The sequence below is a fragment of the Chenopodium quinoa genome, unplaced genomic scaffold (assembly GCF_001683475.1).
Source record: "Chenopodium quinoa cultivar QQ74 unplaced genomic scaffold, ASM168347v1, whole genome shotgun sequence".
Classification (NCBI taxonomy): Eukaryota; Viridiplantae; Streptophyta; class Magnoliopsida; order Caryophyllales; family Amaranthaceae; genus Chenopodium; species Chenopodium quinoa.
Genome location: NW_018745003.1, coordinates 4,444,302 through 4,503,165, shown reverse-complemented (window position 1 = coordinate 4,503,165; position 58,864 = coordinate 4,444,302). Strand labels below are relative to the sequence as shown.

The window sequence follows — 58,864 nt, the reverse complement described above, 5'->3', positions numbered from 1 at the left end:
ATGTAGCAGTCCATTTATTAGTGTGTTATTTACAATTGTTTCATTTTTTAGGGATAAATTAATAGGTTGTAGTTGTAATGTAGAAGTTTCTAATATTCAAATTTCAAAATTGTTAAATATGAAAGCTCCAAAAAATAAAAAATAAAAATGACATCATCTTTGTATTTAGGTGGGAAAATTTTTATTATGTGAGTGGCATGTGGACAATGATGACGTCAGCAACGTTTTGTTTTAGTAATAGTTAATAGATTTATCCTTTTTTTTAATATAAGAAATATATGTTTTAAGGCAAATTAGCCAGATACATAAAAAGCAAATCACAAAATTTACAATTAGAAACATAAGATACTGTGTAACACCCCCAGATCTCCCTCTACGGAAATACTTAGTATAATATGTATAATTATACCGTAGAGATAGACTTAGGAGTATTACCACCGCGTGATTACGCAAGGCTACTCAAACTTCTAATTAAAAACCACAATTTCGCAACGGAAACTCAAACTTTTTCTTTATTAATGAAAATAGTAACCAATGTTATGAGTACTCAAAAGAGAAACAAAGACCAACACTCCTTGATCTAGGTGAAGCATATCCCGGGACTCCCATATGCTCAATTATTTACTCCACCTGAAAATAGTCAACACTGCTTACCATTAAGGTAAACAGGGCTAACAAAAACAAATAGGAAATACGAATTAGCAAAATATGCTAAATACGATAAGTCACTACTAGAAAACAGGCCATTTTCGACGGAAAATCCTGTCGGAAACACCCTAAATTCAGTCGGAAAACACTGTTCCGACGGAAATTCCGTCAGAACGTGTTGTCGGAACACCCTTTGTAGGAAAAACGGCTATTTCCGTCGAAACAGTGTTTTTCGACGGAATTTTTTCGTCGGAAGAGGTTTTCCGGTACCGGAAATTCCGTCGGAAATTTCCGACGGAATTCAAATCCGCCGGAAAATTCCGACGAAAATTCCGTCGGAAAATTTAATAGAAAAAAAAAGCCCCACCCACGACCCCCACCACCAGCCCACCCCCTACCCCCACAACCCATATCTCCACCCACCAGCCCACCCCCTACCCCCACAACCCATATCTCCACCCACCAGCCCACCCCCTACCCCCACAACCCATATCTCCACCCACCAGCCCACCCCCACAACCCACATCCCCACCCACAAAAACCCCACAACCCAGATCCCCACCCACGAAACCCCCCTAACCCACAACTACCCACAACCCACCACCACTACAACCCACCACCGAATACCCAGATCTACCCACCCACCTAAACCACATTCCAAAAAAAAAAACAAATTCAAAATCAGAAAAAAATCAAAATCCAAAATCAAAAACAAATTCAAAATAAAAAAAAATCAAAAACACGAAAAATCAGAGGAAAAAAAAACGAATAAAGCCGAAAAAAATCAGAACACGAAAAATCAGGAAAAAAAAAACGAAAAAGCCGAAAAAACAAAACTAAAACACGAAAAATCAGAAAAATCAGAAGAAAAAAAAGGTAAAAAAGCCGAAAAAAATAAGAGAAAGAGAATAAGAGAACTTACCTTGAATTCCATCAAAACCCCTAATTTGGCTTGAATTTGGGTTTTAAATGTCAAATTCGACCATGAAAACTCTAGATCTAGGTTTTTCATGGTCGAATTTGACATGAAAAACCTTATTTTGTTCTTTGAAAAACCATTAGAAGGCGGCGGTGGTTCGTGGTTGCGCCGCGGCGGTGGTTCGTGGCTTTGAAAAACGAAGGGGAAGGAGAAGGGGAAGGGGAAGGAGAAGGAGGAGAGAGAAACGAAGGGGAAGGAGAAGGAGGAAAGAGGAACGAAAGGAGAAGGAGGAGAGAGAAACGAAGGGGAAGGGGAAGGAGAAGGAGGAGAGAGAAACGAAGGGGAAGGAGAAGGAGGAAAGAGGAACGAAAGGAGAAGGAGGAGAGAGAAACGAAGGGGAAGGGGAAGGAGAAGGAGGAGAGAGAAACGAAGGGGAAGGAGAAGGAGGAAAGAGGAACGAAAGGAGAAGGAGGAGAGAGAAACGAAGGGGAAGGGGAAGGAGAAGGAGGAGAGAGAAACGAAGGGGAAGGAGAAGGAGGAAAGAGGAACGAAAGGAGAAGGAGGAGAGAGAAACGAAGGAAAAGCAGAGAAGGAGAAGAGAGAGAAAGAGGAGAGGAGAGGAGAAAGAGAAACAAAGAAAAGTCGGTGTTTTTTTTTTTATATATATTAGAACGATTCCGTCGGAAATTTTCCGACGGATAAAAAATCCGTCAGAATATTTGGGTTTTCCGAGGGAATATTCCGTAGGAAAATTCCGACGGATTTAACGACGGATCTTCCGTCGTAACGTATATTTTCTGACGGAATTTTCTGACAGACCCTAATTCCGTCGGAAAGTTCGAATTTCTGACGGAATTTAGGTCCGTCGGAACGATTCCCTCGGAAAACGGCCTATTTCTAGTAGTGAGTGCAAGATAAGTAAACTCAATTTATTTGCAAACATGCTTTAAAAATTAATTCCAATAATTAACTCAATAATCCAAACTCATTATTCAAAACCAATTTTAATAATTCAATATTTTAATAAAATAATTAATAAAACAATTCCTCTTTTTAAATCCAATTCCTCACCCAAGTGTGCACACCCCCCAAGCTAGTCGATCTCCTTATATTGCAAGGCTATTCTTGAGGAAAGACTCGGTCATGCAAAGTCCACAGTCTTATCAACCAAATCTACATAGTGGGATTAGTATCAACATGCTTGCAAAGCTTTAATAATAATAATTCAATAAATCCTTTTTAATTCAATAATTCCAATCTTTATATTAACAACTCAAAACTTCTTTTTATTTAATTCAACATGATTTCAAAATCGAACCTTTTTAAAACATGATAAATAATTTAATTATTCGAAACATGATATAAATTCAATCCTTCAAGTTATTCATTAAAATAAATTCTTTAAACATGCTTTTTATTTCATAAATCATAATTCAATTCAATTTAGTTCAATCATCATAAAAATCATACAAAACATGTTTATTCAATCCAATAAACTTCAAAGGTAAACGTACCTTTGATCCTTGCTAGCAACACAAAAAGGAACTTCAATCACTCTTGTCAAACACACCTTACAAATAAATATAACCTTAATCAATATAAGGTTAACAAATAATCACAACAATTAAAATAAAACCCCCTACTATATGTATATGAACCTAATAAATTATTTTTCATAAATTTGAATAATAAACTGATTTTATTTAATTAAAAAGACTCATTATAATTTTTATATAACCCCCATAATAATATTAATATAATTAATCAAGAGAAGAGAAGAAGAAGAGGTTTAAAACCAAGGAAAAGAGAAAGAAAGGTGGCGGCAAGGAGGGGCGGCAGCCGACGACAGGTGGCTTCCGAGGTGGTGGCTGGCGTCGGGGAGGGTGGCAGCTGGCGTGGAGGTGGTGATTGATGGTGGTGGTCGTGCAAGAGCAAGAGAAAGAGAGGAGAGATTAAGAGAGAAATTAGAGAATTTGGTGTGAGTGTTTAGCTATGATTTAAGGGGTATTTATAGGCTATCTCATGCAAGAATTATGGTAGGAGAATGTAGGAAGAATGATGGTAAAAAGAATTATGGAAATTAGTTGGAAAAGAGAGCTAAAGAATTATGGAAAGTTTAATATTAAGGGGACTAAGGAATAATTAATTTATGGAAAGTATGTTGTCATGAAAAATAATATGGCAAATGGCTTTGCTTGGGGAATATTCAAGGATGATATAAGGTAGGGAATAAGATGATAAAATATTTAGGAGATGGGAAATAAGAATTAAGGAAAAATAATAGATTTAAGGAAGATAATTAAAAATACAAATTACCAAAATAAATTATCCAAAAATCAACCAAGATGGCCGAAAATTTTGAGCTTCCATAGCTCAAATTTTCGGACCTCTTTAGTAGAATTTAGGAAGTAATTTACTAGTTTTAAGGTTTAAAAATGATTGTGTAAATAATGTATATTGTATAAAATAATTAATTAAGAGAATACCAATTATTCACTAAATAAATTAACTAAGAAAATCAGATTTCTCACACTAGGAAAATCTGAAATTAATAGCCAATCATTAGGAATTTTCGGACCTCCTAATTAAATAATAAAATATAGTTTTTTTTGCTTAATTAAAATATCCGAAATATATATAAATAATCCGGTTTTTAAAATAAAATAAATGGATAATAAATCTTATCCAATTAATTTTGGCGCCAAAATTCAAATAGTAAAATAAATTACTTAAATACCCTTTTTAGAAAATAAAAATTAATTAATTAATTAGAAAATACATTTCATAAATATGGGGTATTACATACCGTCCTTCAATATATATATATATATATATATATATGTATGTACATATACATATACATATACATATATCGCAAACATAATGTCTATTAGTACATATGGTGAAATATCAAGATGACATTAATACTCTCAAACTTATTCAATACCAAAAGACACTAATCTAGCAAGATGATAACAATGACATTTTCATCTCTAGCTCTTTTCACATGAGACCAATTAATAAAAGCAGAGTAACACCTAAAAAATAAATAATTTGTTAAAGAACAATATATCATCCAACTTTATTTACAATGGCATCCTACATCATATCCGTGAGAAGTGTAAATTTTTCCTATGCAAGAATTCTCAACTTAATCAATTATAAGTATTTTTTTTACTACAGTTCAATCTTGTCATATCTATATGAAGCCACTGAGTAGCACATTATGTTGTTTCGTTGGGCCATTGCAGACAAGCTCATCAAGATAGATTATAGACCCTTTTATAGATAATTAATTATTTTTTTTCAAGATAGTCTTGAGAAAAGACTTTCCTAGCTTTGTTTATCTTTCCTATCTTAAAAAATAGTATAAAAATTGAGAGTAGTTTTTGTATGGTATGCATGGAGTGATGGAGAGGGAAGAACACAGCCAATTTTGAGAATTGAGATAACAGACTCAAAGTTAAGCTGGGTACCTGGGTTGGGCCACATTATCAGACCGATTCTAAAAATTTGATGGGCCTGACACCAACAACATGCAATTGAAATTAACTGTAATGGGCCTCATCATGTAGAGCCTTTTTTCATGATTATTTCAATGCGCTAAAATACTTTAAGGGAAAAACTGATTCAACTAATTAAGAGTTTGTTTGGCATCGTTGTAATTTTCTGGGTTTTTTTTTTTTTTTTTTTTTTTTTTGTGCTTTTCTCAATCATATGATATATGTCATACAATGAATTAAAAATTAGTCAAACTTATTAAAATCATGATAATTCTGAAACACTTTAATAATGTGCACCTATTCAAACTATGATTACAAATGTTTATTCTACATACGAGTATTGTTTGATTGCAAATTTCCCTTATCATTAATTATAATCAATCAAGATCGAGTGGTATATGGTGATGCTCAAGTGCTCCATAAGAGTTAAGCCACACGATGGTGTGCGTATGCACAACAAGCGTATGGCTTGTGAGATCCACACACACTATTATTCTTTCATTATCATCGAATGTATCTATCCTCCTTTAGACAACGATAGTAATTAGCACTGTCAAAAACCGAACCGAACCGGTGAAACCGAACTGTTTCAACCGATCCGAATGAGAACCGAACCGATTAAAAACCGATTTTTTTGAAACCGAAAACCAACCCGAACCGCATGTTAGTAAAACCGACACCGAACCGATCCGAGAAAACGTTAAACCGATTAAGAACCGAACCAAATCTAAACCGAACTGAAAAGGAAACCGAACCGAAAATGAACCGAACCGTTTCTAACCCGAAACCATTTAAACTGGCATAAAAACCGCTTACACCGAACTGTTAGCAAACTGCTACTCGTTTGCACCGAACCATTTAAAAACCGAACTGATTGTAAACCGAACTACTTATAAACCGAACCGTTTATGAACCGAACTGCTTATAAACCGAACCGTTTATGAACCAAACCGCTTATAAATCGAACCGTTTACAAGCTTTTTTTGTATGTAATAATAATATTTTTTTTGGTGCACTTTTTTATGTAATTATTTGGATTAAGTATTAGAAATCTTAGAATATATATTTAGCATATATTCCATACTTATCAGTTTTTCTTGAGACCATATACTTATCATATTAATTGTATATATCTTAGTAACTTAGTTAATACTAAATTCCCTTAGAAATAGCACTTCGTTAGCTAATCCGTGAGTATTGACTTTAATTTGGTTTTTGGGGAATAATCTGCAATTTTGGTTTTTTGGGCAATAACCTACAATTTTTTGGCCTTTTGGGCCTTATTCATCAACATAGCAGTATTCCAGTAGCATAATAGGATTAATAGCATTAACAAGTTATAAAACTTCTAATTCAACAAGTTTCAACTTTTCAAAACCAAAACAAACTAATCCAATCCATACACATAATTAAACAATTTTTAACAACAAAGTAACAAAATCAAACCAACCAATCCATACAAACAAGTTTTAACAACAGAATTGTACAAGTTTTTAGCATAACAAGATTAACACCAGCACCACAGTCTACAGCAGAATGGCAGATCAGCAGCACTGCAGACTGCAGCAGCAGAATGGCAGAACTGCAGCGATGGAAGAAGAGCAGCAGAACATCAAAATGGAAGAAGAGCAGCAGCAGAATGGAAGAACAACAGCAGAACAGCAAGTCAGCAGCACAGCAAGTCAGCAGAACAACAGTAAGGAGAAGAAGCAGTCAGCAGTAGCAGCACCCTATACTTATCATTAGTGTAAGAAATGAAGCTACACTTTTCTCACAAAAAAAAAAAAACAAGAAAGCTTGAATTAAGCAACACAATATAAATTAAGCATCAGTAAAATAGCAACATCCATACCTTTCTAATTAGATGCAAAACTTTCATCTATCACCTCTTTACCAATTTCAAGGACGTCTTCTTCAATATCACAATCATAACCACGTAACCAATTTTGTGTGGTAACCAACGCCTCAACATTCTTAGGCAAAAGTGCACTCCTATACTTGTTTAAAATACGACCACCCATGCTAAAAGAAGACTCAGAGGCTACCGATGTAATAGGAATGGCCAAAACATCCCTAGCCATAATAGCTAATATGGGGTACACATTAATTTGAGATTCCCAATACTTGAGAACATCATAATTCTGCCCTTCAATTGATGGTTGACGAGGAGTATTCAAATAATTATCAATCTCCATCGATGGTCGATTTAGGCTATCATCAACATCAACATCCTAGAAAAGTGCAAAAAATATGCTTTTATTAAATAATAAAAATTAAGACATATAATTATTATTTTAGTAAACCACAATAAACAGAAAATAATTACCTTGAATATATCATCATCATCCAAGAGACTATTTGATTTATCAACCCCAATAGGGATGGAGGGGGAAACAATTGTACTTGACTTAAAACCGGAACACATAGAAGAATAAAAGTTATACAACTCCAAAAGAGCATCTTTAATCACCTTCGCCTTTTCAACACATGCCTCCTCAACATAAAGCACTTTCAACATATTCGTCAATCGAAATAGCTTATAGCGAGGATCAAGAACAATAGCTATTGAAAGGATCAAACTATAGTCATCCCAATAGCCCTCAAACTTTTCAAGCATAACTTTTGCCATGGGTGCAAGTTTAGGGTCTATATGGGCTTTAGTTATTGTGTGCTCAATTTTCAAAACACTAGCAAAATACAAATTTGCGGTAGGATATTCAGAACCAGAAAATAACATAGTGATTTCATAAAATGGCTTTAGGAAATGACATATTTTTGCAAGGGTATCCCATTCATCATCCGAAAGTTTGAATTCATAACCCATATACTTATCGATAACCACTTTCAAGGCTTCCTTTGCTTCTAAAGCTTTTCGGAGCATCGTATAGGTGGCATTCCAACGAGTCACAACATCAAGACGTAACTTACCGTTAAATAGACAGTTAACCTCAGAAAGAGCATGCTCAAATTGAGTAAGTCTAGAGTCCGAAGAATCAATATATTTACAAACCTCACGCAATTTTTGAACACTACTATCAACTTCTTTCAAACCTCTTTGAACAATAATGTTCAAGACATGAGCTGAACATCGAATATGAAAAAATTTACCATTACAAGGAAGAGGAGAAGTCAACATTAAATCTTTCTTCAAAAGTTTAACCATAACATCCATAGATCGAGCATTATCAACAGTAATTGCAAAAGCTTTACCCTGAAGGTTCCACTCCCCAATAAGTTTAAACACAAATTTTTCTATCTCAACACCAGTATGAGGAGGACCACAATATCTAAAATTCAGAATTTTAGACCTTAGACACCAATTTTTATCAACATAATGTGCAGTTAAAGTGAGATAACCTCGATTAGTGCATGCTGTCCACAAGTCACAAGTGAAGCTAACTCTACCTTCAATTCCAGAAAAAGATTGCAACAACAAGGACTTAAACTTATCATGCTCAGCAATACAATATTTCAACATAGTGTTTCTACACACATGCTTCACATTAGGATTCAGATTCGTAAAAACTTCCCTAAGGCCATGATGCTCCACAATATTTAAAGGATAGGAATGCAAAATTATAGCTCTAGCAAGCAATTGTAAATGACGAGTTTGATTAAACGTAGGATCAACAACACTTTCAAGATTTGCAGGATGATGTATATTTTTACCCATGCATGCCTTAGTATGAGCTTTACAAGTGGAAGTACCAGCCTTACCTGGTGCTTTATATTCATTACCGCAAACATTGCATCGCGCATATCTTATCGGAGCAAGACCAACAATCTTATCAAAAAAGGTGTAATGCCTCCACACATCTGATGTTCGTCCACGCTTACTACCACTAGTGGTAGTGACTTGTTGCTGAGAAGAATCTTGATTCTGAATAGTGTTTTGAGAATCTGAAGTTTCTAAATAATCTTGTCTGTCCTCATCATAATTTTCATACCCTTGATCCATTGCTGAAAAAACAGGATCAAAACAACACATTTCAGCCTTATAACAAATAATTGTCCCTATCAATGCTAACACATTTAGGTACTTTTTACACTCTAGTTAAGAGTCGAAAACCCATTACATTGAGATGTACACTTAATAGTGAAACCAACAAATAGAATAGAGAGTGAAAAGTCATTAATCCCATATTATTTTTCTATAAACGCTAATAAACTCATATAATCAAATTTCAGTAGCAACCCATTAATTTTTAACTACTAGAAAATTAAATACTCATTAAGCTTAACCTAACTTACAATTATACAATTATATACTCATTAGGTAAAAAAGGCACCCAAGAAGTTTTCATTTTAACAGCTCTTTCTTGTACCATCTTTATAAAATTCATCTGCCTCTTTTTGATCCCATAATACCTTTCCTCAATTAGAGATTTTCTTTTCATTCTCATTTTTCCTGATTTAAGTGAGAAAAAAAACAATTAATTTCACAAATTAGAAAAAACCCCTTTCTATTAAAACCTACATTATAGTATAAGCTTAACCTAATTTACTATTTCTAGCCCAAAAAAACATATACATGCAATTCCAATTTTTAACACAAAATTAACTCAATTAAACCAATATTCAAAAGGGTTTTCATATTTGGCATGATAAAATGAAAACCAGATAAAATTTTAACTCAGAATTGAACAGAAGGAAATCATAGCGAAATTATGAATCCATACTATTTTGAAATTAAATTAATCAATGCCATGAATGATACTATCTATACATGATATAAATAAAAAATCACAGATTATCATGATTTTTGTTACAAAAAATTAGCACATCAATGAAAAAGCAATTCATTGATCAATTTTCCCTCAAAAAAACTAATTTCAGTTAAAATGAAATCACAATAACAAGTACACAGAAAGCAAGGAACTTTGAATCAAACAACACTGAAATAGAGTAAGATTGATTACCAGTGAAGGAATTATACAATTATACAATTATATACTCATTAAGGGGAATTATAACTACAACTTTAATTCTTCTACTTCATAAATCAGATTAAATCAGTTGCAAGAAGTACGAGGAAGAGAGATATCATACCTGGACAAAAAAAGAGAGGTTTAGAGCAGCAACAACACTGATAAGCGAGGATTAGAGCAGCAACAACACCGATGAGCAGCAACAACGAACGAAAGGCGCCGTGAATGAATTAGGGAGAATTGAAAATGAATGAGAGAGACGACAAACGAAGAGGCGCCGTGAATGAATGAGTGAGATCTGAGAGGAGATGAGGAGAGAAAGAACTAGGAGGCGTGAAAGTGAAAGTGGAATTAGGGTATCAAAATGGTTGAGATGTAAATCTAACCATTGATTTTTTAATCTATGGTTGAGAATGGTTTTCCGTGTGTGTTGTGGGGAAAAAAATCTAACCGTAGATTGTTTTTAATCTATGGTTGAGAGTGGTGATCCGTGTGTGTTGTGGGAGAAAAAAATTAACCGTAGATTGTTTTTGATCTATGGTTGAGACTGATTAGATGATGTTTTGTGTGTTGTGTATTCATTTGATCGGGATCAGTCTCCAAGACGCGTATTAAAACATCTACGTAGTATATCTTTATTTTCATACAAGTAAAAATTATAAAAACGTTATATTAATAAAATATATAATGATACAAATTTAAAAAGATCACTCATGAAGTCATGAGTCATGACTCATGAGTCTCGTGACAAAATTAAGTTTTACTGTTTTATAGATTAGTGGTAATTTATGGTCAATATTTTCAAAGTTTGACCCCAAAAATGACAAAGGGACAAAATAAAGGGACGGGTGGAGTATTAAAATAATAGTTAGAGATGGTGTAGATCATTATACTTAAACTACACGAACAATGATCCTAATTTAATTTAAAACAACAGCTCAAGTTATTGATCCAATCAAAATAATGTTCACTAATTTATAACTTTGTACTAATACATACGAAGTATTTAACTATGAGATGGTTAGATGCTATGCGTTAATGTGTACATACGATCGATTGAACTAATCAATATTACCTTGTTAATAAATCATTAATGTTTTCTTTCATTACACAAATCAAACTACTTTGTAATATCTTCATAATTTCATGAAAATATATAAAGATAAACGAGCCATAATTACCAGTCTTGTTGATTAATCAAGTATCGAATTACCAAATTGCAAATTTCCATTTAATAAGAACTCATCAAATCATGACTTTGACACTAGTATTTAAATGATTAAATAAGAAACATATAACAACCTAGTTGTAAAACAATAATACATTAATTCACTAACTTTTATAATCTACTTCGTAATACACTAGTAAGATCAATATGACTAAACTTGAAACAGAACATGATATATATTTATAAAATCAATGTGAATTTGTTTATAATATGATGCCTAAATATGAAATGATGAAGTCTTTACTTTATATAAAACTTGTTAACCAGCAAATACTATCAAATTTCAAACCAAAACCATTTAACTGCCCAAATCCAAACGACTCGATAAACAATTGATTTTTTGAAACCGAAAACCGACCCGAATCGTAATTTAGTAAACTCGGAATGGAACCGATCCGAATAACGTTAAACCGCAGAAGAACCGAACTAGTTATAAATTGAACCAAAAAAGAACCGGATCAATTATAAACTGAACCGAAAAAAACCGAACCAGTTATAAACCGAACCATAAAAGAACCGAACTGTTTCCAACCCGAAACCGCTTCCAACCCGAAACTGTTTGAACCGGGATAAAAACTGTTTACACCAAACCATTAACAAACCGCAACCCGTTTGCATCGAACCGTTTACTACCCGGACTGTTTACAACCCGAACCGAATTAAAACCGATCAAGATTAAACCGAAACCGAATCGAACCGATAAATATTTAAACCGAACTAAAACCGACCCGCGAGACACTTAAACCGATTTAATACCGACCCGATTTAATACCGAACCGATTTCAAACCGAACCAAACCCGAACTGTCAAACCGTTTGACAGTGCTAATAGTAATACATACATTAAGACATTTAGTGTACATACAATTGTTGATCAAGTGCAACAGATGAATACATCTCCTCTTATTCACTAGAAATTTCCTAGGCAGTAACGTAAAACAATCAAGTGTGGTTGTGTTTTTAAGCACAAAGGCAAAATATAAAGCCGAATCAACAAGAATCATACGTTAGAAGACATTGTAGATAACATGATAAAACTATCTTTAACACGAACCACTCAAATTTATCACCTACAGTACTAAATTATTTCAAAACGTGAGTAAATAGAATTGAACTACGACAAAATAAATAATTAAATGCTTGAAAAAGACTGCTATGAAACTTTGAATATTTTTTGCTATAAATTGTCTAGAAATGAAACTAAGCATATCAAATTTATAGTACAAACTTTTATAAAAGGGGAGCACAAAAATCTCATGATGGAAGCTAAGTTGTTAGTGTTGCTAATTACTATTATAGTTAGCATTAATAGCTTAAGCAATGGGGTTAATGGTGAAAGTATTACAAGTAGTTATGTGAGGTTAGATCCTCCATCTACTGATATTCCTCTTGAAGATACAATCTTTGCTGCTCCTGCGGCCTACAATGCTCCACAACAGGTAAATTTTATATTTTTACGCGCATTTTCATGCCTTATGACGTTTATCATTAGGAAAACTTACACGAGTAATTTCAAGTTTCTCACTTCATCATTTCAATTAGTCTCAATTTATGTTCTTTCTGTCGTTCATATACTAGAATGAATCCGCTGTGTTTTAAAGCAGGGAACTAGATCGAACATCTTCGACTATTTTCCTCATCTAATAACAATCTGTATCATAACAGTTTAGATAAGTAAAGTTCAATTCTGCGGATAAGTTCAGTTCATATAAATTTAGATAAGTTCTGGTCCAATAAGTTGATGAAAAGAACCGCATACACTCTAAGGGCTTGTTCTGCTCACTTTATTTTCACTTATTTTTGGTGTAATAAGTTCATATAAGTTCAGTTAAGTCCAAAAATTTAGTTCAGAAAAAATAAGGGTTACTTAATTACAAATTACAATTAAAATATTGTAAGTTTTAATAACGTCAAATAAGTTCAGATAAGATAAGTTCAAATAAGTGAAAATGTGGTGAATAGAATAAGTATGTCGTTTTGCCAACTTTTTACCATAGCAATACAAATTCTTAATCCTCAATTTTTATGCACTTAATTAGATATCAATATTTTCCCATAACTCTCATCATTAACTATCACACCCAATTACTTAGCTAGTAATAACTTCCTGAATTTTATTTTTTTCTTAAAATGTATACCTGCGCATTAGCACGAGTACATTAAAATGATTTTGATGATGAAATATGTAGGTGCACATCACACAAGGAGATTATGATGGAAAGGCAGTTATAATCTCATGGGTGACACCACATTTACATGGGTCACACACAGTGTACTATGGAACAAAGCAAGGTAAATATACCTTCAAAGCAAAGGCATTCAATACTAGCTACAGTTTCAAGGGCTACAAATCTGGACAAATTTATCATTGTGTTGTAGATGGGTTGGAGGTAATTTATCACAATTAATATCCCTAAAAAAATACCTTTAATTAAAAATTTAATCATCAATTGTTTAACAAATTTCATGTGTGCTCCAATGTAGTATAACACCAAGTACTACTATCGAATTGGTAGCGGTCCTTCTCACCGTGAATTTTGGTTCAAAACGCCTCCAGAAGTTGGTCCGGACTCTCCATACACATTTGGATTAATTGGTACATACGTTTAAATTTCACGTATCTAAATATAAACTAAAATGATGATACGTGCAGAACTTCTTAATTACTTGTACTGTTTGTTTGTTTGTTTGTTTCAGGTGATTTAGGGCAAACAAAGAACTCACTTTCCACCTTGCAACATTACATGAAAGGCGGCGAAGGGGAAGCGGTGTTGTTTGTAGGAGATCTTACTTATGCAGATAGGCATATCGATGTTCCACACGAGGTTGGCTTGAGATGGGATACTTGGGGCCGCCTTGTTGAGCCTAGCACTGCTTATCAACCCTGGATTTGGACTACCGGAAATCATGACATTGACTACTTTCCTCAATTGGTAATTATGTTGTTTATATATACTAGTAATTATTAAGTTAATTAACATCTTGATAAATCTTAATTTATTGGGTTAAACCAAGCTCACACCGAAAGAGAATCTAACTACATAAAACTAACAGGTACTAGTAATAAATTTTTTAGCCCAATAGTCTTATATTTTAGTCATCCTTCATACATATATTTCTTACAGACCACTCGTCTTAACTCACATGTAGGGTATTTTTCTAACATGTAACAACACATGAGTACATGCCTATCATTAGAAATTTATGTAATGTGTAACGCATGTATGTATCACATGCATATTACTATAAGTTAGTGAAATACAGTACAATTGCATCAAGGTCATATATGATATGCTTACATGTATAAAATCATTGATTTCAGGGGTTAATTGGAAACTTCCTGCAATTCAAAACTAGATACCTTTCACCATTCATGCATTCCGGGAGTACAGATCCTCTTTGGTACGCAATCAGGCGTGGGCCGGCTCACATTATCGTGCTCTCTAGCTACTCTAGTTTTGGTAATTCAAACTACTCTGTAACTGACATCATAGTAATTATTAAGTTGATATATATTGTTCGGTGTTATAGAATTTAATCTTCTAATTTTAGCTTTTTTATCCGTAATTCTTAGAGCTATGTGTAATATTTTCCTTTTATATCTCATATTTCGACAGTAAAATACTCCCCTCAATATAAATGGCTAGAGGCAGAGCTTAAGAAAGTTGACAGGAAGAAGACACCATGGTTGATTGTAATAATGCATGTTCCACTCTACAACTCTAACACTGCTCATTACATGGAGGGCGAAAGCATGAGGCCTGTCGTCGAGCAATGGTTTGTAGACTACAAGGTCGACGTTGTTTTTGCTGGACATGTTCATGCTTATGAGAGATCGGTATGAGTCATATATACTTCCTCTGTTCTTTTTTAATTCTATTTTCTTATAAGTTATATTATGTTTAACACTTTTCTTAAATGTTAATGTTAATTTTTTTTTTCCTTGATACAAAAATTTCAGCATAGAGTGTCAAATTTGAAGTACAACATATCAAATGGTGAATGTACTCCTGTGTTGGATGAATCAGCTCCCTTTTACGTAACTATTGGAGATGGTGGCAACTCCGAGGGAATTGCGGGAGAGTAAGTTTCTTTACTATGCCTCTAAACACAATAAATTTGTGTGAGAAACTATTAATCGTCACACATACTATTTTATAGCATCGTCACCTAGCTTTCTATTAATATAGATACAGATAATGATGATAAAAAAATGATAATGTGAAAGCAACAACTACTTCATATAATAGTAAATTAATCTTGAAACTATAGTGAATAGTGAATAATCATATTAGTCATGAATCGGATTGGTTGAGACTCTTGAGACAATAACAAAAAAACTAATTAACTTGTTATTCAATTAAGTGTTATACCCCATACAAATAAGTCATTAGTGGCATAAATACAAGCACGTGTCTAAGTGTCTTGTCTAATTACGATCGTTATTATTGTGCCTTCAAAAAAACAAAATTCGTATTATTGTTATAGACTATAGTTGTTTAATTATCATAATAATTGTTGCAGGTACATATCTCCGCAACCACATTATTCAGCATTTCGTGAACCAAGTTTTGGGCATGCCATATTGGATATTAAGAACAAAACTCATGCTTTCTATTATTGGCATCGCAACCAAGATGGCAACAAAGTTACTGCTGATTCATTTGTGCTGCACAATCAATACTGGTAATTATAATATATATATATATATATATATATATATATATATATATATATATATATATATATATATATATATACACACGGTTTGAATTAAAACAGCTCCTATGTTTGAATTATTAATCATCCTTAGTTGTACGCCTTTAATTAAGTATATAGTATAAATAACTACGTACAATCCACACTTAAGTGTGAATTGTGAAGTCTTCTTTTAAATTAGACAACCACGATCTTGTAAATTGAATCATTATTCAACTTACCAATAAATTATCACCACTTAATTGATAATTAATACGTATTACAATTACCTAATAAATAAAAATAAATAATTAAATATGGGTTAGTTGTTGTTGGGATTTTAGAATAACAACCCTAACTAGGGGTATTTTTTCATGTTTTTCCTAAAATGTTTTTCTTGCACTCTTTCTCAACAGGATGTCAAAGTCGCGTCAAACTCCTATATACACTGCTTCTATTTAAGGTATACATATTTTAGTTATGATGGAGAAGACAATGAATACAACTTTTAATTAACTTAAAAAAAGAAGACCTTTTATTTAATTTATTTATACAAGTATTTTACATATAGCATTACTCTTTTGCACCAAAAAAAAAAACATATAGCATTACTTTTACCAATAAAATCTCTTTAGTCAATAAGTATTAGTTAGTAATAGTTTGCCTCAAATTATATAAAAAAAATCATTTACACTCCACTTTTTAAGTTTTTAAGTATACTCTTTTTTCTTTTTTTTTTTTTTTTTTTTTTTTTTGAGCATATATACTTTTGCCTGTCCAAAATTCAAGAGATTTAGCCATTTAAAAGCCCTTATGAAAAATAAATAAATTATTCACATATATCATGATCTTTCTGGTGCAGGACAAGTTAAATCCAAAAGAATTCAGAGCTCTTTTGGAGGAAGAATCTTGTGGAAGTGGTATGAATAAGGATTTAATAATTAAGGTCTCTTGAAGACATAAAAATATATAATATATATGCTAGTTTCTAGTTTATTTAAAGTTGTTGTAAGTTACAGATTAGCTATTTTGGTTTGTGTGGTATTGTATTAAACTCATGTTTATTTCTAAATAAGTACGGAGTATATAATAATATATACTTCTATTGTATAGATTAGACTTGTGCCTTCATTTCACAAACTTTGTTTCCATTGTTCTTCGAGCAGTTATCTCTTACTTGTGAGGCTACGACTAGAGGCTTCCATAGTTCCATAACTACACATGCATGAGCAATGATGAACTTCTTTAGAACAAATACTACGGAGTATATCAAATTTAATATAACTTGAAATGAATAGGAAAAAAATCTTAAGATTCTCTATAGTACATAACTTGATATCCTTTTTCTTTAAATATTGTCATCAATTCATTAATCATTTATTTAATTCGCGTAAATAAACCAACAAATTCAAATAATGTTAATACTATTTCTCTTATCGCCTTTTCAGCCCATACCTAATTCTATCTTATTATCTCTATTCCAATGTACGTATTCATGTAATTTAATCCCGACTCTCCTTAAAACACACGACAAATAAGACATTTGTTTGTTACTTTAAAGCATCTGCCATATAACTATATAAGCATGGGTTTCTGTTAATTTACGCATCCCAATTACATTATTAAAATCCAAATATTCTTCAATTTACTACTCGTACTATATAAATATCCGCCATTTTCCCTCTCTTTTACTTCAATCTATCTACTGCAAATCCGCTGATGCTTTAAGGTACCCTTAATTTCTTCTAATGTTTAATATTTACTTAATCATCAAATTTTCTATACCCTATTAATTTATGCCTTTTTTCTTGATTGTTGATTTGAAGATCCCATCATGTAACTTTTATTGATAGTTGATTTAAGCATAGTTATCAAGTCAACGAATGAAATTTGAATGCAGTGTCCGGGTTTTCTTTTGATCATTTTGACCCATTACTTGTTTATTAATTGAATTGGGTCATTGGAAATGATTATTGAATTGGGTCATTTGAAAAATTTGTAATTGTTATCGGGTTAATCGTTTAAAATTGACAAGCTTGCTGAAATATGTTGTTTAAAATGGAAAATTGGTTGACAATTGAAAAGTTTTAACTTTACTTTGAATGAGTAGTTGAAATGATAAGGTAGTTAATAATGTATAGATGAAAACTGCAAATTTAAATTGAAAAGTTGGATGGAAATTAGAAAAAGCTAGATGAAAGGTAATTGATATTTGATCCTAAAAAGCTTCATTCTTTAGCTAAAATTATAAGTTAACTCAAATTTGAAAAGCTAGCTTACCAAACATACATATATAAGATAAGCTAGCATAAATTTGGGGTTGAACATTGATTCAAATAAGATTAGCTTAATGTTTTCCAAACTAAGTTAAAAGTGATTAGCTAGCATAAATTCGGAGTTGAGGACGGAAAATGAGTTTGGTGGGAAGTACATGAAGTTCTTGCTGAACAGATCTCATCGATCTAATATGCCATAAAGAGGGGTGAGGTTAACAATAGAGCATGGTTGTGAAAACATATTCTAGGCAATGTCAAATTTGGTGATACTTCAAAAATAGGGTTTTCTCATTACCTCATACATGTACAAATCCTTTCATTGTTATGATTTTATTGTTGAAAAAATATACTTTGTATGTTGCTGTTATGTAAAAAACTTAAAAAGAAGCATTGGACAAGAAAATTGTAAAATTGGTTGAGTTATATGCCTTTTGAATTACATTGTGGATTTGTGGTAAACTGACTTCTAGATTGGTTCCAATATAATTCCGCCTTCTTTTTTTCATTTTGTAATGGCATAGGGACTTGCTTTTTCTCTCTTTATGTAGTAGGGACATAGGGTTGAGCCTTATTTGACTGTGGTTGTGGTTGTGGTTGGTTTTGTTACTGGGCTACTTGTAAGCTGCTAAGCTCACTGATTTTGTCACAAGTAAATTGCATAAATGTTACAATAGATGTTAACTTGTTTAGTCACAAAATTGCACTAAGTGGTTTATGCCATCTTATGTTTGCAGCAGTCTATGCAAGCATCCGCTGATTGTCAGTAACAATGATGAGGATGGAGAGGATTTTGTTGTGGACAACTCAACTTCTTTTTGCATCACTTGTCTTCGTGAGTTATGTTCACAGGGGGAATGCTGGGTTAACAAGCACTTTTGTTCGGTCGGAGTGGCCAGCAACTGATATACCTCTTGATAATGAGGCATTTGCTGTTCCAGAGGGTCATAATGCACCTCAACAAGTGAGCACCTGCACTTCTGACTCTAATAAGATAGGAAATACAACCTCATTAACAATTTTCTCATTATGTACTTAGGCTCTTTCCCTGCATTGTGAATTTCGCCACTTAGATCACTAGATTAATGGTTTATATGGATTTAATTTATGCAGATTCAAACAGATATATCAATTTCTTATGTTTCTTTGTGCCTTGTCTTGTTTTGGTGGCAATTCGTGTAAAATTTAAACTTGTTAGTGCAAAATTCCAAATTTTTTGTTTATCAGTTGTTGCATGCTATCTTCCCAGTTGGGCATTATCTTTAAATTGGTGCAAGTTGCATGTGCTGTCTGTGACTTAGTATACAATCCTGCATTGGGGACATCATATGGGTTGATAAAAGTGGTGGAGGCACCCATTAGTATTGAGTGTTTAAGAATTGTGACAGATCAGTGGGAAAATGAATTGTAGGAGAAGAGGTTAAGATTCATCTTATTCAGTTCGAAGAATAGTAGAAAGAAGAGGTTAAGGTTTATCTTATTCAGTTCAACTCACTTGAGTAGAAATAGAAGCCCTGTTTATGTAGTTCTCTGGCAAAGTAACTAAATGTGCATTCATCCCTTAATATCTGCTGAAGATGGTTGTCATTCCCCTTATATCTTTTGGTGAGAATCAGGGGTAGTTGTTATAGGCCTAACTTTTAAGGTGCTTTTTAATGGTGCATCTCAATTGCTTGAGTCTTGTTCCTGGGTTTTAAATGGTCCATGGTATTTTGGCTGAGAGGATGGCCCTGGACTTGCATAAATATGGAAAGAGTTGCCAAAACCAAGCATTTTGAAGAGTTATATCTCCTTTGTGAATAAGTTAAACTTGAAACACTTAGAGATATAAGTAGAGTTTGAAAGTTTTCAAATGAGCATCACATGCACAATCTGGACTAGGATATATGGCCATAAGAAGTCAACTACAATTTGTGCTTGTATTGAAAGAGATATATACGAACATAATTTTAATACCATTGAATACGACATTATGTTGCCTGAAGATGAACTTTAGTGTTCTGGGAATGAGATCATTGCCAAGTTCTAAATTCTTAATACTCTTTTGGGTGCTTTGATGGCAGGTACGCATAACACAAGGTGACTATGATGGAAAAGCTGTTATAATCTCATGGGTAACACCTGATGAACCAGGATCTAACAAAGTGCAATATGGAACATCAGAAGATAAATATGATTTTACTGCAGAGGGGACAGTTGCAAACTACAGCTTTTACAAGTATAATTCTGGTTACATCCATCACTGTCTTGTTGATGGTCTTGAGGTATCGTTGTTTGTTTGTGACTAGCTACATTTATTGTAGTAGCTTCACTAGATTATATCTTCTCATTCCACTTACATCATTTTCCTCCGTTTGTCGTATGCTTTACAGTATAACAAGAAGTACTATTACAAGATTGGAAGCGGTGTATCATCTCGCAAATTTTGGTTTCAGACTCCTCCTGAGATTAGTCCTGATTCCTCATTCAAGTTTGGCATTATTGGTTAGTGTTCTAGTTTCTTGTGCAAAGCATACCTTTTCTATTTATTGTGAACTTTTTTTGATTGGCTGTTTAATTTAGTATGCTGCTTCTTGGCTCTTAGCTAAACTTTTACAGATGTAAGCAATAAGTTGAGTGATATAAGCTGGTTTTCCGGCTGCTTTGAAAAACATCTTACTTACATAGTTTTTGGTCGCTGCCAATTCCAGATTCTAGACAGGCATCAGGATTCTGACTTGAATTATGCAAATTCTTGTCATTTATTTTTATTTTTTTTTATTTTTTCCAAATAAAAAATTAAACAGTAAAAGAGAGATGATCACACCTGACTATATCACTGACTTCATGTTCACTTTGCCTATTCTGCTCCCGTTTTGGCTAAACAGTAAAAGAGAGATGATCAAGTACTTACAGTAGGATTTGACATTCTTTTGGTCTGTTTCAGGCGACTTGGGTCAGACATATAACTCTCTCTCCACACTTGACCATTACCTTGAGAGTGGCGCCCAAACTGTCTTGTTTGTTGGGGATCTTTCTTATGCTGACAGATATCATCACAATGACATTGGAATTCGATGGGATACATGGGGTCGTTTTGTCGAAAGAATTGCGGCATACCAGCCTTGGATTTGGTCTGCTGGGAATCATGAGATAGAATACATGCCTGAGTTGGTAAAACTTTCAATGACATTATTTGATGACATTTTTATCTATATAGATAGATATATTTGTATCATAAGTATATCCACTTAGCCAAACATAGATGTCAAATTTTTGTGTTGCCTCCTTGCCAATCTTGTTCACAGTACTAATTAACCGTTATTTTTGACTTTTTTTCTTCTATGAAAAATCAAACATTTCTACAAATTAAAGCATAGTATTAAATATTGGATGCTTAACAGCCATATTGCTTAAGCTTAAGGCAAGTAATCATATATTTGAATGAAGTATTTTGATTTAATGATTTATGAATCATGTCTCTATCAGATGCATGAATAAATTTTCATTTTCGTTGCCTGTTGATTTTTTGTTCGTTTCTGTGTTTAGGGAGAAGTTGTGCCTTTTAAATCATACCTCCAGAGATACACAACTCCTTATGCAGCTTGTAAAAGCAGTAGTCCTCTTTGGTATGCTATCCGGCGGGCATCTGCCCATGTTATTGTGCTCTCTAGCTATTCTCCCTTTGGTAAGCTTTAGCTAATTGGCTTTCATTACTCTCATTCAAGCAACATGTGTTTTTTTTTTTTTGGGTGGGGGGGGGGGGGGGTTGTTGGGGGCGGGGGCGGGGGCGGGGGGGAGGGGGAGGGGGAGGGGGCGTTTCCATACCATGTAATTCTTTCTTACTATTGGGTGCTCTATAAAACTTCTATAATCTACCCTCCAGTCAAAGAAGAATACACGCTTTGCCTGCCCCCCATCTATTCTTGTACATCAATTCCAGTGCTTGACATGCACTCTCCTTACAAGTTCATGACCTTGTGTGTTTTCATGTTTATTTAACCCCTTTCCTTTTTCCATGTACTTGACAATATATAATTTCCTCAACAGTGAAATACACTCCACAATGGAGATGGCTTTGTGAAGAACTAAAGAGGGTGGACAGGGAGAAAACTCCATGGTTGATTGTTTTGATGCATGTCCCAATTTACAACAGCAATGAAGCACATTTTATGGAGGGTGAAAGTATGCGATCTGTCTTTGAGGAGTGGTTTGTTCATTACAAGGTTGATGTAATCTTTGCAGGCCATGTTCATGCATATGAGAGATCGGTAGGTTTTTCTGCCTGCATTGACTTTTATGTGGAAAAACATTTAACTTAATTAATTTATCAACTGAAGGAAGACATTAAAATATCTGTGTTGATTCCTAAACAATCTTTCAATCCAAGAGCACGACTTTGGAACATTGTTCAAGGCACTATTTTGTACTAGGCCGTTTCTTTTGGTGTAGAATTTGTTAACATAGGACCATTAATAATAATGTTCAAGAATCTTAAGGGAATTACATTTGGTTTTACTGCTCCACTATGCATTTGTGCTAGCATGATGTGTTTTTAATGGTCTTTTTTCGAACCTAGTCGTGTAACAGACTTCTTTCCCTTGGATAGAAGAACTCTTTTGTTTGGTAGGATGAGTTACTCAACTAATTTTTTCCTTTTGCAAGTATCGAATCTCAAACATACAATACAATGTATCTAGTGGTGAACGTTATCCTGTCCCAGACAAAGCAGCTCCAGTATATATTACTGTTGGAGATGGTGGAAACCAAGAAGGTCTTGCTGGAAGGTGATACTATAATCTTTACATTATAAATGACTAGAAGACATCATTATACTTTTACGTCCATTACGAAATCTTTCAAACAGGCTTTTGAACATTTCATACCTTTATATCATTCAGGTTCAGAGATCCACAACCTGATTATTCAGCATTCAGAGAATCTAGTTATGGGCATTCAACATTGGAAATCAAGAACAGAACACATGCTATCTACCACTGGAATCGGAATGATGATGGGAAGAAAGTGCCTACAGATTCCACGATTCTACTGAACCAGTACTGGTAAGTCCTCTATCTGATTCTTTGTAGATAGAGGTTTCTGATTAGTTACAAATCTCAATGGATTTTGGTAAAAAAAAATTTGCCACAACTAGATATACCATGAACTCGTGAAGTACTTACTCTTACATTTCTCTAGTTAACAGATGTGATAAAAAAAAAAAAAAAAAAAAAAAAAAAAAAAAAAAAAGGTGTTCTACAGTTGATTATTTATGTATCACTTTTTTATTTTGTGAAACACGAATTAGTCAACTACCATGATACCTAGCATAATGCGTGTGTTGCCTCATTCAGCTGTACACACTGTAATACTTATTACTCGTATATGACACTGCCTCTTAAGTTACATGGTAGGACAGATTTTCTAGTTGACCCTTTTGCCTAGAACTTTCACCAATTAAAACTACTATATTCATGTTTGAATACAATATATGTTTGTCTGGGTTAAGGTTGCACGCATTTTTTTTTCTTAAAACTATGTAGCACAGTATTATGAACCACGAAAACTGGGGCTCAACTGTTTGCAATTCTGCATGAGCACATCAATCACTTATTGTATGTGATCGTTGATGTTCACTATGTTTCTAAGATGATACTCATAGCTTGGAAGTATCTAAAGCAGCATTAGTACTGGTCATCTTTAATATGTTGCCTCTTTGATGAACATTCCTTGAGACAATGTATTGTTATGACGATACAGGGCAAGCAATAGACGCAGAAGGAAGCTGGAGAAGCCATCTTTTGGGGCTGCTGTTTTCTAATGTCAATGTTGAGGAGTGAAATCTTGTATAATGTCTTGATAAGGTTAAGATAACATGTTTCTGTAATGAAGTTTCAGGTCTTCCAAACTTCCAGTTACTTTGCTGTAATTTTATGGTGCCTTCTTTAGTTGGAAATCAACATCTCAAAAGTAAATGTCTAATTTTTTTTTTCCCCCAAAAATATGCTTCAAAATGTAATTGATTGTTAACCCTGTTTAATCTCTTTTATTGGCAAACAGTATGGTGATTGTTAACCCTCACAAAATATAAAAACAATTCATAACATGTTTGAAGTTTACATGAATGAAGTACGGTTTACAGGATTAATAAGGTAGAAACTAAAGTGGTTAAAAAATACAGTAACTATTGTTTTATTACTTCGTATAAGACATAAATAGATTGATCATGATGATGCAACTAGTCGAGGTGGAACATAATAACCGAGTTGGTAAGTGAGGAGCTCGACCCATGAATAGGTGGACCGATCCAAACTTGTACTTGGGTCAAAGTCAATGCATACCTGGTAAGCCTGGTTGACGGGTGGATCAGGATTGGCCATTGGGTTGTCTCCGTCAACCCGACCCGGCCCAATAGCCACCTTTGACAGCAATGTAAGAGAATCTAATCTAAACTCTCATTAAAAAAATTTGAAAAATGAAAGTCTTGTTTGTTAATTGTTTCCTTAAGCATCTGCCCTCCCATCATGTCAGTATCTAAGCATGAATTCTGTTGAATTTCTCAATTGCATTAAAAAAGACCCAATTCCGTTAAATTTTTTATTAAAAATAAAGTCTCCTTTGTTCTTCAATTTATCCACCATGTTTATTCTTTCTCCTCAGTTCTTCCTTGCCATTGATGCTTCAAGGTAATCCACCATTTCTCTTAATAAATTTCTGATATTTAAGATTAAAATTGTCAATTTACTTTTAACTTTTTTTTGCTGGTGTATGCCCCTTTGTTGAATTATCAATTTGGTGTTTTTTAGTTGGTAGAATGAAAATTTAATGTATTTTAAAGGCATTAATTGGATCAATTTAACCCATTGTTTTTCTAATTAAGGTTAAGTTTTTTAATACTTTTAATTTTTTTGGGTTTATGAGGAGGGTTACGGTAGGCCAGTGACAGCCAATGATTGAGATTAGTACTAGGATGGGTGACCTCCTAGGAAGTTCTCAAGTTGGTTCACGTAGCCGACCCCACTTATGGGATTAAGGCATTCAAGCAGAAGAAGAAAAGATGAAATGATTACTAGAATTGGGCTGGTTGGAAGTTTAAAATTTCTGCTTGTTTAATTTGATTGATTAAGGGTGTTCTCGCTTGTAATGTGATTTAAAATTGAATTGAAATTTTGGCTAGAAGCTAGAAAAAACCTGTTAAATTGACAAGCTAAGGTTGATGGTTATTTGATCTGAAAAAGCTTCATTCTTTAGCTAAGTTGACAGGCTAACTTACCAAACATATAAGTATGATAATTGACAAACTAGCTTAAATTGGGAGCTTAAAAGGAAGTAAAATTTAGCTAAATGAGTTGCCAAAGTGAGTTTTGGAGTTGAAATCACAAATAATAAATGAGATGGAAATACACACCCTTAGTTGATCTTGAATCGAAAAAACAATAAGAGGAAATTTACTATAGCTTGTGCACTCTCAATTTCACAAATCCTTTACTTGTTGTTATGATATTATTGTGCTAAAAGTACTGAAGAAAATCTTTTTCTGTCAAGAATGGAAGAAGCATCGGAACATAAATCGTCTACTCCATATAAATTTAGTCTCACAACTGCACTGAGTGGTTTATGCTGTCTTATATATGCAGGAGTATATGTAAGAATCAGGTGACTGTCAGTAGTAACGATGAGGATGGAGAGGATTTTGTTGTGGGCGATTCCATTTCTTTTTGTACCTCTGATGAGTATGGTTTTATTTAGCTATATCCGTGAAGAAAGTGTTGGAATAACAAGCACTTTTGTTGGGTCAGAGTGGCCAGCAACTGATATACCTCTTGATAGTGAAATATTCAAATTTCCAGAGGGCCGTAATGCACCTCAACAGGTAAGCACCTACACTCTTGACTAATCCCATTACTCTGGATTGGAATTTCTCCATTTAGATAAGGTTGAGTAATTTAATTTATGCAGAAACAATGTGAATGTAATGTCCTTTGTTATTCTGTGTGTTTTGTCTTGTTTAGCAATTTGTGTTCAATTGAAATTTGTTAGTCCAAAAAACACTGTAGTTTTACGTCTCAAACATTGCGTGCTACCTTCCCTTTGTTGTGCCCTATGCATTGTGACTGGCTCATGGGATTTGCATACAATTTTCTGACATACGCACTTCTGCAAATTATTTTCCTACTTTTAGGGGGAGGTGGGGAATTGGAATGGTTTGAACTTAACCTTATATATTTTGCTTTAAGTGTAGTTTAGTGGGAGCTAGAAATTATCCATTACTATTGTTTGTTTATGAATGGTGAAAGATTAGAGAGAAAAATAATCTTGAGAGAAGAAGCTAAGATTCATCAACTCAATCATACAGACATAGAACCCTTTTTATGCAGCTTCCCGGTATTTTGTGCTCTAAATGGATGCCATTCCCCTATATAAGTTGATGATGATTAGGGCTCCAATTCTTCAACGAGGTTATTTGGTGATAACACACCTCAGTTGCTTAAGTTTTGTTGCTAAAAGCTTTTAGATGGTCCATGATGCATTGCGAGGCTTGGATTTTGGTTAAGCGCTTTCCAGACTTGAAGGTGAAACCAAGCTTTTCATAGAGCTACAACTCCTCTATGAATATTTCAAAGGTGAAACCATTTGGAAATGGAAGTCGAGTTGGAGAGATTTCAGTGAGCATCACAAGCATAATTTGTGCAAGACTTGAAGGAGATATGCCAGTTTTAAGTAGAGAAAGGCAAGCTGCACAGATTGATTGTGCTTGGCTAGTGCCAAGCATGCAGCCATATGTAATGAACCAGCCGTTGGAGAGGTACAATTGAAAATGCACCGTCGGAGGGGTACAATCAAAAACCATTTAGGAAGCATAGAGGCACGCCATTGCCTAGGCAAGGGGCATGGGCATGAGGAGAAGCCGAGAAGGTATAAAAACACCTCATCCTAATAAACAGTACCTTATTTTGGCATGGCAACAAAAGACCAATCAAGGGCATAACATGCCTACTTTCCGAGACAGAAAAGTCCACGCTTTCACACCGATTTTGGTTAATTATTCCAAAAATAAAGCGAGCACGTAGGGTGTCCCGTAGGACCATAAAGGTTTATTTAGAACCATAACAGGCCTACCAGTTTGTCTACAAAGTTCCGAGAATGAACTCGGTTCAATTACATGGATATTTCATAATTCCATTACATTGGTTGTCAAAAGTTATAAGAGATGTTTCTAGTGACCCAAATGGCCTCCTAGGATCTCGTGGGTCCCATGAAAAGCACCTCAGCATCTTTCCTTTTCGGGTCCGAAAAAGCCAAAAGTTGTCCAAAACTAAAGGCTATAATCAATGCTTTTGGACCAATTTCGGGATATTTTTCCAAAAATGAAGTGAGCGTGTGGGGGGCACCTCAAGATCATAAGAGTTGGTTTGAAAACATAATAGGTCTATAAAGTCCTAAAAATGAGTTTGGTTTAATTATATGGATATTGCATAATTATGTTGCATTGATAGTCAAGAGCTGCAATAGATGGCTCTGACCTCCAAAATAGACTCCGGGGTCTTGTGGAGTCCATGGTAAGCACCCCCAGCATTTTTTCATTTTGGCCCAGAAAAGTAAAAAATTATCAAAAAATTGAAGACTATAATCCACACTTTTGGACCAATTTATAAAAAAATTTCCAAAAATGAAATAAGTGTGTATAGTGTTCAGCGGGCTTATAAAACTTGGTTTGGAACACCATGACAAGCCTACCCATATGCTTACAAAGTTCCAAGAATGAGTTTAATTCCATATGCCTACCCATATGTGGTTATTTCGCCCTTATGTTGCATTGGTACTTATGAGCTACAAGAGATGGTTCCAACCACACAAATGACCTCCAAGGGTCTCGTGGAGTCCATGAGAAGCAACTTGGTCTGTTTGGGATCAGTCGAAAATTGTCCAAAGCAGAATTCTATATAATCCTTACAGACCAATTTCTGAAAATTTTCTGTTAGAGTGAGTGTGTGGGGTATCCTTTGGGTCATAAAAGTTGGTTTGGAACCATAAAAGGCCTGCTTATAGATCTACAATGTTCTGAGAATGAGTTTGTTTCAATTATGTGATTATTTCGAAATTGTGTTCCATTGGTAATCAAGAGCTACAAGAGATATTTCTGATTACCCGATTGGCATCCTAGGGTCCTATTAAGGTGTCGGGGATCTTTCATTGGGTTATCAAACCCAAATTCACCCATTCATTACCTACCATATTGTTGATACATGCATCTATTTGTTTATATTATACTGTACTATATTGGTGTTTGCTACTCATTACCCACAATCTCCCATTGTTGATTTTGGGAGTTTACAATTATTCATAATGAAACCTTTTTTGATGGAACGAATGGAATCTCATTTCATGGAGGAAGAAAGGCAGGAAATAAGTTAGAGGGATAATGAAATCAAGAGGTCTATATAAATAGTGGAGTAAGTAGGAATAGGAGGGAGTATGAGAAGTTTATTTAAGCCTTACTTAATTAGTTTCCTTTGGGAGTACGTCAAGTCTCTCGATTACTTGATCACTTGACATTTATTTTTAAATTTCTGTAATTTCAGCATTATTAATCAAATTCACTTTCTACCATTAATGCCTGGTCCAGTTGTGCTAGTTCATAACACCATAGGTGCAATTGTTTTGCCCACACTAAGTCTGTATTCTTAGCTTCTGTATTTATGTGATCTAGACCATTGGGGGATTAAAATTATATCCTATACAGTTACCTACAAAAATTAAACACAAGTTACTATAAGCCATCTTCTTTGCGGTTACGTACATTAAATCAAATTTCAAGAAATTCCTCAAGGGGCTCACAGGCATTGATAGCGAAAATCTATTCCCAACTTAAATAACAGCTCTGTCAAAAACTTAAATAACAGCTTGTCGCCTTGGCATATTATCAACCTTCTGGTAACAAGCCTAATTATTTATTTTCTTAAGAAGAAAACCAATCATGTTGACTAAACATCAAAAGTAACAATTGAATATAGTGAGGATGATGTTTTGTGGCCTGAAGATGAACTTCAGTGTTCCACAAATAAGATATATTATAGGCTCTAACTTGATTATCCGTTTGGGTGCTGTGGTGGAAGGTGCATATCACACAAGGTGACTATGATGGAAAAGCTGTTATAATCTCGTGGGTGACACCTGATGAACCGGGATCTAGTAAAGTTCAATATGGAACATCAGAGGATAAATTTGATTTTTCTGCCGAGGGCACAGTTGCAAACTACAGCTTCTACCAGTATAATTCTGGATATATCCACCATTGTCTTGTTGATGGTCTTGAGGTAATCTAGTTTGTTTTAGTGGCTAGCTACATATGGCTGTAACAGCTTCATTGGCTTACATCTTTTTCTCTTCCACTTCTATCTCTTGTTTATTTTCTTCCCTTCCTTTGCTTTGTTTTCTGCAATACAGTATGACAAAAGGTATTATTACAAGATTGGAAGTGACGACTCATCCCGCAAATTTTGGTTTAACTCCACCTATGATAAATCCAGATTCCTCATACAAATTTGGCATTATTGGTTTGTTGTTTCTTTCTTGTGGTAGATTTTTTTTTTTCGTTCTTTTTTTGTCAGAATTTTTTGATCTGGTATGTAGTTTCTGGCTGTGCTTTACAGATTTTACCAGTAAGCTTGAGTATTATAGCCTTATAGGCTGGTTTTCAGAATGCTATCAACTCAAGTGCTACTTTGAAAGACCTCTCTTACATAATTTACATATGCCTTTAAAAAACACTTTAATACCCAAAACTTCACTTGTGCATGCTATGCTGCTGCCAACTTCAAACATATTGTTTCATCCTGCCCGGAAATGATGCTGACTCCCAATCCTACCTCTTTCTTTGGCTAAAGAGTACATGATCTTTATGGTTTGAAATCTTATTCTCTATCGTCTGTTTCAGGTGACTTGGGCCAGACGTATAATTCTCTCTCTACACTTGAGCATTACCTTCAGAGTGGAGCCCAAACTGTCTTATATGTCGGGGATCTTTCTTACGCTGACAAATATCATTACAATGACATCGGGCTTCGATGGGATACATGGGGACGTTTGGTTGAAAAGGTTGCTGCATACCAGCCTTGGATATGGTCTGCTGGAAACCATGAGATAGAATACTTTCCTGAATTGGTAAAGATTTTGAATTTCTTTTCTGTCCGAAGAATTTGATGTTCTTGTTCTGCATTTGAAACACTTTTTTGTTTGAGGTTTTATTTTGTTGGGAAAGGGGGGGGGGGAGGCAGAGGAGAAATAGCTTTGCTTTTTTGAAGCATTTATCAAGTGATTATATCATATTTGGAAGGGATAAAATTTGGCAAAGTGGTGTACAATATTTTTTATGTGTGTGGTGGCCCTGGTGGCCTGGTGGGGGTGGGGTGGTGATTCTGTGTTTATTTCACGGCTGTTAAGGTGTGGATTCTAAAGTGTGAATTATTTCATAAGTATGACTTTGTTGTTTGTTGACTTATTGATTTTTATTCATTTCTGTGTCCAGGGAGAAGTTGTTCCTTTCAAGTCATACCTCCACAGGTACACTGCTTATGCACCTTGTCATAGCAATAATCCTCTTTGGTATGATAGCATCTGCCCACATTATAGTGCTCTCCAGCTATTCTCCCTTTGGTACGCTTCTGTCAGAGATGAATTCCCTCTCTTGCATGTTGCATCTATCTCTTTGGAATAACATATGACTATTTTGTAATTTTAGCATCATGCCATGTAGTTTTAGCTAACTATCAGGTGTTGAAGTGTCTGTAATGCTGTATAAAACAGTTCAGTGGTATTTTTTCAGCCAAAGAAAATAATATTATTTGACAAGCTTTCCTTTCCACTGATCTATGTTATGCACTTTCTGTTATGGGCTTAGTGGCAAATATTGGAAATGGGCATGGCACTCGATGAAGTGATTAAGCACCTTCATGGACACAGGTATTCTGAAGGGAGGGGGCTTTGGAAAGTGGGATATTTTTTGTAAGACTTTGAGCAGGATAGTATGTGCAACGTGGAAAATTTGAGGTTTTTGAATGTGATCAGGGTTTGCCAATGTGAGGAAAGACCATCTAGTTGGTTGCGTAACTTGGATCTATCTGTTTATCATGCACATTCCACATGAAAATGTTAGCTTGTGTACTTTATTCCAATCTGAGACATGATTTTTCACAGCAAGAGGCATGCCACAATGGAAGTGGCTAAATGGAACACTGAATACGAGGGTGGACAGGGAGAAGACCCCATGGTTAATTGTTTTGATGCATATTCCATTTTACAGCAGCAATGAAGCAAATTTTATGGAAGGAGAAAGTATGCGCTCCGTCTTTGAGGAATGGTTTGTTCATTACAAGGTTGATGTAGTCTTTGCTGGCCATGTTCATGCATATGAAAGATCGGTAGGTTTGTTTTTTTAGTCTACATTGATTTATATGAAAGTAATGAAACAAAACATTTATAGAACGTAGGAAATCATGGTCAGATATCTCTATGTGTTGGAATCCTAAACAAATGTCTTAACCAGTACGATGATATTGGAATAAGGTATGACCGTATGAGAACAATGAAGAAACCAAATAAAGTTTGATAGTTTTTATAAGGAAGTACAGTCTATTTTACAGGTATGCTAGCATGAGTGAGTGAAATGGTACTTATACTCTATTTTTCTTTTGCTAGAATCGAATCTCAAACATACAGTACCGTGTTTCTAGTGGTGAACGTTATCCTGTCCTGGACAAATCAGCTCCTTTCTACATAAACATTGGAGACGGAGGAAATCAACAAGGTCTTGCAGAAAGGTGAGGCTAAACTTTTTACATAGTAATCATTGTAATATTACTTCTTTGTTGAGATTGTTTAAAACAGCAGGTTGGTTACTGAATCGAGTATCTCTTTTCATCATACAGTTTCATAGATCCACAACCTCAATATTCTGCATTCAGAGAATCAAGTTATGGACATTCGACGTTGGAGATAAAGAACAGAACTCATGCTTTCTATCATTGGAATCGAAATGATGATGGGTTGAAAGTGCATACTGACTCCATGGTTCTACTGAACCAATACTGGTAAGTACACTATTTTATTCTGTTTGAAGGTAAATGATTTTGATACTTTGCACATTCCTCCAGAGATTTAAGTGTTTTCTATAATATAGAATATTTAATTGTGCATCTTCATTGTACTTGAAATATTTGCATCATTATAACTGGTTTGCTTAATTATGTTTATGTTTTTGGTGAACTTTATTGAGAAATTTTATTGTGATGGCTATACAGGACAAGCAATAATTGGAGAAGCGAGCAATGAAAGGAATATAAACATAATACATTCCTCATGAAAATCAGTCTCAAGATCCCTAGGAAGTAGGAACCTATATAGTAGAGCTATCCCTCACTCTTGAATTTTTTTTTTTTTAACTTTTTTTATCGCATTTAAATAAATATGATTTGAAATTAATGTCACTTTGTTGCACGTTTTTTAAATTTAATATTTCTTTTTAGTTTTTTTTACATAGAATTACTATCAAATTTTACAATATGAATAATGTACTCATAATTTTTTCAATAATTATGTCTATTGTTTGAAAAGTCAATATTTTTATGTAACTAGAACCAAAAACTTTGAAAAGTCGATGAAGCAAAAAAAAAATATAGGGACGGTAGTTAATCATAATGATAAACAAAATATGTTTATCAAGTGAAATTTTAGTAAATAAAATGTATCAAAATTTGTTCTTGGTGGTTTAAATATTATATTGCCACTGTGTTAGAATCCGCCTCTTTCTCTATGTATCCCCCTTCCCTTTTCCTTGTATTTTCCTTATATATTGTCTTCTAAGTCTTTCTTTATGCTTTCTAGGCTCTAGGGAGAATTATTGTGTTACTGTAGTTTCAGTGTTCACTAGTAATTCTCTATGTAATCAATATAAAGCTCTTTAGGGAGCGAATGGTTGAATTAATCAAAGCTCCTTAACCCGTTGCCTATTGCTTTAAGACTTGTGTGTTGATTTAAGCCTTTATAGATATTGTGTTTGCCTTGTTTTAAAGCATCCCCTCCAAACCAAGAGAACCTCAAAAGATGCCTTCATTGTCATTGATCCCGCTTGTGCCCGCTTCGAAATATCGGTCGTCACAAGCCCCGACTCCACACTCGTTGTTGACGAGTGCGTCCTTGAGATACCTTTGGTCCGTGTTGTTGTGTGCTCACGAACCCTTTCCGCTCTAGGCTTGTGTCCTTGTCGCCAAAAGACAAGAGCGTGCCGCACGATTCGGTGTCAGAACTCTCGGACCGTGACAGTTGGTATTAGATCCAGGTTGCTCGAGATATGGCGGACGACGAGACGCTAGAATATACGTGGGAAGAACGACTTGCTTGGCTTGAAGGCAAGTCTAAACAGTGGGCTATGCTTGAAGAAAGGATGCCCAAGCTCGAAGATATTGTGATAAAGCAAGCCGAGCAAATAGAGAGGCTTGCGTCGACGGTGGATGGGCTGACGGAGCAGCTTAATTTTGTGCACGGCGTAGCTGATGATGCATAAGATAAATGTGCCACCTTGATGCGTGCCTAAAGAGGGCTCGGGGAAGTGGAGGTGCTAAAGTAAAACCTCCTAAACCTCGGACCTTTAATGGCACGAGAGATTCAAAGGAAGTTGATAACTTTCGACATGGAGCAATACTTCCGTATATGCCAGTTGGAGGATGAACTAAAGGTGGATACTGTCACGATGTATTTAGTGGACGACTCTAAACTTTGGTGGCGCACCAAGTATGCCGACATCCAAGGTAAGAGAACGTCGGTAGACACTTGGGAGGATCTAAAGAAAGAGCTTATGGCTCAATTTTACCCCGAGAATACTGAGTTTGTTGCTCACACCAAGCTTGCAACTTTGCAACACAAGACCTCCATTCGAGAGTATGTGAAAGAATATTCTGCGTGCATGTTGGAGAATCACGACATGTAAGAGAAGGACCGTCTATTCAACTTTGTGCGGGGTCTGAAAGATTGGGCTCAAAAGGAGATATGGCGCCAGAAAATTGATACCTTATCGGGTGCTATAGCTGCAGCTAAAAGGTTGATGGATTACTCGTCAAATAAGGTGTCTAGCCAGAACAAGGGAAATAGTGGGTCAGCTTCAAGTACCCCAAAGAGCACCAGTAGTAATTCTCAGGTTAGCTCGAACAGTGTAGGGAATAGATACAGGAATGGGGGAGAGGACTAGCGGAAGAACGGAGTCACCGCATCCATAAACAGAGGTGGGTCCTCTGGCTCATCATCATGTAACAAACCCCTCACTTGCATACTCTGTCGCGGGCCTCACAAATGGTTCGAGTGCCAGCACAAATCGGAGATAGACAACCTCCAAAAGAAACTCTCCTCAATGTCCTCAGACCCTCACAAAGGGGATGACAAAGAGGAGGATGTGGTAAGCGAAGAAGAACCCTCTAAGTTGGGGGCAGTGTATTGTATGTATGATATGGGAAAAGAGACGTCAGGAGATAAGGGTCGGGCTACCAACCTAATGTATGTAGATGTCTTGATAAATGGGAAGAAGGCTCAAGCGATGGTTGATACAGGAGCTACTCATAATTTTGTCACAAAGCGTGAGGCGAACAGATTAGGGCTAAAAGCCGTGCATAATGGTAGTCGCATGAAAACTGTGAACTCTGAAGCACAACCGACTTGCGGCGTGGAAAAGAGTGTGACCACTAAGATTAGGGAATGAAGTGGGAGTCTGGACTTCACGGTGGCAACCATGGATGATTTTGTACTGGTCCTTGGGATGGATTTCCTACACACCAGCAAGGCTGTCCCGATGCCCCACCTAGGGTCCTTACTTGTGACAAGCCACCAACCGTGCCTCTTACGGACACATGCTCAGGCTGAAGAAGGAAAAGAACTGAAAGGTCCCCTCCTTTCGGTGATGCAACACAAAAAGGGGATGAGGAGAAATGAGCCTACGTTCCTCGCCACTTTCTCGATGAAGGATGAGGAGGTCGGAGGTGACATCCCGGAAGTCATAGGAGAGTTGCTCAGGGAATATGCAGACATCCTTCCTAAGGAGCTCCCAAAATCTCTTCCTCCTCGAAGGACCATAGATCACAGTATTCAACTGGTGCCAGGTGCTAGACCACCCGCGCGAAGCCCCTACCGAATGGCCCCTCCGGAACTCGCAGAGTTGCGCAAACAGCTAGATGGGTTGTTGGAAGCCGGGTTTATCCGACCCTCCAGAGCTCCCTATGGAGCACCAGACCTTTTCCAGAAGAAGCGCGATGGGAGTTTGAGATTGTGTATCGACTACAGAGCCTTGAACAAGCTGACGGTGAGAAATCACTATCCGATACCCTTGGTGGAAAACTTGTTCGATCAGCTAGGAGACGTTGTGTACTTCACTAAGCTTGATCTTAGGTTCGGCTACCATCAGGTTCGAATTCTCAAGGAGATGAACCAAAGACGGATTGCGTCACCAGATACGACGCGTTCAAGTGGTTGGTCATGCCATTTGGGCTGACAAATACGCCTGGCCTGCAACATTTGGTACCTTGATGAATCAATTCTTCCACGACTACCATGATAAGTTTGTGGTTGTTTATTTAGACGACATTGTAATCTTCAACAACACCCTCGAAGATCACTTAGAACACCTGAGGAAGGTGTTTAAGAAATTGAGACAGCATTATCTGTTCGTGAAGTGGGAGAAATGTGCTTTTGCGAAGAAGAAGTAAGCTTCCTTGGACATTTTGTAGGAGGAGGCCGCATAAGAATGGATCCTAAGAAAATCCAAGCCATTAGTGATTGGCAAGCTCCGAAGAACGTCTCATAGTTAAGGTCGTTCTTGGGGTTGGCTAATTACTATCGTCGCTTCATTTAGGGATATTCAGAGATAGCAATTCCCCTCATGGACTTGTTGAAGAAAGACAACAAGTGGAATTGGTTGGAGAAACAACAAGAGGCTTTCTTCAAGCTCAAAGAAGCAGTAATGAAGGAGCCGGTTTTAGCTCTTCCTAACATCAACAAACCGTTGAAGTCGAGACAGATGCGTTCGATTATGCATTGGGCGGGGTCTTACTCCAAGAAGGTCACCCAGTTGCTTATGAGAGCCGGAAGCTAAGTTGAGTGATGCCGAAAGGAGGTATGCTGCACAAGAAAAAGAGCTTTTAGCCATTGTTCACTGCTTGAAGGGGTGGAGACACTAGTTGTTGGGGGCGAAGTTCATTGTTCGCACCGATAACACAGCAGCCAGTTACTTCCTCACCCGACCAAAATTAACTGGGAAGCAAGCTCGTTGGCAGGAGGTACTGGTAGACTTCGATGTGGAGTTTATGTATAAGACAGCAGCCAGTAACAAGGTCGCTGATGCTTTGAGCCGTCATGCCGATATGGCCCCTCTACAAAGACTATCTCCCATGTCAGTCAGCAACGTCACCACCTCAGTCAAAGAATAGGTCAAACAACACCTCTCAAAAGATCCTATAACGGACACCATTAAAGGCTGATAGAAGAAGGAAAGATAAGACGCTCCTTGATAGCCGATGGGCTCATTTACACTAAAGGTAACAAGCTATTCATACCAAAGGCGAGAGGCCTACGGAAGATGCTCTTAAAAGAATGCCATGATACCCTATGGGCTGGGCATCCAGGTTGGAAAAGGACTTTAAGCTTACTCTCTTTGGGGTATTATTGGCCGGGAATGAAAGAAGATGTCATTAGTTACACCCGGACCTGCTTGGTTTGTCAACATGACAAAGTGGATCGTTAGAAACCTGGAGGCCTCTTAGATCCTCTTCCTGTGCCGACACGTCCGTGGGAAAGCATATCTATGGACTTCATCAATGGTCTCCCCAAGGTGGATCAGTATTTAGAAGTAATGGTGGTGATGGACATATTCTCAAAATATGCCACCTTTGTTCCCCTGCAGAAAGCTTGTGGTGCTGAGGAGATAGCGGCATTGTTCTTCAAACACATCGTGAAGTATTGGAGTTTGCCCCAAAGCATAGTCAGTGACCGAGATACAAGATTCACGAGCATATTTTGGACAGAATTGTTCAAACTGATGGGGTCGGACTTAAACATGTCTTCAAGCCACCACCCTCAATCTGATGGCCAAACAGAGAGATCCAACGGTCTCTTAGAGGAACACTTGAGACATTTTGTTAGCGCTAATCAAAAAGATTGGGTGAAGCTCCTTGATGTTGCCCAACTTTGCTTCAACGCCCAGAAGAGTACCGCATCCAACAGAAGCCCGTTTGAATAGGTGATGGGCCAACAACCTCTCCTGCCTCACACCATAACAACATCCGAAGATGGGAGGAGCCGCGAAGCACGGGAGTTCAAGTGAGAGTGGCAGCAAAACATGGAAGTTGCTCGCGCTTACTTAGAGCGGGCAGCGAGGAGAATGAAGAAATGGGCGGACCAGAATAGAAGGCCGCTGGAATTTGGTGTAGGGGACATGGTGATGGTGAAAGTCCTCCCAGAACAGCTCAAGTTCCTTAGAGGAAGAGATCGCAGACTGATCAGAAAATATGAAGGCCCCATCCGCGTCACTAAATGGATTGCAAAGAATGCTTACAAGGTCGAGCCGCCTACGTGGATGAAGATACACCCCGTCTTCCACGTTAGCCGCCTCAAACCTTATCATCCAGATCGAAAAGACAGCAACCGCAACATCAGCAACCGCGCCAACATCAGAACCAAGACGAGAGCCACACCTGCAACAGAAGAGTGAAGCTACTATTTCTCTTTCTTTAAGTGTATGTTTTGTTTTGTAAGTCGACGAGGTCGTCGACGACTTAAGTGGGGGAGGATGTTAGAATCCGCCTCTTTCTCTATGTATCCCCCTTCCCTTTTCCTTGTATTTTCCTTATGTATTGTCTTCTAAGTCTTTCTTTATGCTTTCTAGGCTCTAGGAAGAATTATTGTGTTACTGTAGTTTCAATGTTCACTAGTAATTCTCTATGTAATCAATATAAAGCTCTTTAGGGAGCGAATGGTTGAATGAATCAAAGCTCCTTACCCCGTTGTCTATTGCTTTAAGACTTGTGTGTTGATTTAAGCCTTTATAGATATTGTGTTTGCCTTATTTTAAAGCATCCCCTCCAAACCAAGAGAACCTCAAAAGACGCCTTCATTGTCGTCAGTCCCGCTTGTGCCCGCTTCGAAATATCAGCCGTCACAAGCCCCGATTCCGCACTCGTTGTTGACGAGTGCCTCCTTGAGATACCTTTAGTCCGTGTTGCTCTGTGCTCACGAATCCTTTCCTCCCTAGGCTTGCGTCCTTGTCGCCAAAAGATAAGAGCGCGTCGCACGATCCTGTGTAAGAACTCTCGAACCGTGACACACTGTTATGCCAGTTGTGAAGGACATTGTTTAGTAAACATCGTTAACGCCTAGACGTCGTGAAGAAATGAAATAACCCTATCCATCGTTGTTAAGTCGTTTGTTAAAAGAAGTTATATGAAATGAAGAGAGAGAAACATCTTAATTAAAGAGCAAAATCTGGATTGAAGTTATGTTGTTCAACTTTCTTTCACTTCATGCCATCACACTTGATTAACATCTAAAGCTGACCGATAAACAAAATTTACAAATATAACCCTAATGCTCAAATAAAAGCACATAACTACCCTTAGATAAACATTCCAATTAAGTTTATCACGGTTATAAACTTAGATTTCTTTCGAAGAAATTAACAATCAAGAAAATACTAGTTTCTCTCTGTGATAAACTAAAACATTTTATCACATAACATTTTCGTAAATAAATCAACTATTTTTTCATTAATTATATTTTCATTAATATGGGCTCTACAGTTGATGATGATTGGATAAAATTGTTGAATTATATACAAAAATGGTAATCTGATAAACAAAATTCTTGAATGAGAGAAACCGGGGCAAGCTCAATACAAAAGTACGAAGTAACAAACTATTGATGCTTGATTTTTTTATTCAGCCTTATTTAAGCAAGCTTTTGTGGTTTTAGGCCCTATTCACTTCACCTTAAAAAAAATATTAAGTAAAAATAATTTCAATTCAGTAAAATTAATTTCAGTTCAGTAAAAATAAGTGCAGTTCTGTAAAAATAAGTTCAGTTCAGTAAAATTCAGTAACTATAAAGAAGAAATATAATAGAAAAACAGTAAAATTAATTTCAGTTCAGCAAAAATAATTTCAGTTCAGTAAAATTAATTTTAGTTCATTAAAAATAATTTAAGTTCAGCAAAAATAATTTTAGTGCAGTAAAAATAATTTCAGTTCAGCAAAAATAAGGTGAAGTGCACGGTGCAAAATGAGGGATTAGACATTTAGACATACTAATGAGGGCATTTTTGGAATAAAAAATACACAATCATTTTGAACTTGTATTTCCCTTTCATTCCTCCATTTTCCCTCCCTAATTTCCCCCAAATTTTCAGATTTTCCCTCCTTTTTCTTTCGCCTACAAATTAAAGACTCAATTTTTCTGGGTTTCTCTTATTTTCAATCTCATTTCAAAGTTCTTAGATTCGTCTTCCTTTACTTCATCTTCTTTACTCGCCACCATATTTGTGTTCTTAAGCAGGTAAAATTTATTCTGCAATTTACTTTTATTTTGTTGTTATTCTGATTTTCTAGGGTTCCCTTTTCAATTCATTTGATTCTATGATCTGGGTATCTATCCAATTTGTTATTGCTTTATAAATTTGCTTTCTTTCTATTGAATTGTATTTTTGGAACTTCGATTTTGGATTTCGTTTGTTCATTTGTTGGAATTAAATTTTAGGGTTTAATTCGCGATTAGGGTTACACCTTTTAATCGTGGTTTAGCAAATCTTTACACAATTTGGAATGTTTGATTCTGAATTTGGTGGTTTGTTTACTACTTTACTTGATTTCAGTTTACAGCACTTGTGCTGTTATGCTCTAAGAGTTCTTAATTTGTTGATTAAACTGTTGCTGGGGATAAAGAAACTCATAACGAAATGAAGTTTTTACGATTTGTGGTGAAGCTGTTGTGTACTTTGCTTTTCAGTTGGTGTTATGATGTTTAATTAGCTAATTGATGTGTGGAGGTTTCTTGTTTTTTGTTGAATCAAGCACCGAAATCAGACAATTTTTCATGAATTACATGTTCTTTTGCTTGAGCCTTGAGTAATGATTAAATAGTAGCACAAATTTAATATTTGAATGGATTAATCTTGAATGGTGCAAATGAATTCTCTTTCGTTTTTGGCTATAAATTTCTAGCTTCATCCTCGCTAGACTATTTTCAGTATTATGCTTAAATCTCAAAACCAGATTTCTCATTCTTGTTAAGGTTCTTAAATCTTGGTGTATTAATTGATCAATAAATAAGGGGCTTTTTTTTTCTTTCTTTTACAGTCAGAAAGAAATTCGATGAGTGCAGTCAACATTACTAATGTTGCCATTTTGGATAATCCAGCACCGTTTCTCAGTCCATTTCAATTCGAGATGTCCTATGAGTGTGTCGTTTCTCTTAAAGATGGTAGGTCACTCTAGCTTTGTAAATTATGCATACCATATAATCCGTTTTAATTTGACTTGTTCTTGGCATTTACATGTACTTGAATAGTGCAAATATTGAGAGCCAATATGTTTTCCATTAGAATTGATATCGTATTGTTGCCTGGAAAGTGAATATCAGTTGATAGGGATGAAAATTTTCTTAATATGGGGGTCTTGTTAAAAGTTAAAATTTTTGAATAGCTTACATAGGCATGCATATGTCATGTGCACATAAGCATGCATCCCTGTGGACTGTGGTAGACTGGTTGGGCAAGTTTGTGTGTGCGAGCGTGACAAGGAGTGTCTGTACAGGTGTGAATGATGTGTTGAAGATTAGCCCATAGTGCTCCTAATGGAGGATGACAGGGGTAGAAGGCAACATAAAAGCAGAAAGTGAGTAAAACCTATAAGGGCATGCTTGGATTGAGGGAGATGTATTACTAGGGTAATAAAAGTCAAGCTAAGCAAAATGAAAGTGAATATAGGGAAGGAGGAGATAGTGATGGTGTGATTGTAAGGAAAATTATGTAGTGATGATGTGGTATGAGGTGAAGAAAGAAGAACTAATACCTCATTTTGGGGGTAATAGTTACACTAGAGGGAGTGGATAACTATTACCTTCATTATGAGGGTAATAATTCCTCCATCTCTCTCTTTTCCTTATGGCACAACTACTTTATTTTATTTGTAAACACTTTGTCTCTTATAACAACCCCTCTAAATTCTTATGTTTTTTCAAGTTTGATTTTTATTACCCCCAATCCAAGCATGGCCTAAAACTGCATACTATAAGGAATGGAGGGAACTACAATGAGGTGGAGAACCTTTAAGCAATATAACTTTCACGACTATCAATTCTTTTACCCTTAACTACCTTAGGCATTTATTTCAGTAGGGAGAAGAGGAAGGCAGCATAAAACTTTCCACACCTTCACTTAGGCAGCAGGATCCTCACTGGGTTGTTTGCTGTCTTCTTTACTGGCCAAAATATATTGAGCAAATGAGGGGCATCTATTCTTTTACTAACCTTGGAAATTTGGAATGTACAATATATCTAGCGTTACACAGGATGTAAGTAATGGAACTATGGAAGAAATAATGGTTTCATATTCTATACTAGCGCTCTTTTTTGGTAGTTTGTAGCTTTGACTGTCTTATTATTGGTCTGACATAAGCAACATTATGGATACACTATGTAGCAGAAAGAACCATAACATGAGAAATTTTAGAATTGGGGCTTAGGCAAATCATTTGAATAATGGAGGCTGGCTAAGCTACTTCTACAATATCATAACCGTAACATTTTGTGTTGGATTTTTGAAATTTTGCGGATGTGGTCATCAAATTAGTGGTTGTTCAAGTGTGGTTGCTTTGTATAATCATTTACAGATATAGAATGGAAACTCATCTATGTGGGATCAGCTGAAGATGAGACTTATGATCAACTCTTGGAAAGCGTGCTTGTAGGACCTGTCAACGTGGGCAACTATCGTTTTGTTCTTCAGGTTATCTATCATAGTATCGTCCTTTTGCTACAAATTTTGGTTGCCAATAATGTGAGAATGTCATATCTATGAACTTTGTGCCTCATTTCAGGCAGACCCACCAGATCCATCCAAAATTCGCGAAGAAGATATCATTGGTGTCACGGTGTTGCTATTGACATGCTCTTACATGGGACAAGAATTTATCAGAGTTGGATATTATGTGAACAATGACTATGACAATGAACAATTAAGAGAAGAACCACCTCAGAAGGTGTTGCTTGATAGAGTTCAAAGGAATATTTTGACTGATAAGCCAAGGGTTACAAAATTTCCCATAAATTTTCACCCAGAAGAGACTGAACACAGTGAGCAGCCTGCAGCATCACCTCATGAGCAACCTGCAGAAATCATTGATCAAGAGCAACTTCCACCACAAGAGCAGCCTGCAGAAAGCAATGGACAGAACAAAATCCCGCCACCATCACCATCTCTGGATAAGCCGGAATAGATTTTCGCAAAATAATTGTAGTTGCTTCTTGCTGATAGCAAGAGAGAACTAGTCACAATGATTTTGATAGCAATTCTAGAGGATGTGAAACCGCATAGAAATCATACAATGTGAATTGTTTTAGGAGATGCTCAAATGTACACAGTACGCTTGTATTGTTAGATCAGCAATCACATACTAGTTTGAACCTCATTATTTATAATGATCAGCCTTCAGTTTTGAGATCTTAGTGTGCTCCTGGTTTAGTGTATCTTATTGTTACTGTAAGTCTGTAACCATGTGCATGTCTATGGTCATGTCCGTCAAACTTCAAAGACATTACTTTGATTTCTGGTAACTGAGTTTTATGTCGTGTTTGTTTCCTTTTTCCTTGTTCATCTTCATATAAGGGGAAGAAAAATCGAAGTTTTTTAGTTAATAATGGTTTGCATTCATTTTGGACAAACACAACCCGTTTTTGGCCATTGGCCCCCTTTGGCACCAAAGTAACGTTAATACACTTCTTTATTGATACCAATAAGAGTTTAGGTTTCGATGATACTATACTCCGTAATTGTTGGTAAGTATTACCCATGCACCAAAAAGTAATCCCTCCTGTCCCTTAAAAATGCTCCATTATTAAGCTCCACTTCCTCATTGTACTGAGCTTCCTTAGAAGTTTGAACACTAACCCATCTGATACGGAACGAGTTATCAGTTTCAATATGCTAGTACATATTAGTAATTTTATAGGCTGTGTACCCCTAAATGAAGAGAAGGGCAGAGAAAAATTGAATTCGAGGAACAAAACTGTCATTACTTTTTTCAAGTTTCAATAATTTACATCAAATGCTTTGCAACTTTACAGCACTATTTATGCTGCAGGAACATAACAAAATTTATTAATGTCTACTTTGTTTCAATGCAACTTCTCTTTAAATATGCTTCACAGCTCCCCATTAATCCTTTTTGTACACACTCAGAGGAGCAGCATGTATAATGTACAGCAGAATCTGAGGTTTGTTATTCGCGATAGACATGCTGAGGCGACCACTTCAAATACAAATTCACGGTACCTGTTTTAGCTCCATCCAATGGGAAACTTTCTCTATATTCCCCTTCTAGTATAACCCTTGTCAATGTCAAGATGCATCTACCCATATAGTCCTGCAGAGTTCAGGTAGGAATTATAACACTTTCTAGTTGAAACAAGGAATTGCTTTGATAAATAATTTGTTGAATACGGATATGATTTAGTAGCTACTGAATAACGTGGATAATTACTAAGATAAAGCAAGTTCATCAAGCAATTAAAACAAACATGCCATGCTAACCCAAGGATCCAAAGTAAATAAGTTCAATACCCAACCCCCCCAACCACCCCCCCCCCCCCCGCCCCAAAAAAAAATTAAATAAATAAATAAAAAGAGTAGCAGTTGTGAGGGAATAGTATAAGCCACAACGGAAACTTTGACATCTTTGAGTTAACTAACTCCCCAACTACCACAACCACCAAAAAAATCCTTGACTTCAAAGTCAACCTTTTAAGCTTTTTTCAAGTAAGTTTTAAAGAGTATTGATGAACATAAATCCGTACCTTTCCAAATGTGTCATGATCCCATACTTCCAGCATTAGCATGTCATGAAGCCCATCCTCAACAAGGAAGTCGAATGTTTGGTTCCAAACTGGATTCAAGCTTTCATTCACAACCTGGGAGCACAAAAATTATCATGTTACACAAAATTTTCTATTAAATCAACTAATAACAAGACAATTGACTGCTAAATAAGCATCCACCCACACAAGACAATTGACTACTAAATAAGCATCCACCCACATAAACTTTTCTATAAAATCAACTAAAACAGAAAGGAACAAAATATCCTGTATTTGGTCATCCAATACTTACTCTAGTTTTGTTTTTTGTTTGAGATTTTTTCATAGTAAGTATCACATAAGGGTCTGACTTGCCCGTAAAATCTACTGCTGGCAAGTCATCAGCAGAAATCACTGTTACAGACAGCACTCCTCTGACGATAACCTCTCTCTTCTTGGGAGCAAAACTAGATCCATTTTCGACTTCTTGAATCCCATCTTCAGTTTTGAGAACCTTCTCCAAAGAAGTCATAGAGGATGCAAAAGGATTTGTAACATTCTCAGCACCAAAAGGACAGTATAAAAGCTCCACATGTACCTACAAAAGACAATGAAACAACTCTATTAAGGACATAACACAAAGAAAGAGATCTCAAATAGTAAAAATATGCTAGATATAGTTTTCAGCAAGCTTGAATTTTGCTATTTAAGCTTGTTTGTTTACTAAGCGAAATCAGATCAAACTAGTTCACTGAAAAAATTAATAAATTCCCTAAATGTTTGTATGTATATGTATTTAAGAAAAATGATGAAGTATACGTAGAGAATGTATTAAGATTCAATTTTTTCATTTGAGTGGGTCCTCACAATTATATATCATTCTTTATTGCTTTTTAGTTCACTTTTACTCTTACATTGTCTCAACTCTTTTAAAAAACATATAACCACTATTTTCTTCTTTTATTGACAACTAATCAACAAAACTCCACAACGATTGTTCTACTCTAAATAGGGACGAAGGAATTATATATTTATGTGGAGGACCTGAAGTTTCATCAGATGTAGTAAAAAATTGGCTAAGATAGTAAAGCTTAAAATTCATATGAATAAATATACTAATTTTAATTCACAAAAGATTGTTTTATAGAAGATGTGGTAGATTTCTAGTTCACAAGGCTGGTTAGACTTATTAATACTCAAATTTTGCATAAATATAATCCAATAACTTCTAACAGCTATGATAATAGCAATTAGTCATGAGTCCAAAATTTGGTCATGGAAATTAATGTACTAAAATACTTTCTCACCTGCCCCCTATTTTTAGCATCTCTCTGAACCTCTAAATCTTTGACTAGCTTGAGCCAGACATCCTTCACTTTACCAGGCTCAAGATCTTTTAGCTGGAACTGAGCACAGCCTATAAGTTCAGCAGCCTGAAGACCTTCATCATCAAAAATTTTAACCACCAAGTGTTGGGTAGATTTATCTTCAATTATGAATTCGAAGTGTTCATTCCAGATTGGGTTCAACTGGTTATTCTGAGGATCCAATTAAAGAAGAAAAAAAAAAAATTAATTCAAAGTATACATATCAATAAATAAAAGCAAAAAAACTCCGAAGATATGATAACCAATTACTTACAATTGTCTTACTGGTCTTTGTCCTGTCACGTGTTGGTCGTACATATAAAACAGCAAAAGGATCTGATTTTCCAATCAGATCTTTATTTGTCAGTTCTTTAGCTTGCACAAGCTTCACCTCTAGCATCCCAACAGGCTTTAATTCCAAGTCACTGATGATACAGATATTGTAAATCAGAATGGCATTCCAACATCAATACTATGGCTCAATTAAATATTTTCCTCTGTCATGTCATGTACCTATAGTCCCCAGGCAGAATGGGGATAATTTTTCGAACAGGCCACATGATGGAATCCTCAATTGCGTCCCTTATTGTGCCCTGCACAGACAAAAGTGATGTTCAATTCATCTCAAAGGAAACAAAATGCCTTAACAAGAAAGCAAGGCAAAGCATAACAGCTACAGCACTTCAAAATGAAAAGGAATCACTTACACATTGATAATGAATATATATACTCTATTCAATACCCCACTAGAACACCAAAACTTTTAAACATTAGAAGCATTAACATTGTTGGGGTTGCAAGCCCAACAAGAGGAATAAGTTTCGTTGGTACATGTGGATGTTTGGTAAGTTGAGTTTAAGGGAAGGTTTGTTAGGAAATAAACTAAACTTACCAAATACCAACGAGATTTTTTTTTGGGAAAAGATATGATGTATCGTTTATGCTTTCTTAGTTAGATGAGGATTGTAATTAGGAAACTAGATAGATTTTAGGTATGTATAATCAATCTAGGATTATTTAGGCTTGGGGAGCAAGTTGATGTGGGTTTCTAGGTTAGCCTAATCAATGATGATTTATTGAGGAGGAAAATCATCAAGAGGGTGAAAAACGATGGTTTATTGAGGAGGAAAATCATCAAGAGTAGGGGTGCTAATCGAGTTGAGCAGCTCGTGAGCAACTCGGTCAAAGCTCGGTCAAAACTCGGCTCGAGTTGGCTCGACTCGAATTCGACTCGAGATGTTAACGAGCACGAGGTGAGCAAGCTCTAACTCGACTCGATAAGCTCGTGAGCAATTCGATAATGTATTTTATTAATATAGAATTTACGAAGAAAGTTACAAATTTAACACTTAATAAGAGTTAATTTATATTATCAGAAAAGAAAGAGTAAATCTTTAATAATAAATAAAAGAAAACTATATAAAGTGAACAAAAAAATAAAGACCTATAATTTTAGAAGGGCCAAAACTTTAACGAGCAAATCGTGAGCTACTCGACTCGACTCAGTCGAGCACGAGTTGAGCATATGTAAAAAGTTTTTGAGTCGAGTCGAGCACCCCTTAGCTCGTGATCGACTCGCTCGATTAGCACCCCTAATCAAGAGGGTTATTGTCTTATTTTGTAGGAACTTAATAATACAATATTTTGTTTGATGGGGGGAAATCTAAATTTCCTCATAAACATTGTCTCTTTTATTGTCGTACTTTGCTATTTATTCTATATTGTGTTTGAGGGTGAGTTCCCAAGTCGTTCCATTGCACACTTCCGTTATAACAAACATGAACCTCAAATTTTTAACATTAAAAACATTACAGGTTAATTTTTTTATCAGAATATAATGCTGTCTATACAGACCATACCTAAGATCTCATTGGGTATCTCCATATATTCAAAATTAATTTAACTAATACTTTCATACTAACAACTGGCAACTAATTGGCAGGACTTCTCCTTTTAAAAGCTTGTTTTAGTTTTTCTGATTCACAACTGGCAACTAGTTGGCAAGACTTCTCCTTTTAAAAGCTTGTTTTAGTTTTTCTGTTTCATACTAACACAATGTACAGTTTATTTCTCCAGAGGTCTAATCTGATTAAGGATAAGCCTACATATGTCTGACACACATTCTGCCTATTTTTTATACCAAATGGCACTCCAAAATTGTTATATATTGCAAGGTTATCTAGAGACCCATGTTCCTAATCAGTTGCATCAGGACAAAACAATCATATTTCCAGTGGAAGAGCATAAACAAGAGGAAGATAAACAAAAGTTAGCATGAGGTGATATGGCTAGTAGTCCGGTACCATTTACAATTACAGGTAATAGGCTCACATGGACACATAATAAGAGGCAAAAAGAGAAAAGAGCATTCAACATACAATCAATTTACAGCACTCAATGTTATATAGACAAAACCTGGATAATACAAAAATAAATATAAAATAAATATATAAATAAATAAATAAAACATGATTATACCTCAATAGCATCAGAAAGCCCCGGGATTGTACTTATATCTCCACCAATAACCTTAAGAGTCAAGTCCAACTTTTTCTGCAATGTCAAGGCATGGATATCTAATGAGAGGCTAAATGCAAGTTTTGCAACATACACAAACAAGAATGGGAATTTTGAAAATGAGTTTCCTGAGCACAGCATATGGCCTTTGTCAAGGCAGTTAAACTTGGACAAAATTATGTAACCCTCCCCCCCCCCAACACACACAACAACAACACAACACACACACAAACTACTTACCTTCCTATTATGGTAAAACTGAAGGAAGCTACTCAAGAATCACATCAAATAAGTATCATATGCTAAACTTCAACACTGTCAAACACATAACATATTGCATTTGAACCTCCATTTATTCTAATTTGGTGAGAGAAATTGCACGAAATTCCAGTAACAGTATTACGGTCATCCAGAAGCCATGATTGGTGATCCATAGCGTTGAGTAATGCAACTATCCTTCAAAATTTGTCACAAAGGCAAGAATATTTACAGCAGTGCATTACCTTTTTTCTCAAAGAGAAGCTGACAGCTCCGAACCCTGGAAACTCCGCAACTAAAGGCTTAAAGATCAGCCTGAAAACTCCAGTGAATCCAATATCTTTAACCTACATCAAGAATGCCAATAAATCGCCAAGGACAAGTTTCAATACTTACGTTATAGCCAAGTACTACTTTCCTTTGAATCAGCTAACAAAAACAAAGTAATTAACTACAAATAGGACTAGTCATGACTATTACATCCTTAAATTCTCACGAATTGGCTTTATTTATAACCTATTTTTCTTCTGAAGAATGTCTACAGTTTAACAAATACTTGCAATAGCATTTGCATGATTTTAGTTGCAGTCCGACAGAGAGCTATGTTGTTGAGCTTATAATAATGAAAATTGAAACATTGATTCTCAACAGGAATCAAACAACAGACTATCAGAAGATAGTTACAGTAACAGGCATATATATTACTTTGTAAGAAAGAGTACTGTACCAAAACATATACATGTAAATATCAAAGACAGGCTTTTACAACCAAATGGTTGACTAGCTTGTTTAAAAAAATCTAACAAATTGCTTTACCTGGACAGGAAGTGATAAACCAAGTTTAGTTTTAATATCAAGAATAATGCTCGGATTTCCATCCCAATTCATCTCTAACTCCATAGTGACACCTTCACCTGCATCTTCAAGAATTGAAACCCCTGAAAGAACAAAAGCAGCAACAACAGCATTATTTTTTATGTAAATGTTCTTGCAACAGAACGTAACTATATATTGTTTACAAGCTGTGTAATTTCAGCAGGTAATTTCCTACACCCTATTATAAGTAGTCCACGTGAAATTAATCATAACTTAGTCTATCTAAAACATAACCGTCTTTGTTTTTCCATTAGCACAACCAACTTTATGCTGTTTGCAAAGAACAAACTAAGCTACATTAACCAATGTACCTTGAATTCCCATTCCCCTTCTCATTTTTCTTCTCTCACCCCTACAAGAAAATTAAACCATCCTAAGCTCTATCATATTGAGTTTTTCAAAAACAACTAAATTATTTAAATCAACAGGGAAGGAAGAAGTAACTCCTCAAGTAGCAAAAAAATATGCCCGTATATAGCAGCAATAATTGCAATGAGTGAAGAAAACATTATCAAAGACATGACAAGGTGGGTCTTTAGAGGGGCAAAGCTGGTTTTTCACCATTTTCACCTAGGCAGGATAATGATGGAAAAAAAAGAAAAAAAAAAAAAAGATTAAATTAATTTGCATTGAATTTCCATCGTATAGTTTCTGTGCGGTCTACATATAGTTTGTCCCAGCTACAAGCCCAGTCAACACAACTTCATGTCAGTGTATGCTTACGAATGATATATATTGATACTAAAATTTCTCAATTTCAAGCCATGGAGCATGTCTTATGCTACATCAATAGCACAGTTTATTATTAACTACATATCATTTCTACTATCACTGCCAATACAGACAGAAATTGGGGCGCATTACTCTACTACAAGTCATTGTGATATCCGGCAACAATATCATCTCTTGGTCTTCAAAGTGTAAGGAAACCCAATCCATTCTAGTGCCAAGGCAAAATATTGTGGGGATCCCAATGCCATTACTAGCAAATGTTGCATTCAAAACTTACTCCGTGAACTTCGTATAATCTCCGCTTGAGCGCGCAAATATAGTGTAAGATCTTAGCATTGTATACCTTTTTAATAACCCAAGGATATCAGGCCATCATCACACATGTGGAATTGAACATGCATTTTGATAAGAGAGAGGAAATGGTTTTTATTTTATATCATGTACACGTTACACGTATCTATGTTGTACTTGTATTTTGGTACATATCCCTTATACCTACATACTCCAAAAGTCCAATGTATCCTTTAACCGCATACATGATAAAACATGGATGAAGGACCCCGGAAGTAGCCGGGGACTAAACTCGTTCTCACTAATTCTACCATCAAACAAAGCTGACCCAAATATACAGAGTATGAACTAATAATGTATAGACAAACAAAAACAATCCAAGAATAAAAGCAACATTACTAGTACCTGTAAATTGAGGAGCAACAGTTCCAAGAGTGAACTTGGAAAATTTTAAGGAAGACAATATAATCGGCCTATATTGCTCTAGTAGTGGCTCCACTGACTCCCTTATTAGCTCTGATGCTGCCTATTAATAACACAATCAACACCCAAAACTAAATAACAAAATAGAACAATATTCACATTTTAAAATATAAACAAATACATTCTTTTTTTTAAAAGGGAGGGGTAAACCTATATGACAATGTCTATCTCTATACCAATATTTTATAACACAATAACTTTCATGCCACTTATCAAATTTATCATTCCTTTAAAATCGCCTTTTTTTTATTTTATTTCTAAATAAAGATCTTGTCCAACCCTTCCTATACTTTTACTTTAAAAATTTATTTTATATACATAACATCTCAATATTCATCAATATTACTGTATTACTTGGTTAGTTCATTGCTTTTTTTTATAAAGCCTATTTATTTATTTTCACCAATACCATTATGTAAATTTGATTAATAGATGGGCTAAAATCTAGGAATTAAAAGAAATTACCTGATCAACAAAAGGCCAAATTTTGGTGAGATGGGAATTAAGCCAATTCAACTGCAAATTACAACCACAAAAAAAGGGAGTAAAATCAGCAACCAAAAAACGTCGTTTACAAGAATAATAAATGAAAATAAATTGAAATTGAAAGAAAAAGAGAGGAAAAAAAAGGACTTTTTGACGATTGGAGAAGACAACCCAAGAAGGGTAGTAAGGAGGAGGAAGCAACTTTCTAGAATCTTCCACTGTCATTCTAGAAAACGCCGCAATTGTTTCTGCCTACAAAAATTTCGCACAAAAATTAAGATTAAATTAAGATTACCCATCAAAAATTCAATGAAAAAATTATGGAATCAATTTATTTTTCAAAAATTATTAAAAGAAAAAATTACCAGTTGAGAACGAGATTTGGATCTGGCATTTTCACAGCGAACAAAAGCGACGATAATTAAAAGACCAACTACAGTTCCCATGAATAATCCCATAAAAAAAGACATTTTTTTCTGCAATTTTGAAACAAAATTCCTACTTTAAAGCTCACTGTATTTAATATTCTAAACTTTTTCTAATTTCTACTAAAAATTGATGATTTTTTAGGTGAAGCTTTATGGGTTATTTGAGAGCAGCTGCTGCGATTGCAGAGAGAAAACAATGGCGGGTTGTCTGATAAAAATTTTGAAAAATTAAAATAAAATTTTGTTTTTAGGTTTTAGAGGAAGTTTAAGAGAATTAAGAAATGGAGTGAATTTGACTAAAAAAGTGTGATTTGATTTGTTGGGGGTACTTTTTGTTACCTTCCAATCAAATATTTTTATTAAAGAGATGATAAAAAAATAAAAATTAAAAAAAAAAAAAAAAAAAAAAAAAAAAAAAGGTTGAAGGGTTGTTTAACTATAACGCTTCGTTTCCTAACTTTGTTGCCGACATTTTTTAATTTTATTTATGTTTAGCATTTTAGCACTTGTTTGTTTGATATTGGAATTTACTTCCCATATTAATTTGTATGGACTATGGAGTATGTTATACGAATTAAATACCTAAATCAAATTCTTAGAAATTGCCTAAAATTATTTGGTAAAATTACAGAAAAGTGGGAATTTTGACATTAATTTATGTTATTACATTATTTTGGGAAATCAAAGTTGAAAGTTATTTAAAAAAAAAACATAGATTTTGAGGGTTAAAGTTTTGTAGTAATGTGGATAAAAGTTAGGAAAAAAAAAAAAGCTCCACAATTGAAATTTGGTATATACACCTGGGTGCACCGTGCACCCAACTAACCCAAGGTTAGTTTTTACTCTTCATTTGACGATTAAACGAATAATAAGCATCAAAATGAGAACAAAATACTCGTGGGTGCACCGTGCACCTGAGTGTATATAACAATATCTCAATCTCTATATAATTCCCTTAAAAAAAAAGGTAAATTCTCTTTGGTAACAATGTATTTTTTAATTTTCTCAATGATAAATTGTAAAAAAATCTTATTATCCAATGGTTACCTTAATGAAACAATTTAGTGAATGTTTAACCATGATAATTAACATTTTTTTAACAAAAAAAAATGAAAATCCTAAAATGCCCTTACTTAATACACTAAATACACTCAAATTCCTAAAATATCCTCACTCAAACCCAAAAGATTAAGGAATAACTAATGGCAAAGACTTTGATGGCAGAAGGAGAAGCGACGGTTCGTTCGATTTGAGTGATTTAAGCGATCTTGTCTTGCAGAGTCATACGAGAAAGAAGGTCTTTGATTCGCTCTTCAATGGATGCGTTAGGGTATTTGTAAATGAAGGTTTCTTCCACGGCTTCCAATTCGGTTCAGTGATTTAGAGGAGAGAGACTGGAGGTGTCGGAGGGGCAGAGTAAAGGGGGGCTGCCGAGTGCCGGCAGGCTGAATGGAACTGACCGATGGCACAGGGAAGGAGGGGAGGGGGACTGCCCGGCTGGGTTGCTGATTGACTACGATAAATTTGCATAAACCTCAACCTCCTCGGCCAATTCAAGACCCCAAATGTTCTTATAGTGATCTTAATAATGAGCAGTATTGGTTGTTGTTGGAGTATATGTATATCTATGTAAACAGTTGTGAAGTTTAATACCAACTACATGAATACGTAGAGCACTACTCGTAGTACATTCTTACGACCCATTTGACGATACATGATATATATATATATATATATATATATATATATATATATATATATATATATATATATATATATATATATATATATATATATATATATATATATATATATATATATATATATATATATATATATGGGTGGGATCATGTGAGAACCAAGGCTTATATGAGAACCCTCTTAAAATAAGAACCAATCTTACACCATCAATTTTGAGATTATGGATGGCTGAGATTAATTATCACTTTCCATGCATTTTCTTGGGAACACGCATTTCAGTCATTGGTACATGCTTTTTAATTTTCTTGGGAACACGCATTTCAGTCATTGGTACATTTCACACATATGGTATGGAACAATGTATAATATTTATGGGACAGTAGTTCATATTTCTGGAACAATATAAATAATATTCGAATGAAATATTATATGAAACATCAATGATATTTATGTATAAAACAATATCACTAGTATATGAAACAATACATATATTTTATGGAACATAAGTAGTATAAAATGAAACATAAGGTATGTTTTTTGAAACATCAATAATGTATAAGAAATCACAGTAAACCTAGTTCATATAGAGCCCAACTATATGAAACAAGCAATAATATATATGAAACATTAATATTATAAATTGAAACACTTAATATATTTTATGAAATATCATTAACGTACACCAACTACATTTTAACATAACGCTGACAACACAATTCAATGTAACATTACATTTTTTATTTGAAACAGCGACAAGTCTTTTTGAAACAATAATAACATCTTTTGAAACATCTCAAAATTATATGAAACAATAGACTATTGTCAAATAGTATTTACATTGTTCCAGAAATATGAACTATTGTCCCATAAATATTATATATTGTTCCATACCATATGTGTGAAATGTATCAATGATTGAAATGCGTGTTCCCAAGAAAATGCATGGGAAAGTGATAATTAATCTCAGCCATCCATAATCTCAAAATTGATGGTGTAAGATTGGTTCTTATTTTAAGAGGATTCTCACCTAAGGGGTGGGTTCTCACATGATCCTATATATATATATATATATATATATATATATATATATATGTGTGTGTGTGTGTGTGTGTGTGTGTGTGTGGCCTAGAGTGATTAAAGTGGTAGTGGTAATGAATTTTTATACTTTTATGTAATATATTAAAATACCAAGTAAGATTTATTACATTCTTATATATGTCAATGTTTATATAAAATCGTGATAAAGTCTAGTGTCTCCATCCTAAACATTGTATCTTCAAAACTTTAGTTAATATTTGTTGAAGATGAAAATGAAAATGAAAATGTATGGACAATAGAGACATCCGAGGTGATTGTGAATGTATCCCTAGCTATATATATTATCACGCTATAAATATTAATTATCATTATCATTATCATTATTTATCATCATTGTCTACCAAACCAGTCGTCATTAAATCACTTTACTTGATAAATAAGAGATAAGATTGATGTATTTAACAACAAAATCACTATATATTAATAGAAATTTTAATATTCCATACAATTAAGTAATGCGTGTGTTCACCACTCCTCTTCAGATCAACTTGGGAACTATATTTAGATTACGGTTTTTTTCACCAAATACCACTGAGTTTTAACATAATTCACCAAATACCACCAACATTTTTCAAATTCACCATATAACATTAAGTTTTATAAAAATGTCACATCATGCCCTTTCCATTAACTTAGTTAGTCATTAACGTTAATTGTGCCACGTGGCAGCTTGTAATTAGTTCTTATTAATATTATTTATTTAATTAATTAACTTTAGAAAAATTATTAAAAAAAATTAGAAAATAAAATAAAACACCACCAACTGAACCACCGCTGCCCCCAGCCCAGCCCCAAACCCCACCCGGGCTGACCATCTCTTTCCCTCGCCGGCAACAATCTCAACTTCAGCCACCTCTCCCTCTCGAATTCCTAGCCACCACCTTAGCAATTCCTCTCTCCCTCCCGAATTCCCCAGCCACCACCTTAGCCCAATTCCCGAGCCACCACCATAGCAGAATTCTCCAGTCACCTTCGCTAGCAGCCCAAACCCTCTCCCACACGTCGCCGCCGCCCAACATACCAAAAACCATCACCCCAAAAACATTAAACACCAAAATCAAAACCCTAGAATTTGGTTTTAGGGTTTCAGCGTACGTGGTGGTTCGGTGAGGTGGAGACTGCACCGGGAGAGACGAATTAAGTTCGCCGATGTTAGGGTTTAATACTTTGATTCTACACAACTAGAATCAAATAACAATGGTGGACAAACCCTAGAATGTGTATAAAATTCAATTAAATACACAACACCAAATACTTAAAGTATTATCACAAACCAAGCACTAAATTAACAATATAATTCAGAAATTACAACAAAAATAACACTAATGTGAATGGTTCTTTACTTGTCTCTCTCCAAGCCGATATCCACCAAGAACATGAGAAAAACAATGACCACGTGAGTCTTCTATACCGGATACTTGACTAAGGCGTGTATACACTTTCCTAAAGTGATAATTTCCCCCACCACGGTGCTTGGGTTGAAACCGGAAACTCACTTTGAGATACAATAGTCAACACCACACTCTAAGCACAAAGATGTGTGATAAGATGAATAAATTCTCAATCAATAAACTTAATGATGGAGAAATTAAAGAAGAGTTTGCAAGATTCTTCAATAAAATTATAGAGAGAAGAGAGAGTTTTTCAGAGAGGAATATTATGTTCTGTGTCTCAAAAACCAAAACATAGAAAACGATATAAAGGAAATAACCGCAAAAACCGAAGACGAGCGAGGAGGCGCGGGCGCGCCACCACAGCAGCGCGGGCGCGACCGAGGAGGCGCGGGCGCGCCACCATGGGCGCGGGCGCGCCACTTGCTCGCGCGGGCGCTCCTCCTCGTTCTTCCAAAATTCCAACTTTTCCAGAAACCTGACGCGATTTTGTCGCGGTTTAGGCGCGGGCGCGCCACTTGCTCGCGCGGGCGCTCCTCCTCGTTCTTCCAAAATTCCAACTTTTCCAGAAACCTGACGCGATTTTGTCGCGGTTTAGGCGCGGGTCGCGCCAAACCATGGCGCGGGCGCGCCTCCTAAACTTTACAGATTTTCCAGAAACTCAGCGCGATTTTGTCGCGCTTTTGGAGCGGTCCGCGCTTGTCTTTCACAAGCGCGCTAACAAGTGGAGCGATCTCTCCACTACAATACTCTAAATTATCCAACAGCCGACGCGAGGGAGAGGGGTTTGGGTGCCAGCCGGTGGTTAGGGGAGTGTTTTTCGAGGGAGATAGAGGGTTTTTAGGGTGCGAACACGGTGGTTCAAAGGAAGTGGAGCAGCACTACTAGGGGAATCTGGTTGGATTTCGGTGGCGCAAAGGGTATTGGCCGGTTTCGGGCCGGAGTGGGGGTTTTGGTCTGATTCCGAGCAAGCAGGTGTTGGTTGGCTGGGAGGACGTGGGTGGATGTTTGGATTTTTTTTATTTTTATTTTTTAATTTTTTGATAATTAATTAAATAAAAGGGGAACCAATTATATGTTGCCACGTAGCATTATTAGCCTTAATGACTAACGGTGTTAACGTCCGTTAGTCATTAATGGCATGTTGTGACATTTTCATAAAACTGAAGAGTATATGATAAATTTGAAAAATGTTGGTGATATTTGGTAAATTATGTTAACACTCGGTGGTATTTGATGAAAAGCCGTTTAGATTATTTACCACTACGTAATAGTCTAATACAGTTGACAAAACCATTGTATTTGAGTAATTCAATAATATATCTATATTTAATTATCTTAATTACAAGTTGTTACTTATTTTTAGAATTTATGTGATAATCTAGTAGAAATCTGAGCTTGAACGAATCAATACACATGGCACTACCACAAATTTGGGGAAATGCATGTATAAGTCCAATATTAATTCATCGTTTTGTGAGAAATTTCTTCATATTTAGCCATTTATCCTAAATTCTTCAATATTCTAAGTTGTTGTACAACACGTGATAACAAAGGTTTCAGTACGTGAAATTTCCTGCTATAAGTACCCTTTGTTTTCATGGATAACTAGTAGTTAAGTAAATATTCCGTTGCGAATGAATACTCCAATAATGCTAGGCACTTACGCCAACGGGCCTCGAAGGCTCGAATCAAAGTGAAATTTTGTGGATGTCAATTAGTTTAATGATTAAATTATATATAGGTGGTTTATTCACTCATCACATTATTTGAACAAGTAACTGAATTATTGTTGATTGAGTTGAAAATTAGAATTGCTTTTTTATTTGAATAACATTAAAATACTATGTATAGTTCTTGTATTATTTTCTTTTGTAAGGAGAAAGATGCTTACTTGAGGGAGAGATACGGGAAATCCCTTAAATGAGCCTCATGAAATTTAATTTGATACTTAAACCTCAATGATACGATCTGGGGAACGATACCACTATTCCTACACCTCATAGGTGGATCTAGGGGGTGGCCTGCCCAGGCCATGGCCCGGCCCATGAACCTAAATAACAGTATATCTAATTTAGATTGTAGTGAGTTGCAATAAAATTGACTTGGCTTAGTTGGTTAATTCTTTGCATGCATTGTTCAAAATGCTAATCAGTCATTCATTCTTTTTTTTTTTTTTTTTTTTTTTTTTTTGGGGTGGGTAAAAGCTATAAATATCTAATTCATATTTCTTATTACCTTTAAAAAAAAAAAAAATCTTTGTTGTAATCTAAAGCTAAGTTTGTTTATGAATAAGGTTTAGAGAACTAGCCCGCTCTATATTAAACTCCTACCGTCCTTGCAACACCTCAACATCATATAGTGTACTTGTATGTATCACTGATTTACAAGTGCATGATAAGTTAGCATTGTATAATCTAGTCCTTTAGATATTGTTGAGGAATCTAACCCTTAAGATATTGTTGAGGAATCTAACCTTATAGATTAAACAAGGAAATTTTCCAATGATTAAACAAATACCTTGGTGGTGTAAGGTGATTAGCACAATCTATCTATAATAAATAATACTAAAGTAATTACCGCTGACATCACCACTGCCATGTGTCAGCTTCTTATTAAAAAAATTCCCTCCAAAATTTTAAATAGCATCTTTTTTCTCCATTTTAAGCTAAAGTTAATATTTGGAAAAGGTGAATTAATTATACATTTTCCTAAAAACTTTTATGACCACATTTACTAAATACCAATTTTCCTATGGAGAAAAAAAAAATAAAAAAATTCATGGTTGGTTTTTGTCATTTTTCTTCTTTCTTGTATAGAATTTTTTTCTTTCCACATTTTATCAGTGATGGACTGATGGTATGAGTTTGAATTTCCTACCCTTTATTAATTCTTTAAAAAAAATTATTATGAAACAAAACAATTAAGCTGATATATATATATATATATATATATATATATATA

General features: G+C 35.2%; 4 protein-coding genes and 1 pseudogene across 6 annotated transcripts; 4 read left to right on the top strand and 1 right to left on the bottom strand.

Annotated features, from left to right (window-relative positions):
- The first annotated feature begins 12,431 nt into the window (after positions 1 to 12,431).
- Positions 12,432 to 17,035, top strand: LOC110708017 (bifunctional purple acid phosphatase 26-like). 2 transcript variants are annotated; one of them, XM_021886114.1, is made up of 10 exons: positions 12,432 to 12,664; positions 13,415 to 13,615; positions 13,710 to 13,821; positions 13,923 to 14,158; positions 14,548 to 14,686; positions 14,843 to 15,063; positions 15,187 to 15,308; positions 15,750 to 15,911; positions 16,340 to 16,386; positions 16,786 to 17,035. In XM_021886114.1, exons 1-9 carry the CDS (start codon positions 12,482 to 12,484, stop codon positions 16,383 to 16,385), a joined length of 1,422 nt encoding a protein of 473 aa, XP_021741806.1. In that variant the 5' UTR covers positions 12,432 to 12,481; the 3' UTR covers position 16,386; positions 16,786 to 17,035. The 2 variants fall into 2 exon arrangements, with proteins under 2 accessions (XP_021741806.1, XP_021741807.1); XM_021886115.1 differs by lacking the exon at positions 16,340 to 16,386.
- Positions 17,036 to 17,465: 430 nt separating this feature from the next.
- Positions 17,466 to 24,131, top strand: LOC110708015 (bifunctional purple acid phosphatase 26-like). Of its 2 annotated transcripts, none has more exons than XM_021886113.1 (10): positions 17,466 to 17,652; positions 18,937 to 19,160; positions 20,260 to 20,460; positions 20,569 to 20,680; positions 21,123 to 21,349; positions 21,725 to 21,863; positions 22,226 to 22,446; positions 22,841 to 22,962; positions 23,077 to 23,238; positions 23,936 to 24,131. In XM_021886113.1, the coding sequence occupies exons 2-10, from the start codon at positions 18,969 to 18,971 to the stop codon at positions 23,994 to 23,996; spliced, it is 1,437 nt and encodes a 478-aa protein (XP_021741805.1). In that variant the 5' UTR covers positions 17,466 to 17,652; positions 18,937 to 18,968; the 3' UTR covers positions 23,997 to 24,131. The 2 variants fall into 2 exon arrangements, with proteins under 2 accessions (XP_021741805.1, XP_021741804.1); XM_021886112.1 differs by having other exon boundaries at positions 18,934 to 19,160.
- A 196-nt stretch (positions 24,132 to 24,327) lies between these two features.
- Positions 24,328 to 32,269, top strand: LOC110708016 (annotated as a pseudogene).
- A 7,310-nt stretch (positions 32,270 to 39,579) lies between these two features.
- On the top strand, positions 39,580 to 43,066 carry LOC110708014 (probable histone chaperone ASF1A). Its single transcript, XM_021886110.1, has 4 exons — positions 39,580 to 39,757; positions 40,558 to 40,681; positions 42,091 to 42,206; positions 42,298 to 43,066. The coding sequence occupies exons 2-4, from the start codon at positions 40,573 to 40,575 to the stop codon at positions 42,694 to 42,696; spliced, it is 624 nt and encodes a 207-aa protein (XP_021741802.1). The 5' UTR covers positions 39,580 to 39,757; positions 40,558 to 40,572; the 3' UTR covers positions 42,697 to 43,066.
- Positions 43,067 to 43,466: 400 nt separating this feature from the next.
- Positions 43,467 to 52,191, bottom strand: LOC110708013 (synaptotagmin-5-like). The gene is made up of 13 exons (XM_021886109.1): positions 51,648 to 52,191; positions 51,430 to 51,534; positions 51,262 to 51,312; positions 50,719 to 50,839; positions 49,231 to 49,352; positions 48,660 to 48,761; positions 48,118 to 48,192; positions 46,153 to 46,232; positions 45,914 to 46,064; positions 45,580 to 45,810; positions 44,586 to 44,870; positions 44,273 to 44,386; positions 43,467 to 43,842 (listed from the first exon to the last, which is right to left on the bottom strand). Exons 1-13 carry the CDS (start codon positions 51,750 to 51,752, stop codon positions 43,699 to 43,701), a joined length of 1,686 nt encoding a protein of 561 aa, XP_021741801.1. The 5' UTR covers positions 51,753 to 52,191; the 3' UTR covers positions 43,467 to 43,698.
- Between the last annotated feature and the right edge of the window lie 6,673 nt (positions 52,192 to 58,864).

Bases quoted from the DNA above. Each gene is read 5' to 3' on its own strand.
- LOC110708017 (XM_021886114.1), top strand. From the start codon at position 12,482: ATGATGGAAGCTAAGTTGTTAGTGTTGCTAATTACTATTATAGTTAGC. The intron at 14,687-14,842 runs GTAATTCAAACT...ATATTTCGACAG, and splicing joins CTCTAGCTACTCTAGTTTTG to TAAAATACTCCCCTCAATAT. The intron at 15,309-15,749 runs GTAAGTTTCTTT...TAATTGTTGCAG, and splicing joins TCCGAGGGAATTGCGGGAGA to GTACATATCTCCGCAACCAC.
- LOC110708015 (XM_021886113.1), top strand. From the start codon at position 18,969: ATGATGAGGATGGAGAGGATTTTGTTGTGGACAACTCAACTTCTTTTT. The intron at 22,447-22,840 runs GTAGGTTTTTCT...TCCTTTTGCAAG, and splicing joins TTCATGCATATGAGAGATCG to TATCGAATCTCAAACATACA. The intron at 22,963-23,076 runs GTGATACTATAA...TATATCATTCAG, and splicing joins CAAGAAGGTCTTGCTGGAAG to GTTCAGAGATCCACAACCTG.
- LOC110708014 (XM_021886110.1), top strand. From the start codon at position 40,573: ATGAGTGCAGTCAACATTACTAATGTTGCCATTTTGGATAATCCAGCA. The intron at 40,682-42,090 runs GTAGGTCACTCT...AATCATTTACAG, and splicing joins TGTCGTTTCTCTTAAAGATG to ATATAGAATGGAAACTCATC. The intron at 42,207-42,297 runs GTTATCTATCAT...GCCTCATTTCAG, and splicing joins ACTATCGTTTTGTTCTTCAG to GCAGACCCACCAGATCCATC.
- LOC110708013 (XM_021886109.1), bottom strand. From the start codon at position 51,752: ATGTCTTTTTTTATGGGATTATTCATGGGAACTGTAGTTGGTCTTTTA. The intron at 46,065-46,152 runs GTACATGACATG...CTGTATCATCAG, and splicing joins ATTCTGCCTGGGGACTATAG to TGACTTGGAATTAAAGCCTG. The intron at 44,871-45,579 runs GTGAGAAAGTAT...TGTCTTTTGTAG, and splicing joins ATGCTAAAAATAGGGGGCAG to GTACATGTGGAGCTTTTATA.